Source organism: Peromyscus leucopus, chromosome 2, assembly GCF_004664715.2.
Source record: "Peromyscus leucopus breed LL Stock chromosome 2, UCI_PerLeu_2.1, whole genome shotgun sequence".
In the NCBI taxonomy this organism is placed as follows: domain Eukaryota; kingdom Metazoa; phylum Chordata; class Mammalia; order Rodentia; family Cricetidae; genus Peromyscus; species Peromyscus leucopus.
Window position 1 is genome coordinate 99,341,660 of NC_051064.1, and position 67,612 is coordinate 99,409,271.

Sequence of the window (67,612 nt, forward strand, 5' to 3'; positions counted from 1 at the left end):
TCACTTTTTCTTTTCTGAGATAAGTTCTCCCATTGGCCTGGAATTCTAAAAGTAGCCACTGAGCTCCAGGGGTCACCTTGTCTCTGCATCTCCAGCACATGGCAACTACAAGCCTTTGCCATCACACCTGACTTTTTTACATGGAGTCTAGGGACCAGACTTAGGTCCTCATGCTTGCAAGCAAGATTTTTATCAACTGAGCTCTCTCTCCTTGGGTAAACTTTCTTTCTTTATTAATGTGAAATATTTATTTAATAATGTATCTATCTTTACATGTATGCTTCTGAGTCACCATTTAAAATGCATCTCTTCATGAAGATTATATTTAAATGTTTTGTTACATTTTAGGAGGTGCAGGAGAGTGCCATGGTACAAGTGTGGAGGTCATAGGACAACATTCAGGACTCAGTTGTCTTCCTCACCGTATCGAGCCTACAGTTTTAGCTCAGCTCAGCACGCACTTCTGTCAGCCATCTTGCTGTCCCAAGACTACATTTTAAAAAAATTTTTTTAGAATCATCTCACTTAGGATACACATTTGACTCCTGAAAATGGGACCCCAAAATATCAGGAGATTTAAATAATACAATTACAACCATGTTCATTTCACAACATACACAGTAGTCAAGGGATGGTAAAAACCAGAGTATCCATAGGACATGAATAAACAAAGTGTGGAATATACCTGAGATCTAAAGAAAATTTAGTCAGAGGTAAGAAATTTGTTTTAATTTTTTTAAAGATTTATTTAATTTTATGTGTATGAGTTTCTTGCCTGTATGTGTGTGCTTTACCTGTATGTAGATGTACTACGTGCTTGTCTGATATCTACAAAGGTCAGAAGAAAGCTTCAGATCCCCTGGAACTGGAGTTATAAAAGGTTGTGAGCCACCACGTGTGTGCTAGGAACAAGCTGAGATCTGCAGGAGCAACAAGTGATCTTAACCACTGAGCCGTTTTCCAGCTCCAGGAAAGGAATTCTGATGGTGCACAAATTCAGGACACTGTGCTAAATTAAAGAAGATGATCACAAAATTATAAATCCTGTAATATCTAACGAAATAATAGCCGAATTGTCCACACAGAAGGGAGAATGCAGAGAGGGGGAAATCAGTATTTGTAACATGGACATTGACTTTTTTGTACAGTGAATTTCCAACAGTAACATGTACAACAGTAGAACATATAAAAGGTTATTGAATTATTTATGCAAAAATGGAAAAAGGAGCTATGATTGCTAGCCACACCCTCAATCTCAATACTTGACAGATCTGAGACAGTTGTGTTGAAATTTTAAGGTGATCCTGCACACAGGAGAAACCCTGCCTCAAAAGTCACCATGGTAATAGTGATAAAATTTATATTAATATAAATTTTATGTGAAATTAATTTTTATAGAGAGAGTAGTAGTAAAGGGCTTGGAGTTCCAAATTCATTTTAAGTGAAATGTGCAGCTAGCCAATCAGATAAAATTAGTTCAACTTATATTACTCTTGAAAAAGAGGACCCATATTGGCAGACAGCTTGCAGAATCAATTATCATTATAACAGTTCGTGTAAATCTCAAAATATCCTTAGGATAAGGCAGACTTATCCTCACTAACCAAATGGGAGAACTGAAGTTCAAAGAATGTAAGCATCTTCACCATCAATGTTATCCCACAACACACTGATGACTATAGCTCATGCTGACATATCTCCTTAAGAAATAGTTTGCAGATGTTCTTCAGTGTGAGCCTTTGTGTCCTATTTGCCAACCTCACATTCAACTCTATCAGTGTGATTGTACAGAAGATGATTGGACTTGTGAAAAGAATTAGTGCCTACCAAAGAGATTCATTTCTCCTTATGGCATGAGGACACAGCCAAGGTTTGGCATTTAAGAGACAGAAAGTTGTTGTCTACCAGGCAAGAAAACTGCTAGTGCCTTGATCTCAGAAGTTCCAGGCTCTAGAACTATGGGAATACATTTGTGTGATTTGTAACCCATTCAGTGAATGGTGCTTATTTGTAGAAGTCTCACTAGATACTGATATGAGCTTACCTGTGGTGATCTGAGATATTCAGCTCAGAATACATGGAAATTTATGATTATGTTGTAAGGTCAAAGAAAGTTATTGAATTGACAGTTTTCTAAAACAGGTATTTAAAGGGTTGAGAAAATTTTTACTTATTTTATAACTAGAATGCTAAGGTGAAATAAAAGCAGGTGAGGTCTCAGACTACAACTTCTATTTTTTTAGAAGAAAGCACTAAAGTTTAAAATTAATAGAATCTCTTGTTTTCTTTCAGAAAAAGTGCAGGCTGAGATTGACAAAGTGATTGGTCAAGGAAGACAGCCAAGCCTGGCTGACCGAGAGTCCATGCCTTATACCAATGCTGTCATCCACGAGGTGCAGAGAATAGGCAACATATCCCTTTTAATGTTCCCAGGGAAGGGGCAGTTAACACCAAGTTGGCTGGATTTGACCTGCCAAAGGTAACCACTTTCTCAGCCTCAGATCTTCCAGTCCATCTTTGACATCATCTTGGGATTCTAAACTTTAAAAGTGACATATATTCCTGACCAAGAAATCATTTCAATGGGAAGAGTATACTTCTGCCAAAACCCTCTATGTGTATTAAATCTATTATGAAGAGTTGAGAAGGGAAGATTCTCAGATCAGGTGTGCTTAGGCCAAACCTGGCTTTGTTTGCTAGGGGACACCTCAGCATATTGCTGGTCTAATGTTGGCAGAGGACCTTTGCTGAAGAGACAGAGAGCAATCATTGTGTTCTCTGTTCTCTTTATCACTGAACAGCTCATGGCTTGAAGTTGAGGCCTGAGTTTTCCCAATGCTGTTTGCATTTTTTCTGTCCATTCATTCATCTTCAGACAACCATACTAACTCTTTCTACAGACTATAACATCAATTCCCTGGATGCTGAGAAATCTAAAGGTCTGTGTTCAACAGATGTGGGGAAGCATGGCCTTGATAGCAGATAGGCCTGTTTCCAATGCTGACTTTGCTTACTCCTACTGTACAAGCACATTACCCAGCCAATCACAGCTTCAGCTTCTACAAAATATATTCAGCCAAATTCATAGACTCTATATGGAAATATAATGAGATCATGTAGAACCTTATACTAGGAATAGACATTATTCTGTATTAATCAAGAGAATGTTCATTAAACACCCACAAAGTTTGGGTCTGGAGTAGGATTACTTGAGTCATGGGAGTTCCTGCTTATAAACCCCAAGGACTATTGGCAGGAAAACATTCTGGTTCTCTGTGATGCTGACAAGATGGGATGAGGAGTAGCAGCTGAAGGAATCGGTGAGTGCTTCTGGAGGAAGAGGTATTAGAGCTGAGGATTGAAGGAGAGTTAAGAATTAGCTTTGTGTCAAAATGCAAAGGAATACTCCATCTAAAACAAGCAGCATAACAGCATCGCCTGGTTGAGATCAGAAAGGAAGACAACTATGGTGGGAGTCCAGTCAGAGGGCATCAAATGAACAGTGACTCTGATGGTACACAGGGTGAACTTAAGGGTATGAGAAACCTGCTTTCCAAGTTTGAATGAGTGCGTGGGCAATGTAACTAAGTCATATGCAAAGCCCACTGGGCTTTCAAACTGTGGGACAGAGTCTAGAAAGCAAAGATGGCAGCCTGCACTAAAGTTGCTGTGGGACCTGAATGGAGGCAATGGACTTGAGATATTTGAAGAGTGGACCAGCTTTGCTGATGATTGAGCAAAAGGAGTGGAAGGCTTACTTTGTGATTCTGGTATTGTGCATGTATCTGCTTGACAGGAATACTTTCTGATACATCCTGGGTCTTTGACTGTAGTGAGATAGGCTATTATCTCTTTGATAATATACAGAAAATAATGGAGAAGAGTAGATGAAGGAGACATCCTATCATACTGCTGCATGGTCCTAACTGTGATAAACCATGGGCTTATTATCTCCCATGGATACTTTGAGGTCATCTTCTCAGATCTATACTAATCACTTTTAATAAAGTTGGTATGTTCTTTAAGAAAGCATGGTCTACTTACCTTTGCAAATGACTGGAATATCTCAGCTGACAGAGAATGAGTTGAGGAGAGTGGGAAAGTTCAGAATGTCAAGTAGCTCAGGCCAGGCATGGGAGCTTGAGAATCATCACCTGTCTATGTGGGATTTTTTTTAAATTAAGACTTTACTTTCTGCTGCCTTTTGTAGGGAATCATGATCCTGACCAACCTAACTGCACTGCACAGAGACCCAAAGAGTGGGCCACTCCAGATGAGTTCAACCCAGAGCACTTTTTGGAGAATGGACAGTTTAAGAAGAGAGAGAGTTTTCTGCCATTCTCAATGGGTGAGTTGGGATGAGCAAGACATAGAGCTCCTCCCTAGCCTTTCCTTCCTCTCCACCCTGTAACTCTATGCTCTAGTTGGTAATGTCTCTAGATGAACCTGCCCATTGTAACCCCATCTTTTTATGTTTATTTTTGTTTATTAATTTCTTCATACAATATATTATGATCACAGTGTCTTCTCCCCCCCCCACTACTCCCATATCCTCCCTACCTTCTTACCCACTTTACACCCTTTCTTTCTTTATTTCTCTCTCTCTTTAGAAAACAAATGGGAAAACTCTTTCTCTCTCACAGACACAAACAGAATTGAAAAAAAAATGAACACAATATACACATACACCAAAACCCATAAAAATTAGAAACCATAATATATAAGCGAATGACCTATACAAGTCAAAGACCGGAAAGATAAAAATAAAAATGCCTAAACAAAGCAAAATGAGACAAAATGTCTACAAAAATACCATTAAGCTCATTTTGTATTAGCCAGTTACTGCTTGGCAAGGAACCTACCCTTAAGTGTGGTTAATATAACCAATGAGACTCCATTGAAACAAATTAATTTTTCCTTTGCAAGAGGCTGCCAGTTGCAGATAGCTTTTTGTTTAGGGCGTGTTGCGACCTGGTCTGGCTTGAAACTGTGCAGGCCCTATGCATGCTCTCACAGTCTCTGTAAGTTTATATGTTCCTTCCTTATCAAAATGCACACACAAGTCAATAATTCTAAACAGCAACTTCTTAACTGGGTTATATTCTGCTGTATGCACAATTCCTAGTGAGATCTTCTGTTGTTATAGTGTTAATTTCCTAACTATAATCCAGTAAGTGGATATATATGGTAGCAACATGAAAGACCTCACCTGCCATAACTCACTCATAGAACAGGTAGTATAGGTATAGAAGTGCCTCAGGCTTCCAATTAAATGATTTCAACTTTTGTATCACAACACAGTTTCTGGCTTGCTATTTCCATTAAAAAACAAAACAAAAAAAAACTTTCCTTGTTTCTTGATTCTAGCATGAAATTCTGAAATGCTGGAACTATGTCCCTCCATACATTACCTGGTATTTGCTGCAACTGTGATGAGAGGGATTATCAGACACTCATGACTGAAAGGGAGAAGAGACCTTGGGTCAAGAGAGATGAGATAGATTGTTTTCTTCATTGGTTAAATGTCTCTTTTCTATAGGTGCTTCACTTCTTCCCTGATATGAAAATATTTTCCCATCTTCATTAGCTTTGGGATAAAAAGATCAACACAAAGTGATTCACTGGTGCCTTGTTATTGGGAATTATTTTACACTCTTTTAGTTGCAGACTTCATTGGCAAACACATTATCTCATGCAATCTACCTATTCATTCACAATTGGAAGTAAAATGTATTTGTGTCTTCTTTCTTCCTATAAACAAACCCAAAATTCTAAGAATATGTATTAGCACAATTGGCTTAAGGCTGAGCTATGTACTTCTAGACTAGTTCTCTCTTGCAACTAGATTGTGACTTACCTCCCTAGTGACAGTCCCTTGTTGTTTATAGGAAGAAAGAAGACACCAATACATTTTACTTCCAACTGTGAATGAATAGGTAGATTGCATGAGATAGCCCTCTCATTGGCTATCTTAGCCCAACTACCTCACTTCCTTGTCTGTCTGTCTGTACAGACCTCCAAGTCTCCTTGGTTGATACTGGGATTAAAGGCGTGTGTCACCATGCTTGGCTCTGTTTCCTAGTATGACCTTGAACACACAGAGACCATGCCTGAAAAGTGATCGGATTAAGGGTGTGTGCTGCCTGACTTCTTGTTTACTTCAAATGGCTAGCCTTTCCCCCTGATTTCCGGGCAAGCTTTATTAAAACACAAATAAAATATCACCACACTTCAGCACAAATAAAATATCACCAGCAGAGATGATGAGTTAAACACATTGAGGATTGAGGGGGACACACAAGCACAAACTATGACACCAGCACTGTTGTAACACACAGTTACTAAACAGTTTTGCCTGTAGTATCTGCTTTTGTTTCTTCAGCTATCTGTGGAAGGTTGAGGGCACAGCAGAACCATGAACTGATGATCAGTTTGGGAATGCTAATTAGTTTCCTGAATAAGACAAAGTAGCTAAAGCAACTTAAAGAGTGAGGGTGGTTAATGATTATATAGTAGGTCTAATAATACTGACAGGAAATTTTTACCTACTTATGATTAAAACAAGTTGAGTAAGATAATGGTTTGTAACCAGGTTCAACAGAATCCCCAGGACGACACTGGTATGCATATCATTGTGCCCATGGTTCTGTCTGGACTGTGGAATTATAAATAGTTTCAATTCTCTTATTTATATTTCCTTTTATATATTTTCCAAATACATAGTACTTAAGTGTTAGTTTTGTCCTATTCTGGTCTTGTTTTTATTTTATCTTATTTTTTGTTATTACTAGTTTTAGATAACTATTTCTGTTCTAATGAGAGAAAGAAAGAAGAGGTGCAGATTTGGTGGGTGGGGAAGTGGAGAGGAGCTAGGAGAAGCTGAGGGAGTCAAAACCATAATCAGAATATAATGTATGAAAAAGTTCTATTTTCAATAAAAAAAAAATCATGGAAGCAAAAAAAAAAATAGAAAAGAAAAGGAAGGTACTCCCAATGCACACAAGAGAAATGATGATAGTGACTATATGGTGCACTTCAGGGCAGTGAGGTAGTAGCAGATCCTCCTTCGGGAAAGGGAGCAACAATAGCCTAGGGAAGCATATGAGTAGCACCAGATAGAGAGTTATGGAGGCCATCTGTTGCAGAGGTCACTCAAGGTGCAGGGGACAGTGGCTTAGGTGGAAGCTGACCTGTGCAATAAAAACACTGCTCAGAAACCTGCTTACATTTTTCTCTTTTCTTTTAAAGGATGAAAAGCATTTCATGATTTTTTGTTGATGTTGTTGTTACACCATTATCTGTTCTATCACTTATGTTTGTTTAGTAATTTTGGAAAGCACGTATGATGGTCTCACAGTCCCTCTCAGCTCACGGTTCTACTCCTGTTGTCCTATGCCATGCTCTCCCAGCACTGCCTGATCCCTGAGAGCCTTTGATTTGTGATCCTGGACTTTCACCTTCTGTGTTTTGGGGAGACAAGGCAGATGCTTAGACATAAATGAGCAATTGGACTCCAACCCCAGAGTCCACTCAAACTTTGCAAAAGGTAGTTCGTGACACCAGTCCCTGGACATACCAGTGGCAGCTGAATAAATTACTTTGTTTTTGTCTTACAGGAAAGCGAGCTTGTCTTGGAGAACAATTGGCCAGGTCTGAGCTGTTCATTTTTATCACTTCTCTTATCCAAAAATTTACCTTCAAGCCCCCAGTCAATGAGAAACTGAGCCTGCAATTCAGGATGTCTGTCACCGTGTCACCCGTCAGTCACCGCATCCGTGCGATTCCTAGGCTGTGATGTTGAAGAAGGAAAATGTGAAGAAATAGCATCTGCTTGGAAGACACTGCTGCCTGCTCACATTTGAGGGGATGGAATGAAGGGGACTGGGGAAATGGGTACAATGAGACTAAAAGAGATTGAATCCAATTATAGGTTCCTAAGTGGAAAGCCATTTATGGGCTCAATGACAGATTTTCACCTAAGACTTTCAGAGAAAAATGATTCTTCCAGTAAAGAAAATGCTTGCAGGGATCGTGAGAAATGGTAGATTAAATTGATATGGAAATTGCAAAAACTATCATAAAAGTTATGCCTTTACTTTGCCCCTCCTTTTCTCCTTTCATTGACATGCATTTGCTTCGAGCCTGTGGCCTAGTTCAAATATAGGGTATAGGAGGGAGGGTGTCCATCAAGGCTCTCCCATCGGCTAGGTCTGCAGCTGTGTTACATTGATCTGCCTCTGAGTGAGCCTCTTGAAAGTCAGCAGGGCAGGATAACTCCAACAGACAGGCTAAGCTAGTGCTGTGGAAGCAGTTTCTATGATTTACATATAGCAGTTGGACCTTGACCTAGGACTCAAGACATGATAAGATATGACCATAGAAAAGCAAATCCTGGAAGCAGGAACCATTTTCTGTTAATAACTTCTTGCTTAGAGTCCTCCATTAGACATTTACCCCTAGGCATTCTCACATAGGACTTTGCTGTGTTGGTGTGAATGTCATTTGCAGCTGCCTTTACACTGAAGTAGCTCCTGTTAGCCAGAATTCACTGGCCCCCAACAGAACGTTTTTCTGCAGGGCATCATAAATGGTAGAATCCTTTCTGGGTCTGATCAGTGAAGGCAGTTATAAAGTAGGTCTAATAACACTGACAGCAAATTTTTACCTACTTACAATTAAAACAAGAAAAAAATTGTGATAAAGTGACCGTCACCCCCAAACCTTTTGGTCCTCAAGAAGTTAGACTCCAGGGATTCTGGAACAACATAACAACAAACCATGATATCAAGGAAGCACGTGTCTGTGATAGCCTGAGGTTCCCAAGGACAGAATCAAGGTGCTATGATGTAATGCATGAGATGGTGTAATGCAATCGGGATGTCATGTAGAAGAGAAGAATAAATAAATAAAAAAACAGCTTAAAGCTAAACTATTTCCAATAGAGGCTACTATTGTTTATCTTATGGTATAAAGATGTATAAAGATGTCTTCTGAAACCAACTAACAGGATGCTCGTGCATTAAAGGATACAAAGGACCATCTGTCTAAAATCTCTCAGTCATCACTCCAGCATCATAGTTTCAACAAGGGTCCCTCAGCTAAATTCTGTCAGGTGATGCAAATATGAATTTAATAGAGATTTTAATAAAAAAAGAAACTCTACATATTACATACTATATAGGTCATAAAGGCTGTCTTACATTTTCTATAAGGTTTACCTGAAAACTTACAAAGCCTAGTGGTTTAACAGTATATACACAGGCAATATTAATTCATTGCATCACTCATACATGCCATTTGAATTTAACCCTCTTTTATTAAGCTGATATTGCACAAAATCTTCTAAACAGAACAACGTCCATCACTTAAAATAAGTACAGCTAAGTTTGTTACACATTAATATATCTTCAAATGAAGAAGAGATAGACAATGTCACTTGTGGACCTTCGCCCAAATATCCATTCACTCCCCACAGCTGTTGTATGAGGTTAGTCCCTAGTCATATGAGACCTCAAGGTTTTCTGGGTATGTGGGCTAAAATCTAAAAATGGGGAAAAGGTCTACCTATGTAGTAATAAAAAAAATTGTCATGTATACTGAATAAAGGCCCTAACACCACCTTTAGAAAAATTTCTTACAACCAAAGATGAGTTTATTTGTTACTGTTATGTCTCATGGTATTTAATTTTTTAATCAAGAAAAATATATGTATAAAAGTTAAAATGACCCATAAATGTAATTATGGATGTCTGCTTCTCTGAAAACTCCCTTCCACCTTCTTGGTTCTTATTAACTTAAAAACCACAACAAAAAAAGTTGATTGTTAAAAATTCATATACAGGCAATCTTAATTTGCTACCGTGTGCCATGTACATTGCATACTAGCCTCATTACAGAATAAGGATGCATGTAGAAATAAGATCCTCCCACCCAGAAGTCTGCTGCTTCTGTTTCTGGCTGTGTAGGCCTGACTAGTTCTGGTTATATAGGCCAAACCAGAAAACAAACAAAAACTACTTCTTATCTGTAGGAAAGATTAATTACTCCTCAAGTCCTCTGTGAGGTGATGCTCTTGTACACTGGTTTAATAAAATGCTGATTGGCCAGTAGCCAGGCAGGAAGTATAGGTGAAGCAAGCAGACAAGGAGAATTCTGGGAAGAGGAAGAAGAGAGTCAGGAGTCTCCAGCCAGACACAGAGCAAGCAAAATGTGAAGGCAGAACTGAAAAAAGGTACCAAGCCACATGGATAAACACAGATAAGAATTATGGGTTAATTTAAGTGTAAGAGCCAGTCAGTAATAAGCCTGAGCAAATGGCCAAGCAGTTATAATTAATATTAAGTCTTTGTGTGATTATTTTATATATAAAAAAACTGGGTACTGTTGTCCCAACCACCCCAAAATCACGTCTCTTTCCCAGTAAAGGATCTTAGAGACAGCACATACACCCTAAATGTCTAAACAACAGAGAGAAAAAAAGCAATTACTCTGCCCTCACTGTCTCCCAAACTGGCATATGAGGCTGCTAAGAACAGGGGCATCTTATACCTAAGCCTACCACCTGACTGATACGGGACTGACATGCTAGTTCAGTTGGTCAGCCCCTTTTCCTTGGCTTTCAGTTCTTCCTCTTAACAAAAGTTAACTCCACAGTCCATGCCCTAGCTACTTGTGCTCTATGATTAAAGCAGGCTTCCAGATACTCTGTGCTCACACTCAGGTATTTAATCAAACCATCCAAAGTGTGCCTTTAAGAAGTTTGCTAGACAATCCTATGAAAATGACTCAATAAGACGCTGAATTTAACTGGCTTATTTTACAAAGCTTCCAGCACTTGTTCTTTATGCAGGAGCCTGATGTAACAAACTGCTGATTACAGTTACCATATCCTACAAACTCTGGTACATGGTCTGTTCTATCCAGTTGTACAATTGTATTTAACCTTATTACACAAATTTAATATTCCTGACAAGATGTACAGTTCTTACTTCCTGACTATTGTTCTGGATCATTACCCTCTTTGAGTTTTATTGTGGCCCTTTGGATGGACTGTCTTTGGGACCCCTAACTGCTGTTCTTTCTACATTGTCTCCTTTGTCAGCTCTATGAGAAATCTGTACCCTAACCTCCTAAAGCAGTTTGGGTGACCTCTAAAGGGGGATGCAACTCCATCCTACTTTTGGGGGCCCACAGAGGCTCCCTAGTAAGGCCTTAGTCAAGGTCAGAAAGTCTGAGCTTGCTTTACCCCTCATGGCTGCATACTAGGATGCTTGGGCCAGGGTGTGGTTTCCAGGTGTATTGAAGGGTCTACACTTGGTTGTACGTTGTGCTTTGACTTGAAATGGGGCGGTCTTTTGCCTCTCCCTTGCTAGTGTATAAAAAGCCCATTAAAAATAAACATGAGGCTGCTTGGTATTGACCCAGGGCCCTCCTGAAGCTCTCCTGTGTCTCTGTCTTTTTTCTTCATCTATATTTCTATCTAGTATTTCTCAATTCCTCACTACCCACTTCAAGGCCCCTTCATAGGTTGGGCTGAACCCAACACTAGACCACAACAACCTACTCATTACTCTTTTTGCCACTCTGGACATTGTTTTAGGGACTCAGAGCTAAAACAGCTGGGCCTGAAGCCTTTGCCACATCAATTAACCCTCTATCTTTATCAGCTATTAAAACCCTTAAAGAAATTTCAGGTCAGCTTAACATCCTTTAGGACCAACTCGATTCTTTGGCTGCCAAAGTACTCCACTAGATCTTCCTACTACCAAGGATGGGATCTGTGCCTCCTCCTAGAATGATGCTCCTTCCACACCAACAAATCCTAACTAATTTGAGATGGGGCCCAAAGACATAATGACCAGACGAAACTTCAACCACACACCTCCTTCTATGTATGGACTTTTAGTTTCCTCCCACTTTGGCTCCTCCCCTGATCACTCCTTTCCTCCTTATTATCTTCAGGCTCACATATTTACACTGTCGTGTTTTATCATCTGAACTTTCCCCCATAACCAAATAAAGTCTCCATGTAAACCCCCAATGGCTGTCACCCTGTAACAGCTATAGGATGCCAACAGGTACAGCAATATGCCAATAGCCAACTGACCAATCAGACCAAGGAAGTCCTGACCTGTACAACAAAGCATACTTACCGTACAAAGTCAAATACATTTCTTGGCTGTAGTGCTTGTCCAAAATCAAAGAGGACGCTTCCCCTAAGAGACATCTGTGCCTTCCTAGGGGAAGAATGGTGTTTTTATTTCAACTGATCCGGCCTAGCATAGGAAAACACTAAACAGCTGTTAGAAAGAATTCAAAACAGAAAAGGAACAGACAATACTTTCTGGAAAGGTACCTGAACTACCTGGAAGGATGCCATGGACTGCCCACTTGGCAGACTCAATCATTATGATTATACTAATGTTCCTCTTTGGCCACTGCCTTCAGCTGTCTCACCAAGTTCCTCCAATAACACTACAAGCTGTCACTGCCTAGACGGTTACTGATTTTCTGCATGGCCTAAAACCACCAGCCCAATGCCACCTGGAGGAGACTTCAACATGCTCCTTCCACTGTTGAGACCATCACCCCTTCCAGCTGGAAAAATCACCCTCCCAAAAATTACAACTACTCCCTCTTCTTCTTTTACCCACCCTAAGTTGGGTATGTTAGCCTCAGGTCCTGAGGAATTGAGTTAGGCAGCCTCTCTCCATAAAGAATGGCTTAGCCCCAGCCTGACCATTTCCCTCCACCTGTAGAAACATTATACCTGGTATCAAAAACAATCCGCCCTGTTTCCAGCCAACCCCCCACTATAAAAATAGCTGTAACTTCCTGGTAGCTCGCTCGCTGCTCGCTCTCTCTTTCTCTCTCTCTCTCTCTCTCTCTCTCTCTCTCTCTCTCTCTCTCTCTCTCTCTTTCTCTCTCTCTCTCTCTGCTTGTGTGTGTGCTTGTGTGTGTGTGTGTGTGTGTGTGTGTGTGTGTGTGTGTGTATGTGTCCACAGAAAGGTCAAGGCCCCTTGATATTCCAATGAAGCAGTCTCTGCCTGTTGAGATCAAGTTTGTCTGCTTCTCTGCCTTATTTTTCTTACATACAATGCCCTCAGAGACTGGAAGAGTGTGTCAGATCCTCTGAAGACTGTAGTTATAGACAGTTGTGAGCTGCCACATGGATTCTGGAACCAAACCCCAGTCCTCTGCAAGAACAACCAGTGCTCTAAATTGCTGAGCCATCTCTGCAACCCCAGGGTCCTAGGTCTTCACTGGGCCTTTTGTGTCATAGGGGGCAGAAGAAAGAGAGAGACAAAGACAGAGAGACAGAGAGAGATCTATAGGCCAGCAGCTGGGCCTTGGGGTACAGATTGCGGAGGCTTCAGGGGTGAAAGTGAGTTTGTGATCTAGTTTATGCTGCTCAGTCTGCCTGAACAGGCAGTTATCAACATCCATGACAGCTGAAACATTGCATCAGTGCAACAGTTTTGGTGTCCTTCACACTCTTGTAGGTCATAACTCATCCATGGCCTGTAAGTAATACCAGAAAACTTTATGGTTGGCAAAGTTGGACTTTGGTGGAATAAAATATGCTCACAAATGTACTTGGTCTATTGTTGGTTCCCTATCTAGGGTAAACACATTTTTTGTCCATTTCGTGCTAAGAAAGGTTAGCACAGCAGCTATGCTAAGTGATATTGCAATAGCATGGGTGTGCAGGCATTTAAATTATATTTTTTACTTTGATTTCTTTGGGTGAACATTCAGGAATGATATAGGTATATGATATAAAAGTTTTATTTTCATTTGAGTATCTTCTGTACTGATATCCAAAGTTGATGAACTAACTTACATTAGTGCCTTCCAAAAGTGCCAAGAAAGTTCTATAAAGATGGTGGCAGAAATTACTATATTGTAAAGAGGCCATGCAGCACCTACCTCACCATTTTCCTCTTCTTGGCTATCAAAGTATCTGAAGAGTGTCCAAAAGGAATTGGACTTTCCCATGGAAACTCACTCTGAGAGAAGAAGTCTAAATACTGATGCTGGTCAAAACAGGAACTTTTTTAAAAATTAAGTTTATTCATTTATTTTACATTCTGACTGAAGTTTTCCCTCCCTCTTCTCCTCCCATTCCTTCCCTACTCCATTCTACTACTACCCTATCCACTCCTTTTATGTTTTTGTTCAGAAAGGGGTAGGCCTCCGTGGGTGTCAACAAAGCATGGCATAATGTTTGAAGTAGGACTAAGCTTCTCCTCTTGTATTAAGGCTGGATAACGCAATCCAGTATACACCAAACTGTTAGGGGCAGGCCCTGCTCCGACTGCTAGGAGTCCCACAAATGGACCACGCTACATAGCTATCATACAAATGTAGAGGACATTAGGTCAGTCCCATGCAGGCTCCCTATTTGTCAGTCCAGAGTCCATGAGCTCCTGTGATACCAGGTTAATGTTTCTGTGGTTCCATTGTGATGACCTTGACGCCCCTGGCTCTTACAATCCTTCTCCCTCTCTTCAACAGGATTCCCCAAGCTTGGCCAGTGCTTGGCTGTGGGTCTCAGCATCTGTTTTTATCAGTCACTGGATGATGGCTCTCTGATAACCAATGGGGTAGTCACCAATTGACCAGGTGGTCAGTTCAGGCTACTTAACCACTATTGCTAGGAGTCTTAGTTGGGATCATCCTTGTGGATTTGTGGGATCTTCCCTTGTACCAGGCTTCTACCTGGCCCCCAAATACTCTTCTTTCATAGTAGAATGCATTTATTTTGCCTTAGTTTCTGAAAACTAAGTATCTGAAAAGTATTTGTAGATGTAGAACCCTGCATTAGTAGTTTCCCCTCTTTGTTTGCTGCTTTGAAAACACCATTCCTTTGCTTTGTGGTTTCATGTTCATTGATCTGTTTCTGATGAAAGCTTGATGGGCATTCATCTAATTCCCATGTACATCAATGGTCTTCTGTCCTGTGTTTCTATTTTTTCATTCATTACTATTAGCAAATTGGGCTAATGTGTGCATATAGTTCTCTTAGGCTTTATATTGACTGAGGTCTATTGAGCTTTTGGATTACTTTAAGGAAATTTTGTAGGTAGCAAGGTGGCTCAACTGGTTAAGGCACTTTGTGCCTAGCCAGATGTTTGGTCTTCAATGGTAGAAGGAGAAAAAGAACCCCACAAGTAGTCTACTGACCTCCAGAGGCACTCCATGTCACAAGTGCAAGCACACAAAGAATATGTAAGTAGCCTTACCCTAGGTCCCTGAGTTCAGTCCCCAGAACCACAATAATAATGTTAGTATTAATAATAGTAACCAGGACCAAGGAGCTCCTCCAACAAATGTGAATTGAGTATCTGTGGGTGCACATCTTTGCCAAGCATAGCTCTGTTAAAATGAAGTAGTTATTGTAAAGAGCTGAAAACATTGCCTGACATACTGTCAGAGAGCAGATGTGTTAGATATCACTGTGATTAGTTATGCTTCCCAGGGAAGTTGCAGTTACTAGGGAAGCTTACTTACACAATAGGCTCTCAGATACCCATGATGCTCTCTGGGGTTCATGCAAATCACAAGCCCTAGAGCCATAATTGTGTCCCCAGAGGGAAAGACTTTCTCACTAAAAAAATCTTAAACTGTCTCTTCACATTTTTGTCTATCTATCTATCTATCTATCTATCTATCTATCTATCTATCTATTTATTTATTATCATCATTATTATTATTGGTGTAGTCCTGGCTGTCCTGGAACTATGTATGGCTAACCTTGAACTAACAGAGATCTGCCTTCCTCTGCCTCCTGAGTGCTGAGATTAAAGGCATTCGCCACCACTGTCCCTCTAATTATTTCTTTTCAATTTTAATTAAAATATCACCACATCATTTCTCCCCTTCCCTTTCCTCCATCCATTCCTGCCCATGTCTCCCCACTTAACCCCTCTCAAACTGATGGTTTTTAAAAGAATTGATTATTATAGTTCCTATATATGTAAAAACATAAATACATAAATACAGTCTGCTGGGTCCATTTTGTTTCTTGACTATTTTCAAGGCTGGCCACTTAGTATTGAATAACCAGTGAGAGAGCTCCACTCCCGGAAAGACTAAGTCTCCCTCTCAGTAGCTCTTAGTTGTCTGTTGTTCTTTTTCTAGGGGTGGGGCCCTTTGAGATGTCCTGGTTCCACCTTGGCAGACCCAGTGGTTCCTTTTAAAACCATGTTTCCTGTGTGTTCTCCTGGGAACCTAGCGCCAGGCACCTAGCTGAACACAGCACTAGTCACTACAGAAACTACTAACTGGCACTTTATGGAGCAGAGCACCACCAGGCAGGACCTGGGAGTGAGAGTTTGGATGAATGGGTAAAAGCTTGAGGGGCGGGGTGAGGGTGACGAGCTCTGCACACGTGATCAGAGGTGCTCCTGCTGACTGGTTCCACAGATAGGAAGCTACTTCTAGAAACATTGACAGGGCAAGGGAGAACGCCAGAGAGCCCAGCTGCAGGGAGGAGACAGGAGGGGAGTGGACAGAAAGGGATGGGAGGGACTAAAGAAGGGATCGGTTACGTGGGAGCCTTTGTAGTTAACACCCGGGACCTGCCCCAGCTCAGACTCTCATTCTCAGAATAGCTGGCTCCAGTTCCAGCCATGCTCGCCGCTGCGGCTCCTGGTGGCCGCCTTCTGGGCAGCGCTCCATCTCCGGACTCTGCTGCTCGCTGCCTTCACCTTCCTGTTCCTGGCTGACTATCTCAAAAACCGGCGCCCCAAGAACTACCCGCCGGGGCCGAGGGTCTGCCCTTCGTGGGCTGCATATTCCAGGTGGACTTTGAGAAGCCCCACCTATCAATACAGCCGGTAGGATGGGCGAGGGGTGCCTACCTGGGTTCTGACGTAATCCTGAGCTAAAGGAACAGAGGGCATTTGGGGACTAGGACAGAAGACCAGGTTCAAAGGCTGATGATGGCAACTTGCTATCCGGAACCCAAAACCTGTGTCCTCGTTTAAGAAATACGCAGTTTCCATTTTCAAATAGTTGGAGATTTTCTTACCCTTGTGTGAAGGCTTTCGTTGTAACTCTGATATTGTCAGAGAACTCACTGTGTATGATTTTAATTAAGTCCAGGTGCATTGAATGCATGATAATATATCCTGATAAATAAGCCTTGCCAATTTCAGAAGTGCGTGGGAAGGTGGTATGTCTGCTTATTTAAAGTGCCTGTAGAGAAAAAAAAAAAAGTGTGTTTTTCTCTTGATTGGAGTTTTCTACAAGTATTAGTTTCTCTGTTACTGATTCCTGTTTGGTCCTTCTACATCCTTGCTGACTGCTCACTCTACTGATTTTATCAGCTCCAGAGAAAAATGCACTGAAATCTCAAGTTCCACTGGGAGTTTGTCTGTCTTTCCACTCAGTTCTGGGAGCTCTCCCCCTTGTATTGGAAAGACTATTATGGGTACATAGGACACATGCAAGACTGGCAGCTCTTTCTGGTGAATGACCATCTTCCCATTTAATGTGCCTCTTTATTCACAGTCATTTTTCTTTGCTTAGATAGTCAGATACTTCCGGCCATGTTTGATTATCCTGTCACTTTCCATTACATGTGAAGATTGTCCATGTCTGATTATTTATCGTTATTTAAGGGTTTAAGCCCGTACTTTTTCTTCCTTTTTCCCATATCTTTTCTTCCATTTTCCCTTCCTGTGTGTTTCTTGGACACTTTCTGAGTAGATGCCTTTTCATTCATCTTCTCTCTCTTTACACCTATTTTATTGTCCTCCAGCCACTGCTCTGTGTTGTTCAACACTCCATGCAGCTCCTGAGACTTGCTAACACCTTTTTCATGTGAAGTGAAGCAACTACAAACAGGAAGGAGCCTTCTCCCCTCTAGGACACACTCTCAGGTGTTGTCCCACACACTGAGACCGCACATCAGACACTTCAGTGTCCAGTGCTGCTGGAACTCAAAGGCAGAGGAGTCTGTTGTCTTTGCCCCTTACTCACCCTCCATTGCTGTCTTTTTTCTGATCTCTTAAGTTCAGTTTCCTTTCTGACTCAATCACTTTCTTTCTCCATTCCTTCAGAGGAGGCCGTGGAAGAAGGTGACTTCTTTGCTGTGCCTCCCCAGACTGCCTCTCCCTCCATTCCCATACTGTCTTTCTGGATGGCAGGACACTAGTTTGAAGATCTACTGCACTTAACATTTTTAGATGTTTTCCCACTTCATTCTCACCTTTGTGGCTTCCGCATAAGTGATGGATTATTTTTCTCTCTGCTTTCAAGAGATTTCAGTTTGTACTTTCTATACTGATTGTGGTGATTTTGCTTAATTAAGCTTGTGGCTTTATGCTGTTGGTTTCTTCATGGCATGCTTGTATTTTGACAGACTAGAAAGTTGCAACCATTCTTCAAGAATTTTCTCATCTACACTTTGTCTTTCATGTTTTTTGGGGACAACTGTTTACTGAGGCACAACTGTGATGACTCTGATGCTGGGTCTTCCCGTTTGCCTTCTGCTTTCTCTGTGCAGTACAGGGTGGACCTGTTTCTCACATTACTAGACCCCTCTTCTAAAGCACACCCCCTAATTTATAAATAGTTGTGATTACTTTATTAATGGTTCTGTTGACAGATTTATCATAACATTGAATCTAAGGTTTGTAGATTTGGAAACTGATACAGAAAATATCATCAATTTTCTCCCAAATCACACATGTGGTAAGAATCAGAATTCAGATTCAAGCAGTTCAGATGCCTCTCAATCCAATGTTTTGAGCCCCAATTTGTCACCTCTCCTGCAAAAACCCTTCAAATGTCTTAACTGAAACCCAGAGAGTCCACTTAATACTTCTACTTAATGCTTTTGGTGGTGAAACTTCACGTCCTAAATGATCCTTGCCTAAAAGGTAAGTCCTAAAAGCAGCCTTGCTTTCTATCTAATTTTTCTCCTAGTAGATATTTCTTCCAGGAGTCTACCACTGATCCTGGTCCTCTCAGGCACTTTCTAGCTTTCCCTCATCAAATAATTGATTGCTCCCTGGCAACAATAAGGACTGCTTTGACTTGCAGGTTGCATAGGATTGTGAACTTCTTGAAGTTGAGGACTTTGAATTTCCTACCACTTGGCCCTGACCTTTGGCTGGCTGTTCTCTAGTAAAACCTTTCTTCTAGTGAGACCAAATCATTACCTACAAGAGTGTGGTACGTTAGCCTGCCTTAATAAACTCAGGGCCAGGAAGGCAAAGACAGGCAAAGCTCCTAAGTTCAATGGCCAGCCTGCCTAGCCTGCTCAATGCTAATGAAATACACTGAATCAAACAAGCACATAAACAAACAAATAAGGTGAGCAGCTCTTGAAAACAATACCTGAGGTTGACCTCTCTCTCCTCTTCTCTTCTCTTCTCTTCTCTTCTCTTCTCTTCTCTTCTCTTCTCTTCTCTTCTCTTCTCTTCTCTTCTCTTCTCTCTCTCTCTCTCTCTCTCTCTCTCTCTCTCTCTCTCTCTCACACACACACACACACACACACACTGACACATACACAGATCACTACACAGAGCTGTAAGGATTCAGGTTAACAGACTTGCTCATATATCACTAGTGAGAGAGGGAATTTGATGCCATTTTTTCTTTTCTCCCCTAGATGCCCTTTTCTGTTGCTTCTAAAGGACTTCAATAGAATCGTTGTGTCATTTGTCTTCATGGATTATTTATCTCACCAATCCTTAGCTTCTACTTTCTCTTTATTCAAAGCATGCACTCTGCCCCATTTTGTTCTTCAGCAATCTACTTGGAGATTTACTTCTGCTATTAAATTTTCTGTCTCCTATTTCTTTTGTTAAATTCTATATCTCTTATTTCAACCCATTGTTGTTTATTTTCCTATTGTTATTTTCAAATTTTAACCCCGTTTTACCCCCCTGAGCCATCTTTAAAAGAACAGCTCTGTTTTAATTTTTCAAATGACTTACTCGGTATGCAGTGAAAACTATGCTCTGCCTTCCTTATGTCATATGCCCAAATGTCTTCTCAGTCATTTAATACACATAAAACCATTGGCAGACAGAGCTGGCACAGTTGAGAATTGTAAGGGTCAGGACCTGCCTATCTTCACTTGTTTCACAACAAGTTAAAACTTATTGATCCACTTGTGTTGAACTAGAAACGTACATGGGCGGAGAGTTGGTAAAGATGGAAAGAACGTTGACCTCAGTGCCTAGTCTCAGATGCTAGATCCCTCTCCAGTACAAGTAGAGAATCTATATGGTACACATTGCTACTTAGGATACACTTAAGCCATATTTTATAAGTTGTTCCCAAAACTTCTTTGTTGAGTTTGAAAGTTAGTCAATAAATTCTTATATATGCTAAAGACTCGCCTACACATTGGTCAAGATGAAATTAATTTTTTTCCTTGTTTCTACATATCTATTACTGGCATCTCTTAAAGGAAAAGGCATATACTTGTTGGCTCTGCATTAGGATCTAGAGAAGACAGATTGTGCTACAACTTAATGAAGTTAGCAAAGACTCTGGATAAGGAACAAAGGAAGTACAGAGTCTAAGGCTCTATCTATAATATTGGTACAATATCCTGTCATGAGACCAAATCATTACATTTGCTTTGACAGGGTCCACAAAGGTCCAAGGCTTTGTGATTGATATGATAGGACACAAGTAAATGAAGGTAAGAGTAGGACAGAGGACCACAGGTGCCTGGAGTAATTGAACCCTTCCGTTTGGTATGACTGACAAGATTCAGGATGACAAAAAAGCAGAGTGGGTCAACACAGGGCTGATTTGTAAACACACGGGTGGAAGGATCTTTGAAAATGATCACACACTCTCATCCACCTTTGCAACACCTTGTGTGTTCTGCATCTTTGTGGGTGTTCTCATTCTCTCCAGCTCCCTCTTCTTGCTCTCCAAACTCTATCCCCTACACCTCCATGCCTGGTCCCCACTCCCAGTCCTGTAGAGATCCAAAGGTCATATTTTTCTACAGATGTATATAACGTTTGCCAGAGTCCCTCTACCAGGCAGGAGTCTTTGTTGGCTACATTACTTCATTTGCAACTTGTTTCCTCTTTAGAAAGATGATGAAAATTCTAACTATTTTAGAATAGTTAAAAGAATGAAGGAAAGCATAAAGCATACTGAGCACCCACTCAGTGAGTGTGGCCATCTGGGGACTGTTGGGTTCTTGTCCTGGCTATTACTATGCATTTGTATCCCCAGGCCTTTGAACACAGAGCTCATTCATTTCTCAGAGATGCAGTGGGTGGATGGGTGCCTGGAACTAAACAAAGTGTTTCTCATAGTGCCACTCTCATTCTTCCCCACAGAACTCTTTGAAGGGGAAGTAATTTTTACTCTTTTGTAACTGGGCATTTGAGATTTGGAAGAGAGTACCTGCCCCAAGAGTCCAGTTAGTGATCCATAGACCCTACATGCTTATATTGCCTATGGGGTAAGGGGCCCTCTCTTCAAGCATTTAAGTTTAGCCCTAATGTTGAGGGAAACTCTGTGAGACAAAGTGGGTCATAAGGAGCTGCCTGCCCTCTGGGCTTTCAGGATCTAAGCTAGTATATTGAAGAAGAGCCTTAGTAAGCCATTCTAAGAAGTGAGACAGATTTTTGTGCTTATCTTGAATTACATTTTTTAGCTTTTCATAGTTTACTGGCTTTAGCGAAGCCTTATGGAGGCCTGCCACGGGGCAAGTGATAAATCTATCCCTGGCTAGAGACCTGCCCTGGGTGTTATAATCCCAATGTGGGTCCTGATAAAGAATCACCTCAGCTCCTGGAAGGTATGCGGGGTTGGCTTAGTGAACTTCATCTGCATGTGTCCTTGCCTGCTTCCAAACTGGCCTGCAATCCTCAGAAAGTAGGTTATTAGCAAGTATCATATATACATCATAAAAGGTGAGACTATAAGATTGGGAAATATATTGGAATTGTTTAATAAAAGAAGCAGAATTAGAGGTATAGTAACCCAGTTTCTTTTCTATCTGAGAGAGTTCTACAAGAGAGAATGGGACATGAACCTTAACCAGTCCATCCACCCCGGCCACCTCTTACAAAGGGATAATGGTTGGCAGGTTAGAATGGTTGGGGTCAGACCCTTTAGCATTCCTAGAAGAGGTAGTGGGAGGTGTGAGGGTTGGAGCCAGATTTGGGCCTTTGAGAGCATCCAGTACCAAAGAAGAGGAGGAAGCCAGAGGAGGAGCCTGTAGGGGCAGGTGCCCTGGGAGCAGGAGTAGAAGTGGGAAGTCAGATAGGTGGAGGGTCATTTGCAGGGTCCAGAGTCAGAGATTCTGGAGTCAGAGGTTCATCCGGTTCAGGGTGCACAGCTAAGAGCACGTGGGCAGGAGAGAAGGAATTGAGAAGAGAAGGTTTAGAGCTTAGATAGAAAAAAGCCTGACTATAAGGCAACTCTTTCCATTTGCCTGTTCGCTGGTAGTAGTTAGATAATTCCCGTAAAATACCGAGGTCTAAGGAACTGCTCGGTGGCCATTTTTTTGTTATTTTCTAAGGCATATTTGTGTCATTTGTTAGTACAGAGGTGGACAAGCTTAGAAGTCTTTAAGTAAGGCATTAAGCTGAGAGGTTTTAGAGCTTCCAGAAGGCATCCTAGGGGAGAGGTGGGACTGGTGGAGTTGGAAGCCTTATTTCCCTGTCTGCAGCAGAGAGAAAAAATAAAATAAAAAGTGTGGTCCAAGGCCCAAGCCTCAGGTGTCCCTGAGGCAAAGGATGGATCTGTAAACAAGCACAAACTACCACAACGCTTCGTCAAGCGGGGGCGGGGGCCAAGGCATGCGCAGGAGGGGATCCCCTGGAGTCCAACAGCATTTACTACTTCACCAAGCAAGAGAAATGTGTCGACCTTACACAGCCTGAAGACGAAGCCTGAAGATGGGGTTCAGACAGTGAGAATTATATCTCAAACTGCAGACATGGGAGATGGCTAGAAATTTTAGCCTGTGATAGGGACCGACTGTAGCCAGGGAAGGTCATGGCTAGGGGTACTCCCTGTCTCAGGGACACCAGAGGGACGCTGGACACTCGATGGTCATTCCCACAGGTACAGAGACTGTTGACGCTGGTTGGAAGGGCGGGGGGACTCACCAATTGCAGCAGTTGGTGTCGTGTGCAGGAATCCAGAGACCAGGCAAATGGAAAGTAGACTGGCCTGGATGGAGCAGAACTTAGGCACAGGTTCCCAGGTGCAGAACACTAGGAGGGCCTGCTTTGCATGCCACCAAATTTTGGTTTTATGCAGCGCTTTTATCCTGTGAGGAAAAGTCACAAAACACAACAGAGGCCACTATCAAGAGTTTTATTAGGAGGAGAGAAGAACAGGATATGATCAGGCCTGTGGGAAAGACACATGAGGAGGAGGGGGAGGGTACATGGCATTCACCTTTTAAGGACTACTCCACACATGCACACATGGGCGAACGTGGCTACTCTACACATGTGCATAGATTTTGTGATCACGCTGCACACAAATTACGTGACCATGCAGTGCATGGATTACATAGGACATACGACCCCAAAATGAGTAGGCAGAAATGAGTAAGTGTCTCGGCAGGGCATACGCGATTATGGGGGCATGACTAGAATCCCTATCATACATCACTCAAGATCTTCAGAAATGTCTCCCCTGCTATCTTCAACCCTTTATTGTATTCTTCATATCCAGCAAGGTTTGGGGATGGCACATCTCCTTTGCCTAAACTGATGCTGGATATTGTAATTAACTAAGGATTCCATGGTTGCTGTATCAGACTTGTATACATACATCTCTATCTTTTTTTGGACTGATGTCCTTTATTCTCTGCCTCACTGGGTGCCAAAATGTTTCAGTTACAGCCTTTGATGTCTTTGAAACACTTACATCTTCTTGAGTTAGTCTAGGAACAAGTTGATGCTCATTTGGTTCATGTTGCTAGATATAAGAATGAAAGATTTATGAGGCAATTTCTAATCCTGAAATTAGTTGGAGTTTGGTGGAGAGGAAAAAGAAATCAAGAAAATTCCGATTATGCCATGGTACCTCTTCTATATGCAAATGCACAGAACTCTTTTAGTGTTTATCCCATTAGTCATACATGTACATCTCATGTCTAACATGTATTGATGAGCGTGGAGTTTGATTTTCTGATTAAACAGACAGCTTGATCTACTAGGAAGTCCATTCAATCTGTACCAACATCAAAGCTATTCACACCCTCCTTGGCCTTTGTCAGGTCAAATGTGTCACATGTCTCCTTTCATTAAATTTCAAGATGCTCCAGATCAAGATTTTGCTTCTTTGTTGAAACATGTCCTCATGTTCTCTTCTGGCTTGACATGTGGTAGGTGCACAGTCAATTCATACAGACTTATATTAATGAACTTTTATAGAGTAAATTTTTTTTCCAGATGTGAATTTGAATTTAGTGCAGTGGAGGAAAACACAATTCCAAGAACATTTCCACAGACAAAGGTACATCTCCCCACTCACAGGAACCTCTCAACATGAATCCCATTAACTACACACATGCTGGCCATCCCTGGAGACACAAACACAGGCACACTTAACTGAAACTATTGATATATTTTTCAGTTTGTGAAGAAATATGGCAACATTTTTAGCCTGAATCTTGGTGACATTACTTCCGTGGTCATAACTGGACTGCCCTTAATCAAAGAAGTCTTTACTCACATGGAACAAAACATTTTGAACCGCCCTGTCACTCTTATCCGAGAGCGTATCTCTAATAACAATGGTAAGTTTATTGAGCAACATGGAGTGTTTATTATAGTGTTTATGATGTGTTAAAAAGTACCTGTCTCTAACTTTCCAACACTCCCATAAACCAATCTCATCATGAATTGCCATATTTAAAAGAAGTGGAATGTCACATTTCCTGAATGAAAGCACCCATCATAGGACTTAACAATGTCATCCCTAATAGACATTGAGAGAAACCACACATCTTGCACAAACTAACTCTAAATGTGTTGTTGAGGAAGAACCATAGCATCCAACCAGAGCCAAACATACTGTGTTCTTACTTCCCTTTTCCCATGCCAAACCTCTGTCCTAGGAAAAGAGGTGTAAGTCACCCTCCTCCTTCTGCTGCCTTTCTTGTTTATGGCTTCTTCTACTACATTATTAAAGCCATGCAATATAGGGATCTACAGCCTTCCTGACAGGATTAGACTAGAATAGTGTGAGTACTCAATATTGTTATTAAATCAAGTTGCATATTCCAAAATTGAAAGCAGAACTTCAAGTGTACTAACCTATTAAGACATCAGTTTTAGACATTTCCTAATTACTCCTTAAGGCAATCAATCATTAATTGTACATAATTAACTATGTAATCTGTTAGAGGAAACATGGTGCTAATCTTGAGTGATTACTAATGCACATAATAGATTAAAATTTCCATCTTTACATAACATATACTCCATCAAATGAAAAATGCTGAGCCAATTAGCTAATTAAAACCACACTGGACCACAATGGTAAGGGGAGAAGGCATTTATCAGTATCAGAGTTCTACTGGGATTCAGGTAAAAACTTCTATAAGTAAGGACACTCATTTAATAACATTGAAAAATAGTCAATGGGAACAGAATACCCATGAAATAACAAGAACGATTGGGGCCTCAAGAAACTGAAAGATGTCCAGTGTGGAAATCACAGTATGTAAAGGATAATTAAGTGGATACAAACTGATGATCTTGTCTAGGAAGAGTGAGCCCAGATCTTGGTTTTCAACCTAACAGCAAGAATGATATTGAGTAGAAAAGATCATACACTGCACATTCTGAGGCTCATTTAGGTTCTCAGTCAGAAATCCGGAGAAAGACAGCATGAAATTATCGTTGTAGGTTAGAAAAAGTGGGATTTTGAAAATTCATTCAAGAAATGACAGTTGATTAGACCAGGATGGTGACACTGAAGACACATGGACTGACACCACTCAAGAGAGAAACCACATGACATAATAACCTAGACAGATGGCAAGAGAATGAGACTCATGGGGGACTGCCAGGGATGGCTCCTCCAAGAATGGGTGATGCAGAGAGGAACAATGGCAGATGACAAGGTAGTGACAATGGTGCTAGCTTCTGTTGGGAATTTCAGGAATAATAATAATTTCTGTCCCAGATGTGCTGAGTCTAAATGCTTTTAACTGGCAAATCCAAGAGTGTACATCTTCTGTCAGTGTCAGTAGAGGATATTTAAATTGTAGAAATAATAAGATTTCCTAAATAGAATATGCAGTGAGCAAAGAGTAGGCTAGTCTTGAAAAACTCCTATGTTTCAAAAGTTGGCAGAAGAAAACAAGCTGGAAAGGGTGGGAAATTTGTGGCAAAGAATTAGGACAAAAATCCAGAACAGCAGGATCCCAGGTGCTACCAGGAAAGGGTTTCAGGAAGGAAGTGACTGAGTTGCTGAAAGACCAGGCTGGTGATGATGAAAGGGTCCCCTGATGATGTGTGGGGAACAGAGAGACCAAGGCTTATGTTTAAAGAGTTGAAGATTTCTCTGAAAGTTAAGAAATTGGCTTGCACATGGCATTGAATGTGCCATGAAATAGGTGATAAAGGCTGGACACACTGGAATGTTCATCTCTTGTTCTTTCTGTGTGGAATATTCATGCTTCTTTCCTTATTGATTCATTTTTTTTTTCATCTTTTAAAGCTTGTATTGACTAGGAACTCTCTTACAGAGCTTTTCTTAACTCTTTAATTTATGCCCATTGTCTTATCCTTTAGTCTATTCCTGTTATTCAACTTAACACAACTAAGTAGATTTTTGTGTTAGCATTGGAGCCAAAGGACAGGAATTTAAACACTTGGTTGTCAAACAACTGTGTTCCCTTGAAAAGTTTAATTTATTATGTATTCCTCGTGTCTTTGCAGCAGTGGGAATGGACCTGTTGCTGGTTGGTAATAAACATGCAGAGTTCCTAAGAGAAGTGGATCATGTAATACATAAGAAATATCGGTGTGTGATGTTGCAGATTCCCCAAGACATGTTAGCAATCATGCTTCTTGCTTTGAGTTATTCTCTCTAGACAGCTGTCAAGCTCCTTATTGGCCCTTCTCCTTCCATCATACCCATGCCCAGCCAGTTTCTCAGGTAATTTTAGATCAGAATCACAATGCTATAACTCTGAATCTCTTCTTTCCAGGGTTGGTCTTCTCCAGTGGCCAGACATGGAAGGAACAAAGAAGGTTCGCCCTGATGACACTGAGGAACTTTGGATTGGGAAAGAAGAGCTTAGAACAGCGCATGCAGGAGGAATCGCGACACCTTGTGGAGGCCATAGAAGAGGAGGGAGGTGGGCATTTCACAGGAAGGTGCTGGAGGTTGTGGCCCTTTCATTCATTGAAAAGATATTAACTAAGTGTCTAAGTGCTTGTCCTGGGCCCTGCACTATGCTGAGTACTGAGAATTGGGCAGTGAATGTGTAGCCATAACTCTGTTCTAGGAGTTCTGCAGCTAAGCACAAAAATTGTGAATAGACATACTGCTGCACTTAAGACCTAGTCATCAGTCTGACTTCCCATGGGTTAACAAAGTCTTTGGAGAATGTCAGCCCTATGCAGTATGCTCTGATCAGAGCCTCTTACATGATTCACTACAATGTGTTTCCTGTCATATCAAGTTAATTTAGTATAGGAAACAGAAACAAATGAATAACCTTGAAGAATTCATGTCTCCCTCTCACCTCCAGGACAGCCTTTCAACCCTCACTTTAATATCAACAATGCAGTTTCCAATGTCATTTGCTCTGTTACCTTTGGGGAGCGCTTTGAGTACCAGGACAGTCAATTCCAAGAGATGCTGAGGCTGCTGGATGAGGCCACATGTTTGGAGGCATCAATTGGGTGCCAGGTAAGCACTCTTCTTTGCATATCTTTACAGAGTAGGGCATTTTAAAGTTAATATTTAATATTTTAAATATTGAGTTTGATCCAAATATATTTCAAATCCACCTCTTGACGCTGATGTTTTTGTTAATAAAGAAACAATATATACAAAATATTTCTAACATTTATTTGAACTATTTTAATATTTATATTGGTCTATATACATGCATATGGGAATGCTGGTATCTTTTGCAGAAGGGAGATGTTATTGTTGACTTAGACTCTCTTTTCCCCTGCCACTTTCTTTCTGCCTCAGAGTCACCTCCTGGAGGAACTTTCTAGCACATCACCTTGTTTTGAGATTCATCTTTGTACAATGTTCCTTGTTATTTGCTGACTAGCAGTACACTGGCTGAATGTGTTGTTGTTTTATCCCAAGTTATATAAAAAAAAAAGTTGTTCCTAGGTGTAGGGTATTATGAATAATACTTCCATATCAGTGTCCATGTGACACCCTCATTTGTCTTATATTTGCATCTGGATATCTGCAAGATAACTAAAGACTCAGAAGTGTGCACTGTCCCCATACCCATCAACGCAATGCTGTCAGTCTAACACTAGAGATTATAAACCTTTGAGGTTCAAATGTCACCTCCAACTATGCCCCATTTTCCATGACTACTTCTTATAGCCACTCAAATACTCTCCACGGCTTGTTGGTCTGTCAGCCACGCCCATGTAAGAAGTTGTAGGGTGACAGTTGTAGGGTGAAATTAGCCACAAGTGCTTGATTTCATCTGCCAGTCCTGCTGCAGTAGTTCCCTAACTACTTTGGGGTATATGCATTTGAGGATGTGTGTATGTGTATGTTTGTATGTTTTTTTCAACATTTTTATGACATTTTATTTAGTGTGCATACATGCACATGTATACATTGTTTACATGTGTGGGTGCACACAGGTCAGAAAATAACTTTAAGGAGCAGGTTCTCTCCTTCCATCATGTGTGTACCAGGAATGTAAGAGAGAGAGAGAGAGAGAGAGAGAGAGAGAGAGAGAGAGAGAGGGAGGAGGAGGGAGGGAGGGAGGGAGGGAGGGAGGAGGGAGGGAGGGAGGGAGGGGGAGAGAGAGAACACCTTTTTATTTTCAATTGTTATGATTTCTTAATTGTTCCCTTTATGTAATATCATTATCATTTCCTACTCTTTGGATTTAAAATCTGTTTTAGCAGATATCAGAAATTGTTTTCCTTTCTTTGATTCTTAATTTGTAGTTATCTTTACCAGTAAGATGTATTTCATAGAGACAGCACAAACTTTGATCTAGGTTTTGAATTTGGTTAGCAAGTCTGTGTCTCCTTTTGGTTTGTTGGAGCCTTTTACATTTAAGATGATTATTGGACCATGCCAACTAACTACTTGGCTAGATTATTTATACATTACTTTCTTCCCTATTACTACTAGGGGTTGCTTGTTTCTGTATTAGACACAATGGATTCTTCCCTTGCTCTCATTTGCTCAACCATTCTTCACATGAAATTTATTTTTTTCCTGTGTTCTCATAATTGGGATTCTTTTTCTTCTGTGTATAATATTCCATTAGTCACCTTGGATGTTTCTCGCTTAGTACCCCTGAATTGCCTTGGTTTGCACTTTTCCTGAAATGTCCGTGTTTATTCATCAGTTTTAAAAGATAGAAATTCTGGGTATAGGGTTCATGGTTGGCAGTTACTAACTTTCAGAGAATAATCTGTACCATCTCAAGCTTTCTTGGCTTGAGGATTGATGAGCAATTTGATATTCTAATTTTTATGACTTTGCATGTGAGTTGATGTAATTCCTTCCAGCTTTTGTATTTTTTTTTTTTTTTTTGGCATCTTTAGCATATCACGGAGGCACTTTCCTCTGGCCTGTTTACTTAAGGGTCTAAATACCTACTCTATTTGAAAAATCTATTTCTATCTCTAGATTTGGAGAAATGTTTACTGTAAATGCATTGAATTGATTCTCTATATACTTATTATTTATCCCAGATCCTTGGTTTTTTATCTGGGATCCTGGGGTCTTGTGGCTACTTACATTTAGTTTCTGACTGTATCTCTGAGTTCTAAGACATTGTGGTTATGCTCATTATTTTCCCTAATAGATATTTGAGTGAAGTGTGTCCTCAACATTGTGCACCATTCCTGATAGATAGTCTTCTGCATAGTTTAATCTATTGGTGATGGTTGTTACCATTTGTTTCTGATTCACTGAGCTATTAATTTTCAACATTTCCGTTTTTTTTTTTTAAATCAAAACCTTAGTTCCCTTGCAGCATGTGTCTTCTATTTTGCCGACTTTCCCCTTTCTATTGTTGCCTTTCTTCTCAAGGTCCTTTATTGAATTCATTTGCTTGTTTATGTCCTCCAAGTCATGGATCATTTTTACTAGAAAACTTTTGTAACTTTTATGTAGCATTGTATTTGTTTCAGTATCTTTGAGTTCATTAGTTCAGGAGTTTGTGATTTTTAGTGGCATCCTCCTGGCTTGTATTTCCATATTTCTTGTGTTTCAGTGTTACACTTTACACTCTCTTGGACATCTCTTCTGGAGTGTGTGGAGATAGCAGTTGTGGATGTTTTAACTTTACCATGCTTTGGGTACATAATGGTTCCAGGGAGAATGAATTTGAAACACAGATGCTAGTCCTTCAAAAGTTCATTTTCTCTTTAAGACCTTCTGTTTCTATGTATCGTATCGACTTCTCTATAATGCACCCCAAAATGGATTTATTCTCACTTATCCCCACATTCATTTTCTCTTCAAGTTCAGGGATGCCCTAACCAAAAACGGAGAAATTAATTAGCATGACTTATAGGTATAAAAATAGGCATAAAGAATGAGATGAGTTGCACTTATTGTCTACATTATTTCTGTGTTTTAACTCTTAGTCGTGGTAGTTTGAAGCCCAGCAGTTCCATTGCTTCCCTTCTAGTAAGCAGAGCCAAGGAAGTCAGGGGAGTTCAGTGAGTACCAGACTCACTTCTGGGTGTGGATATCAAGGGGGAAAAATCTTAGAAGAGAGCAAAGAGATGACAGAGAATGATAATAAACATTTTTAGAATGACTGATTACATCAGGTGCTGTGATAGACAACTGCAAAAGTCCATTCATTTTTCATTATGCTCTTCTACATATAAAATGATGTAATATGATGTCTGCAAGCAGGTACAGAGTTGTGCAAACAAATATAGATAGTAGTCCACCAGACTTCTGTGGAATACTTTGTGTGTCTCATGCCATTCAGTGTTCAGATACAGGCCCCGTTAGCATGCTGTGTATTAGCAATCTACTTTTCAATAATACTAACATTATTAATATTGTTATTATAACTGCTACAACTTATACCCAGGAGGTAGCAGGTGTAAAAATCACACCCATGTCTGTCTGATTCTTAATCTTGTTGATTTTGCATTGTGTTATGTTATGTGTTCACTATGAATTTTATTAAAACATCATTAAAATTCACTTTACTTCAGTTAAGATTGCAGTCTTACCATATGGAGATTAAATCACGCTGGAGACACCAGGATGTACAGTTACCTGCACAATACATGTTATTGGTAATTTCCCTGAGGGAAAGTAAGTCATGACAGAGAACTTGAAAGGTGAAAAAATGCCTGTCATTTAAGAATAATCAGGCAAAGGATCTCCAAGGAGACTTGACCACTGCCTTCACAGAGTGAAGGACAAGGTTACAACAACTGCAGGAACACTTTTTAGGCACAATGAATGGCGCCTACTAGGGCCTAACCCAGAAACCCCCTCAGTTTGATCTCAAAGGTTGCTGTGGTTAGAGTGTTTAGAGAAACTGAGGCAATGATGAAGATCTGGGGATTCCCTCTCGGTAGGACTTACACTTAAAAAGCGCTATGTCTGACTCTGAGTCTATGGACAGTCCTTGAATATTGAAAGTCACAGAGTCAAACATGTGGTCACATTGATGAATATTCTTTCTGGAAACTGTATGCAAAATAAGTTGTAAAGGCGTTGATAGTGTCATCAATAAAAATGTTGAATGCTATCCCAACATCCAGAAAGAAATGATGTTGTGTAGCAGGTAACAGGCAGTTGAGCTAGTAAGAAGTGGTCTAAAGCTCAGTATACTTTAGGTGAAATGTTTGTCAGGTAAATGAAAGGGAAAACAGAAGCTGGCCTCACAATTTCACAGTAAGAAATAATGGGAAAGACAAGACTCTATCTTGAAACATTGTAAAGTGGCACCATGGCATCTCCATGACTGTCTTATTTTTCCCAATCAGCTCTACAACATTTTTCCATGGATAATGAAATATCTTCCTGGATCACACCAAACAGTTTTCAGAAACTGGGGAAAACTGAAATTGTTTGTTTCTGATATTATTGACAATCACCGCAAAGACTGGGACCCAGATGAGCCGAGAGACTACATTGATGCTTTCCTCAAGGAAATGACAAAGGTGGGGAAGATGTCATTGCCTCTTCTTCTTAAAGACAACATAGTGGCTTAGTCATTTTCAAATGCTCATGCAGCAGGCTGCCACACCATTAGTGCTTTAACATGACACAGGTTTATTCTCTTGCAGTGCTCAGCATCTTTTCTTCCTGTTGGCCGCACAGGGTTCTTTTAAAGACCATGGAAACTATATGACCCTGTCTTTCCAAGTTCCTAGAGCTAATAGCATTTTTTGTTTGTTTGTTTGTTTGTTTGTTTGTTTGTTTTTCAAGACAAGGTTTCTTTTTGTAGCCCTGGCTGTCTTGGAACTTGCTCTGTAGACCAGGCTGGCCTCGAACTCACAGAGATCCACCTGCCTCTTCCTCTTGAGTTCTGGGATTAAAGACGAGCACCACTATACCTGGCTATGAGGGCATTGATCTTTTGCTGTGCTTTTTCCCTCTATTTCAATGCTCAAACTGTAGCATCTCTTTTCCTCTGTCTATTTGGTTGTGATCTTCAAGCACCTTCTCATAAGGATAGTTAAAGATAATTGTCCCCTTTCAAATGAATCAGTATGCTTTGCATGGCAGAGTATATTTTGGATTATCAAGTAGCATATGAAGGTTCCAAAATTGAAGATAGACATCCTTATATATCAATGCTTCACATACCCCATGTGAGTGAAAATTTGTAGTAATATTAACTCAAGAGTGTCATTAGAAATAAAGGGTTCCCTGCCTGTAAATGGCAGATACTTCCCTTTCATACCCCTCCTTGCCCTTTACCCTTTTTTACCCTTTATTTATGAAGGAATTATAGACAAAGTAAAAGTAGCAATTAAACATCAGAGCTCTGTTTCTGATAAGTTGATCTAAGGCCAATTATTCACTCGCTCTCAGCCCCAACTGCAAGACACAGGCAAAGTTCAACTGATGGCTGGAGTTTAACTTCAAGGTCTGCATGGGGCATCTGCCTTCCCATGATTTCTTATAAACACCATCCAATCATACACAAGCAGACAGAAAGCAGCTGAATGGATGTATTTGATACTTTTGCATCTTGTGACAACAACAGGCAGAAACAATTTAAGAGGGTTGAGTATTTATTTTGTTGCATATTTTCAAGGGGTATTGGTCCATCATGAAGGAGAATGAATGGGAAAAGGATGTGGTGGAGCCTGTTTATGTCATGGTAGATCAGAAAGCTGAAGCTAGCCAGGACCCAGGACTTGGATGCAACCATAGGAATTCCACTTCTAGTGACTGACTTCCTCCACTTGGCCCCCACCTGCCAATGTTCCAGAATGTCCTAAAATATTCCCAGCAGCTAGGAATCAAATATTCAAAATTTGAGCCTGTAGGGATCAGTATAGATCCAAATTATAACACTTTTGTTAATGCTCTGGCCTCAATAGACTCCTGGCAAATACACATCACTGAATCCTTTCTGTGAGCGTTGACACATTAGATTATGAATTCCCTTTCTGCCTAGGAGCACAATAGTAAATTTCTTCCCTTGTATTATCATAGTTCATCTTCCTGGCATAGTATCAATAGAAGCAACATTTTATCCCTAGAAAAAAGGGGGCAAATTATTCACTATGTGGAGTGCAGTTTTGAGACCATCAACATTATGAGCAATATAAACAATGATGTTTATAGAGAAAGTAAGTGAAGATTGAATTATATCCCAAAGAATAGTTGATGGAATCAGCAAGGTTTTGCCTATGAAAGATTAATGGGGAGATCAAAGAATCAATAAATACAAAATTCACTTGATTCCTTCTGGGATCAGCAAAAACATTTGTAGAGTATTTGATATGTGTCCATTGTATCTTCTACAGTTGATATGACATATTAAAATATGTATGTTGTTCTCTTCATATAAACTGAAGCAAATAAACATGAAGTGAACCTCTTATATCATATAATCTTAGTGATATGGCTGATACTGGAAGCCAAATGTGTGTGTGTGTGTGTGTGTGTGTGTGTGTGTGTGTGTGTGTGTGTGTATGTGTGTGCGTTTATCCTGTTCTGTTCCCATCTTGCTAAAGCTTTTCCAAAAACATAGTCACAAGGAAATTGTTGTCTTGATATTCATCTACCCATGTACCAGCTGTTTTAGTTCAGCCTCTAGGACGTGGAGCATGAAAATGTTTCCTAAGGAGATCAAAGTAATATCATTTCAAATGAGTCCTGAACTCATTCCCCAGGGTGAAGAAGATCTTATGTGTCAATATCTTTGCACCAGGAGCATGATATTGCTCACTATAAAGCTGCTGGCTGAGGAGGTCAAGGGGAATATCACTTTAAATGACCGCTTCCAAATTTGTTCCCCAGAGTCAGAACCTGTTGTGTTGAGATAATCACAAACCATCTGACTAAACAAGTACACGTTGTCTTTTCCAGTACCCAGACAAGACTACAAGTTTCAATGAAGAAAACCTCATCTGCAGCACTCTGGACCTCTTTTTTGCTGGAACAGAGACAACATCCACAACCCTGCGCTGGGCTCTGCTCTACATGGCCCTCTACCCAGAAGTCCAAGGTGAGCACGTGGTGAATGCACCTGGGCAAAGCAGATTTCTGAGAGCTATGCCTTGGATAGGGCCAGAAGATAGCATGGTGGAGTGGGAAAAGGGGGGACAGCTGTGAAACAATGAGCACTGGGGAATTGGCATGTACTCTACATGTTCTGTCAGGATTGAGATGGGTCCCAAGGGTGCCGACATTTACAAAGTGCATCCGTTCCTGTCCTTCCATTTCACTAGGTCTTCCCATTTTACCCTGAATTCTGTCCAAACTCTTTATTCTGGTATTCTATGCACTGTGATATCACCTTCCTTTTTGCCTTCTCAGCCTGAACCCCATCTACCCTGTATGGTGCCCCTCCTATACCCTGTATCCTTTTGGCCCTGTCCTTATTCTTCTTATTCTTGCCTCCAAGCCATTAAATCAAGAGTGTTCTATCACTGCCCATTCTAGAAGAATCCTTTCAGGTCCTAACTCCCTAAGTCATCTCAAATTCCTCGATTAATTTTATGACTGGAGAATTACTGTCATTTTTTGCCAGTGGTGACCAGATGTTCCTCCATGACTGTCCTTGACACATTGTTCCTGTCTTCACTGACTGACATTCATCAGGGAGAGTAGTGCATCCTATCACTTTTATTCCTTTGGATTCTAGAAAAGTTTAACAATTTGAGGATAGGAACATTTTCCTATTGTAGAACATTGTTTTTTTGTTGCTGTTTGCTTTGTGTTTTCAAATTGTGGGTAACAGTTATACATGAGGTATAAAATCAATTTAGTAGATACAGGCCAAGGGCTTTTGCCTTAAGATGAAATTTGAATAGAGAAAATCAGTGTGCTTCCCATGTGGTAAAGAAAAATTTGTTTATAGAGCTATCACCCGTCTCTCTCTCTCTCTCTCTCTCTCTCTCTCTCTCTCTCTCTCTCTCTCTCTCTCTCTCTCTCTCTGTGTGTGTGTGTGTGTGTGTGTGTGTGTGTGTTTACATGTTGAAGCCATAGCCCAGCTGCAAGTATCATTCCTCAGGAACCATCCACTTTTTGAGACAGCATCTCTCATTCACCTGGAACTACACTCTCTAGCCACTAATCCCCAGGGATCTGTCTGCCACCACCTCCTATGGTGCCCTGGGATTAGAAGTACATGGCACTACACCCAGCTCTTTTACATGAAGTATAAGAATGTGACTCTGGTTCTCAAGCTTGCATGGCAATCCTTTTACTGACAGCTATCCTCCATGCCCAAATAATTTTCTTTATTAATTCAAAATGCATGTATGTACCTCTATTTGTGTATATGCATCTTAAGTTTCAATTGAAATACATATGTACCTGAAGAATAATCTTTTTAAGTTTTAAAGCTACTGAGTTAGAATACAGACTTGACCTGTAGAATAATATCTTCAAAATATCAATGGATTTACATGAAGAATTACACACATTCATTTTGCAATATGCATAATAGTCAAGAGATGGGACTGGCTAGACTGTTCACTGCTCACAAATAGATGCATGATCTAGAGAAGCTCTTCAGCTGGAGGGAACGAAGTTCTGATGGTGCCGAACAATGGATGAGCTATCAGGACACTGTGCTAAATTAAATAACCAGTCACAAAATCACATGAATGGTTCTATCCAACTCAAATGAGCTATGTTGAATAGTTAAATCTCTATACAAAGATGGCTAAATGGAATAGGGTAGAACCAGAAATTGTTTGATGTCACAGAGTTTCAGTTTTGAAAGAACAAAAAGTTCTGGCCATTGCTTGTACAACTGTAAGAACACACTTAACATTATTGAACTGTACAATTAAAAATGCTAACAAGAGCTTTAGCTGGTGGCATCCAACATTAGTCAAAATACTTGAAGCTGGACTGTCACAAGTTGGAGGTTATTTGGCTGCATATAAAGAACATACCCCTGAAGTTGTTATTGTGACAAGTTTTATGTTAAATATATGTTACCTCCAATTAACTTTTATATAGACAGTAGTGCAAGTGATACACATTCATTTCTCTCTCTCTCTCTCTCTCTCTCTCTCTCTCTCTCTCTCTCTCTCTCTCTCTCTCTCAGCAGGACCTTGTAATAGGCTTGCTGTTACACATTCCCCTTAAATTGTTGCTGAGTTGAAACTAAAGTGAAGCTCACCTCTCTATGAGTGGGCACCCTGAGGACTCCTTCCCCTGGAAGGGAAGAGGAAAAGGAAGGAAGCAGACACTGTCTTAACAGGCCTTTCTCCAAAGATGAAACTCATGTTTATTTGCAATTTTTATTTATTTATTTATTTATTTTTTTCTGGTTTTTCAAGAAAAGGTTTCTCTGTGTAGCCCAGGTTATCCTGCAATTCCCTCCATAAACCAAGATGTCCTTGAACTCAAAGATCTGCCTAACTCTGGCTTCCTAGTGCTGGAGATAAGGGCATGAGCCACCATGACTGGCTGTCTATTTGTATTTTACTTGGCAGAATTTAGTTATGGTCATTTTGGTCATTTATTGGCAAAGGAATCCAGAAATATCATTTTTAGCTAGATAACTGTTTAATCTCTATTAGCATATTGGAAGACAGGTAACAACCACTTTCATTTGTTCTTATGATTCTATCTGTTCATATATATTTCAAAACATCCTTAAGATAAGGCACAGTTATTCCCATTAATCAGATATGAAACTTAATTATAAAGGATCTCATTAGCAATGTTGTGCAGCAACTTCTTGCTACCAACTGGCCATGCTAATGTATCTCCTTGAGAAATTAGAGTCTACAGATGTGCTGTGGTCTAAATGTTCACTAAGTCTCTATGAATCCACTTGTTGCAACTTAATTACTAGCACTATGGTGTTTGGAGGTGATTAGTCCTATGAAGGGAATTATTGCCTTTAAAAGAGGTAGCAGAGAAGCCAGGGAGACAGCTCAGGAGGTAAAGAATATTGCCACCTAGCCATTTGTCATGAGTACAGTTCTCAAAACCTACATAGTAGAAGAAGACAAAAAACTCCCACAGCTGTCCTCTGATTTCCACTCTTGCCATGAGACACCTTCACCTGACAGAAATACACTATTCTAAAAAGCATTATCTTTTTTTAAAAAAGAAGTACTAGAGAGACTGCTAACTTCCTATGACATGAGGACTAGTGAAACTTTCTCATCTATGAGATGGAAAATTGTTTGTAGCAGATGAGAAAAGTCTTGGTGCCCTACTTTTAGCATCCCCAGGCTCTAAGACTATGAAACATGAATGTGAGTTGTTTATAATCTGCTTTGTGAAAGGGACTTACTCGTACCACACTAGGTACTGCTCTGATATTAGCCATGCTGATCATAGCTATTCAGTTCGAGAAAATTAGGATTATGTTGTAGGTTCACAGAAAATCACAGAATTGGTGATTTTTATTTTAAATCAATCCTTTGAAGGGGTAAGGAAACTTCTTTACTGCTAGGTCACTAAAATGAAATAAAAGCAAGTTAAGATCTCAAAGACAACTTCTATATTGTTAGAAGAAATAATTAAATTTGAAAATTAATAAGATTTCCTGTTTTTTTTCAGAAAAAGTGCAGGCTGAGATTGACAGAGTGATCGGCCAGAAGAGACAAGCAAGCCTGGCCGACCGAGAGTCCATGCCTTATACCAATGCCGTCCTCCATGAGGTGCAGAGGATGGGCAACATTGTCCCCTTGAATGTTCCCAGGGAAGTGGCAATGGACACCAATTTGCATGGATTCCACTTGCCAAAGGTAACTATGCCCTCCCAACCTCAGATAGCTTAGTCCATTGTTTACATCATCCTAAGAACCTAAACTAAAGGTTGACACATATTCCTGTCTCAAGAGATCATTTAAATTGTGCAGAGAGTATACCTGCTAAAATACTGGTTTCCCCCAATACATCTAAACAGAAATTTACAGATATAATGGGGAAAGAAGACTCCTTGGTCAAATGTGTGTAGGTAAAGCCTTTATTTGCTAAAGGCATCTTAGCATCTTCCTATGCTAATGTGGACTCACAACAATCAGCAGTTCTTTGCTAGATGTTGCTTGAGGAAGCAGTTCTCAAGACCAAGGGGCTACACAGGGTTTCCTGATACTTACACCCTCTATGCCCCAAATTGGTTACAATCCCTTCTGCTTTTCTTTTCAACATGGATTATCAGAAGTCAAAATTTTCTTGGCTGTGACAAAATACCCAAGATTTCAGTTCAGCATGGCAAGAAGAGGTGAAAGAAACAACCAGATCGCATAATGGTGGTGGCCAGGAAACAGAGAGACAGCCTACAGGAGGTGTTTTTGCCCCCACTTCCACCTTTTTTGTTTCATACAGGTCGTCAGCTTCTAGGATGGTGCTATTCACAGTCAGGGAAGATCAGCTACCATTGGTTCATTATCTCTGTAAATGTTTTCACAGATACTAGCATGAGATGATGCAAACACACTACAGAGTATGTAATGAAAATGATGTGTAATCGTGTTCATGGCACACCTCCACTGTTAGCTGTTAGCTGCAGATGTGGGTCTAAGATAGCAAGGGGGCAGCCTGCACTAAGGTGGTTCTTGGAATTGGGAATGGACATGACAAAATCAAGAGAGATTGGAAGAGTGGGTAACGTCACTGATAGAGTGGATGAGTCGGTGTGAGGTAAAGAGACACTCTGGGGAGTTCAGGTACCATGTCAGGGAGCATGATAGACTGAGCTTGCTTACTCTGCTTCCTTGATGTGCTCCTAACCCTGAAGACTGGGTTCAGAGTCCTCCATACTCAGGGCTAAGAATGGAAAAGCAGAGATGAAAGACTCATCATTTCCTTTCATAGACCTGCCAAGGTCCTCACTGTAGGAAATGGCTGAGTTGGTCTTTATTTCTGCCGGCCTCATTATTCTTCCTTGGATACTAACATGTCTCTTCCTAGAACTGTACAGACTTCTTCCTATAGACTTGTGTTCAGCATAAAAAGCAACTTAATGAACTGGAAAATCCCCAGAAGGCACTCACAGTCATTGTAAATTTATCTAGATAAAGGAGAGGTATGAGTAGGGAGAGTCATGCATGAGAGCTCAAGAACTATCTACCTCTTTACCTTGCAGGTCTATTCCATATATAGACCTTGACTCTTGCTATCATTTCTAGGGTACCATGCTTCTAACCAACCTAACTGCACTACACAGGGACCCCAAAGAGTGGGCCACCCCAGAAACCTTCAATCCAGAGCACTTTTTGGAGAACGGGCAATTTAAGAAGAGAGAGTCCTTTCTGCCATTCTCAATGGGTGAGTTGTGATAAGCAGGAGAGTTCAGAGCTCCACTGTATCCATTCCCTGCTCTCGTTTCCCATAGTCCTCTGGTTTAATGAAAATATCTCCAGATGGCCCAATGTGACTCCATTTTGCTTTTGGTTGCAATCCTGCATTCTCTGGCCTTGGTGCTGCTTCAGACCCACCCTAATTCTCACCCTGTCTTGCCTTAGCTGGGTGTTTCAGATTGTTTCATTGTTTTCCAAGCACTAAGAATAGAGACCTATACTCTGTCCCCTCTTCACTAGGGTGGATATGTGCCACCTTCATAAGACTATCCAGGGAAGCACTCTCACAGGGGAATGGAGTTGATTTGAAATGCAATGGTGAGGAGAAATGGGAGAATGGTTGCCTACTCAAAACAATGGAAACATGAAATGATAATTGTAATAGCATTTACTTGACTGGATTGAGTTCTGTCTTATCCAGGAACTCCTTGAATAGGTAAGTCTTTTGCCTTTTATAGTTTTAACTATGCTTTAAAAAAATCTGAATTTTCCCCATGCTAGTGTGAATTCAGAGCCAGTGTTATTTTGGGCTGGGCTGCCCTGGGTGTGTCTGGCAGGACTAGTTCTGACTTCTTTGTATTTCCATCTGGGACCTTTGTTTACTGTTCACAACTCACTTTAATAAGAAAGCTGATAAAATATAGGGACTCTGTCCAGTCTTCAGCTACATACTTCACTTATTCAACTATTCTTTTTCTATGTTGTTTTTTTTTATTTTTATTGAAAATAGATTTTTCTCTTATACAATGCATCCTGACCACAGTTTCCCCTCCCTCCATTCCTCCCAGCTCCTCTCCATCACCTCTTTCCCCAAGATCTACTCCCCATCCTTAAATACATGTACCTAAGGCAGGTCTTTAAGCCATGCCCCTGATAGGATATCTGGAACCTGGAGGTGTTATTTCCTTGATTCCTGGTCCCTATGAGGTAGTGACATTCTTTCACCACACACTTACAACAAATGCTCTGTCTCTTATTCTTTTCTTTTTCCACTAAAAATGTATATTTAGAAAGAAAGGAAGCTAGTAAAAAGTTACTTAAGGTAGCTGACATGGTAGCTCAGCTGGTAAATTGGTTGTCTTACAGCATAATGTCCGGATTTGATCCCTAGAACCTGACAGAACGCTGTTTATGTCAGCATATTCTTGCAATCCTCATGCTGACTGACCAGAGACAAAAAGACCCTGGGACTCACTGGCAGGTCAGCGTAGCCTGATTAGCAGTGACACTGTCTCAAAAACAAATACATACATAAATAAATAAAGTGGATGACACATGAGGATAAACACCCACAGCTGGCAACTAACTTCTACAAATTTGTGCACACAGTGTACATACAATGGGCACACATATGCACAAACACATCTACACAAATGTGGGCTTAAAGATGGATTAGAGACTATGCAGAACTCTGCAGGGCTGTTGGGATGCATGGTGAGGATGTCCACTGAGGGAGAGAACAGTGGCATGCTAGGGTTGTCCTGGACAATCAGACACCACTGGTGTGAACCCAGGTATTCAATAGAGAGACTAACATGTAGGTACAGAAATGAATATTGATACAAATGCATATGTCAATACACACACTTAGATATAAACACCAGGTGCATGTGTGTATGACATAAGGTGACGTACAGCAATGGCTTCCACAGTTGTGAGAATGCCTCCTGCCAGGTCTTACCTTTCACATATCATTAGTCCAAGCAATGAACCAGGAAACTTGGAAAAATGACAATTTCCTGGGCCAGCAAAGTGAAAACACAAGTGTGGGCCAAGGTCAGGAAATACCACCTTGAATGGGGCTTCAATGGCCAAATCAGCAAGAAGTTAGACATAACCAGCTAGACACAAAGTCTAAGGTCAGCTCAGTATTTACAGTGTGAAGTTGGGGACACCAGTCCCTCCATGCACTAAAGTCAGCTGAGAAAGTGACTCATCTTCTGTTTTTGTCCTGCAGGGAAGAGAGTTTGCTTGGGAGAACAATTGGCCAGGTCTGAGCTGTTCATTTTCTTTACTGCTCTCATACAAAAGTTTACCTTCAAGCCGCCCATCAATGAGAAGCTGAGCCTGAAGTTCAGAATGGGCCTGACCCTTTCCCCAGTCAGTCACCGCCTCTGTGCTATCCCCAGACTGTGATGCTGGTGAAGGAAAGAGAAAAGAGTACAGAGAGAGATGGTGTATGCCCTGACGCTGCTGGACCTTTTTCACACGAGAGGAGAATGATGTCACAGAATGAAGGTGATTCAAAAAATATTGAAGAAATTGGACTAAGAAAATTGAATTAAATTTCTGGACTGTTGACCCCTAGTTTGGTGGTGGGCAAATCATTTATGAGCTTAATGCCATACCTTTTTATCTAAAATTTGCAAGGAAAATGATGATTCCTCTCATAAAGAGAATGTACTGAAAATGCATTGCTGAATTAAAAATACTAAGTGCATCACGATTCGCAGCTCAAGAGGTGTGCCTTCAATTTGCCTTCTTCCTCCTTTCCTAGACATACGTTTGTTTCTGGCCCATTGAAATGTTGTTTAAAGTGGTGCAAAGAGAGAATAAGGATCAGAGCTGAGTTTCTGGCTGCATCCACAGGAAAAGGCCATGAAAACTTTTGCAAATGACAGATGTGTCCCTCACATGTAGCTCTATCTTCAAGTATCCTGCAAAGCATCCATTTGAGTTTCCTCTATTGAGACTTTTTTTAAATTTAGATCAGTACTCCATTTTTAAATTTTTTTGACATCACATTTCTAGAGTTCTTTATATGTTTTGGATATTAGTCCTCTATCAGACATGGAGTTGGTAAAAATCTATTCCCATCCTGTAGGCTGCAGCTGGTGGTTTCTTATTTGGTAAAATTATATTGCTTTCCTATACCCACATACACTCATGGTGTCTCTCTAAATGTGGAAGCCAAATGCTAGAAATCACTTCCTCTATTTGGTAAGAATAGATGCCACTGGACTTTGAAATCAAGAATCATGATAATATATTCAATATTTATTATAATTTATCAATAGCATATATCAGATGTCAGTGGTGAATATGAGAAGTTGCAGGCCTTACCATTTCAGAGCACATATTCTAGTCTTGATGGGATTGGGAAAAATCAATTATAAACCCACAAATAAATTGGTGTTAGTGTTCCCAACTTGAGGACAGATGTCCAAAACAAAAATTTAAAAACATGTACAGCTCTGAACACCTTTCCTCACCTTCATAACTGCACAGCAAACTTCAAGGAAAGGGAATTATTTCAGAAACTTCCCAGTGGTGACTTCTCTCTGCTATGTGACAGGTGCTGCACCCTTATAAATCTGGCCACCCCCACTGTTAAGGTTCAAACCCCAGACAAAAGGCTGATGTGCCTATTTGCATATCAAAGTAGACCTGACCTCCAGGTACTTCCAGCATCCCTTAGCCCCTACCTGTTACAGGATATGGTTGGCACACCCTACCTAGATGTCCAGCCCAGGGGCTGGGCTGCCCCTCCCTTAGATGCTCTTCCTTATATAATGAAGACATTTAGGTTACTTGCCACTTTCTGTACCTTCAGCCACCTGGCTGCTGCACCTGGTTCCCCTCTTCCCCCTCTCCCTCCTGCTTTCCCCACATGGCCCAGCTCAGTCTGATCATGTCCACTCTGAACTCTCCCAGATATATGACCATGCTCTCCCACATATCTGTAATAAACTTTCTCTCCCACCATATACCTAGGAGCAGTCATGTCCTTTCCTTTTTCTTTCTTTTTTTTTTTCATTCACTCACCCCACCCCCACACACAATCTCTCTCCTCTGAAAAGGTGATGTGTGGTGGACACCTTTAATCCCAGCGCTGAAGAGGCAGAGGCGGGTGGATCTCTGAGTTTCAGGACAGCCTCGCCAACATAATAATTCCAGGCCAACCATAGCTACTTAGTGAGACCCTGTCTCAAAATAATAAATAAAAATGTGAGGCCACTTGCTGAGGTCTTGCAGCCTTTCTACCTCACAGCTCTCACAAAGGGCCTAATCAACCCTCCTCCTCTGGTGCCAGTGACCAGAGACATGTAACATAGGCCACATTTTAATTACTTTGCCTCCTACTTTGGGACCTCCAACCCCTTCAGAACCTTTAAGAATGGACTTTACTTTGTTATTTTTATTATTATTATTTTATTTTATTTTACAATACTATTCAGTTCTACATAACAGCCACAGATTCCCTTGTTCTCCCCCTTCATGCCCCCCTCCCCTTCCCCCCAGCACGCCCCCTATTCCCACCTCCTCCAGAGCAAGGCCTCCCCTGAGGACTGAGATCGACCTGATAGACTCAGTCCAGGCAGGTCCAGTCCCCTCCTCCCAGATTGAACCAAGCATTCCTGCATAAGTCCCAGGTTTCAAACAGCTAACTCATGCAATGAGCCCAGGACCTGGTACTACTGCCTAAATGCCTCCCAAACAGATCAAGCCAATCAACTGTCTCACCTATTCAGAGGGCCTGATCCAGTTGGGAGCTCCTCAGTCTTTGGTTCATAGTTCATGTGTTTCCATTCGTTTGGCTATTTGTCCCTGTGCTTTATCCAACCTTGGTTTCAACAATTTTCTCTCATATAAACCCTCCTCTTTCTCGCTAATTGGACTCCTGGCACTCCACCCGGGGCCTAGCCATGGATCTCTGCATCCAGATTCCTCAGTCCTTGGATGGGGTTTCTGGCCCAACTATTAGGGTGTTTGGCCATCCCATCACCAGAGTAGGTCAGTTCGGGCTGTCTCTCGACCATTGCCAGCAGTCTTTTGTGGGGGTATCTTTGTGGATTTCTGTGGGCCTCTTTAGTACTTTGTTTCTTCCTTTTCTCATGTGGTCTTCATTTACCATGGTCTCCTATTCCTTGTTCTCCCTCTCTGTTCTTGATCCAGCTGGGATCTCCCACTCTCTTTCCCTTGACTCTCACCCTTCATTGCTCTCACTCATGTCCAGGTTGTATATGTAGATCTCAGCCATTTCTCCATCATTGAGCAATCCTCCTGTCTTTCTTGGGGTCTTGTTTTCCAGGTAGCCTCACTGGTGATGTGAGTAGCAGTCTAGTCATCCTTGTTCCACATCTAGTATCCTCCTATGAGTGAGTACATACCATATTTGTCTTTCTGAGTCTGGGTTACCTCACTCAGGATGATTTTTTCTAGATCCATCCATTTGCCCACAAACCTCATGATGTCATTGTTTTTCTCTGCTAAGTAGTATTCCATTGTGTGTATGTGCCACAATTTATTTATTCATTCTTCAGTTGAAGGGCATCTAGGTTGTTTCCAGGTTTTGGCTATTACAAACAATGCTGATATGAACAAAGCTGAGCAAGTGCTCTTGTGGTATGACTGAGCATTTCTTGGGTATATGCCCAAGAGTGGTATAGCTGGATCTTGGGGGAGATTGATTCCCAATTTTCTAAGAAAGCACCATATTGATTTCCAAAGTGGTTGTACAAGCTTGCATTCCCACCAGCAGTGGAGGAGAGTTCCCCTAGTTCCACATCCTCTCCAGCATAAAGTGTCTTTAGTGTTTTTGATCTTAGCCATTCTGACAGGCGTAAGGTGGGAGAATGGACTTTACTTTGTTAGCTGGTACTGGCTGCTGCTCTCTTCAGAAACTCGCCATGCTGTCAGTGGCACTGATAGTTTTATAAAAACTCTCACGTGAAGAACAGTTAGTCTCAGGCACTCTCCCAAACCTACCACCTTTCCTCTGGGTCCCTAACATTTAACACACACACACACACACAAACACAAATAATTTTGTTTTAAATTTTTTAGGATTTTTTTTAAGAGAAAAAGAGCATGAAGGTTGGTGGTGGGCAAGATCTTGAAGGGGTTGGGATAGGGAAAGCATATGATCAAAATTCATTGTCTAGAATTCTCAAAGAATAAACAAAGGCATTTTAAATGTTTAAAAATGATTTATAAAGGGGAAAGAAGGAAGAAAAGAGAGAGCGAGAGAGAGGGAGGGAGGGAGGAAGTTCTGTGGTATAATCAGAAGGTTGCCAGCACTGGGGAAAGCTTGTTTACAAACCAGGAGTCCAGTCCGCTGGGATGTAAATCACAATTCCCAGAGCCATACAAATGCTTAGGAGAAACTAATTTCTGAAAGAACAACCACTCTTAGCCAGTCCCCACTTTTTCTTCCAATGTAATATTTTTATTGATTATTTGGGAATTTCACATAACGCACCATAACCACACTCGCTCCTCAGTTCTCCCAGGTCCACCCCTCCACCCTTGTAATATTCACCCTGTTATAAATTTGCAGGAGTAGGGAACACCCAGCTGGCCAGAATATCCCACTGTTGAGGAAAAATATGCTAGACAGATGCAGCTGGGGTAACGTGGGGGTGGGGGGGGGTAGGGGAGTGGGCAGCGCTTGGAAAGTCATTTACTTCAAGGCTCTGCATCCACATGGAGAGTTTATAACAGAGAGATGAAGAGAAAGATAGGAAAGAGGGAGACAAAGAAGAAAGAGAAAGGAGAGAGAGCAGAGGTATGCATACCTCATGGGAATGGAGAGAGAGAGAGAGAGAAAGAGAGAAAGAGAGAGAGAGAGAGAGAGAGAGAGAGAGAGAGAGAGAGAGAGAGAGAGAAGAAGAAGAAGAAGAAGAAGAAGAAGAAGAAGAAGAAGAAGAAGAAGAAGAAGAAGAAGAAGAGAGAGGAAGGGGAGCAAACAAGGGCTTTACATCAGGATGCAGGGTGGCCCAAGGGGCAGGATTTCAAGGGGTGGGTCAGAATATTAACACCTCACACAGACACACACACAAAAAAAAATTCCATTTTGTGTTGCCTGTATACTCACAGGAGCATGGTCAAACTCCCAGGATCAACATCTTAAAGAAAAGTAAGTCCTTCCCCACACCTAGACCTTCCATGGTGGGGAGCTGCAATTCAGCATCTTTATCACAATTATTAAGAGTTTTCTTCTATAGTTTACTTTTGGGAGGTGGGTGGGTAAGGGCGGAGTTTGTCACAGAAGCTTTCTATGTCTCTCTCTCAACTGTGAGTCTGCTGTCATCAGTCATTGATACCACTTCAAAAGAAGATTCCTTGCATTTTACTGTCAGCAGGAACATCGATCATGAACATCCACATAGTTCTAATGACAGTATGGACCACAGACATCCACAGAGCCTCCAGGGTCAGCATGTGCCAGGGACCTCAGCATGGTCTCCTGTGGTAATACAGACATCAACACAACCCTCGGTCACATCATGGACCACAAACACTATCATAGCCCTCAGCAGCAACACAAGCAATGGACATCAGCATGGCCTCTGGGACAACACGTGTACCAACATGATGGCAGACAGACCCAAGGACGTCAACATGGCCTTCTGCAGGAGCACAAACTATAGTTGTCTGCATGGCTTTCTGCTGTGGGATGATCTGTATGTTAAATTGCTCTGATTGGTCAATAAATAAAACACCGATTGGCCAGTGGCCAGGCAGGAAGTAGGTGGGACAAGGAAAAGAGAATTTTGGGAAGTGGAAGGCTGAGTGAAAGAGTCACTGCCAGTAGCCACCATGACAAGCAGCATGTGAAGATGCTGGTAAGACACGAGCCACATGGCAAGGTATAGATTTATAGAAATGGATTAATTTAAGCTATAAGAACCGTTAGCAAGAAGCCTGCCATGGCCATACAGTTTGTAAGCAATATAAGTCTCTGCGTTTACTTGGTTGGGTCTGAGCAACTGTGGGACTGGCGGGTGACAGAGATTTGTCCTGACTGTGGGCAAGGCAGGAAAACTCTAGCTACAGCTTTCATTAGTAACATGGCAGTGGATCTCAACATGGCCTCAGGTGGCAGCACAGGCCACTCACATCTACATGGTTTCCTGTGGCAGGTCGACAGATCCAAACATTTAGACAGCCCTTTTAAACCACATTTGGTGTGAGTTCTTGGAACACAGTGCCTGGCACCTAGGGGTAGGGGACACAGTGCCAGGCTAGAGGTCTCTCCATTCAAATTACTGGACACCCATTGGTTTAACTTTCCTACTCAAACTCCTTCAGACTTCTGGTTGGAAACTAAGCAAGTTCACTACTGCAGCAGGCAGTAAGACCCTTCACCCCAGAGGGTGCTCCCCACCTCACTTTTCATGAGCAGCTACTTCTTCCTGGAGCCTGACCTGCACCTGGTTCTCTCAGGTGCTTGCTGACTTTCCCTTGTTGGGTAATTGATAGACATGCGGCATGATAAGAACTAAATGTTGATCCGCATTGGATTGTGAATTTCTTGAAGCTAAACTTACCGAACTTTCAAATACTTGGCATTAATCTTTGGCTGGGTGATGTTTACCATACAGATGGGAAGGTCTGAGTTCAGTCCCCAGAATCTACATAAAAAAGCCCAGTGTAGTAACCTGGGTTTGTAATCTCGAGACTAGGAATGATCAGACCAGTAAATCTCCGGGAATCATGAGCTAGCCAGCATAGCTTTCTTGAGCCAATGAGGGATCTTGACTCAAAAATTAAAACAACAATAACAACAAAAACCCAAGTGTATGGCCCCTCAGAAAGATGCCTAGGGTTGAACTCGGATCTCCATACTCATGCACATACACATGGACACAAATGAACATACACAAAGATGCAAAGAAACATTAAACTTTGAGGCAACAGAGATTACAGCTTTCTTGTGCCCATTAGGAACACACACACAAAGCGAGAGGGAGAGAGAGATATCACTGCCCAGCATATTAAGAGTTTGGGCTAATAAGCCTTCTTACCTACTCCTTATAGAAACTTTAAATACTACATTTCTTTTCTTTTTCTTTCTGGGTGACTCCGTTTTGTTCTTTTGTTCCTTCTTAAGTTTGGGAACTTTGATATAGTGAACTCTTTCTCAAGTTGCTCTTCATTGCTCAGTGTCTTATCTCACTAACTCTTGAAATGAAACTTCTCTTTCTTTTAAACATTCCCTCTGCTCATCCTTCTTTCATTACACTACATTTGGAGATTTCATTCCTACTATTAATGTCCTGTCCTATTGCTTTCCTTAAGCATTATGTCTTTTATTTTAATCAATTGTTTTTTCATTTTTCTATTATTGGTTCCATTTTAAAGTCTGTTTTAGCCTTCTGAACTACCATATATTTTTAAAAAATTCTTTTATGATTTTATGTACATGAATATCTTGACTGCATGTATATCTGTTCATTGCATACATTTCTGGTGTCCACAGATGGCAAAAGAAGGCGTTGGATCCCTTAGAATGGAAGTTACAGACAGTTGTGAGCAGGTGTGTGGTTGCTGGAAATAGAACCCAGATCATCTGGAAGAGCTGCCTTATCATTGAACCATCACCGCAGCCATGGCCTGTCTTCCTTTTATTCTCTTTTAAAATTATTTTTCTTATTGACTTAATGATACACAGGTAAAAACATACTTTGTATCATGACATATTCTGAAACATCATCTGGGTCATTTAATCTACATCAAACAATTGCAAACCAACACATTTGAGAATCCTAGGACTAGAGGTCCAGGGGTCAATTAATCTGCTCATCTTTTTATATGATAGGTAACAATATAAAATGTATTGGTATAATTCTGATGAGCTATAAGTATATATAGGCAAAGAGACGATAAAAATGGAAAAAGCCACTCCCTCGGTACTTGGTCTCTGGATTCTTCTCAAGTTCAAGCACAAAATGTGGGTGGTACACATTGTCAGTGAGGAGTCATTTAGCTTAAACCAGATTTTCAGTTGCTTCCAGAGCTTCTTCATTGAGCATTCACAAGAGGAAATTAGAAATTCACTTGATTTTTAGGCATCCATTACTGATATCTCTTAAAATAAAATGCATTCACTTATTGGCTCTGTGCATATCACCAAGACAGGACAGACTGGCTGATGTTAAATGAAGTTATTAAGGACTAAGGTGAAAGAATGAAGGGAAAACTGAGTCTAGGCTCTGTCTTTAATGTGGGTACGAGATTCTCAGATGAGACCAAATCATGACATCTGATTTGACACTCTTCCCATAGGTTCAAGTCTCAAAGTGGTAGGGTGACAGTACATGTGGTGGGGTACAGGGTACAGTGAGAATCAAAGATATCTGAAGGAATTGAATGCTTCTGTGTGATACCTCTCTTGCTAGACGCTAAACAAGATACCACTTGTTAGACAAGACCCAGGTAGAAAGAAGTCAGGGCTCGTGTCTACATAGTTCTGACTCTTGAGCACACAGCTGGAAGGAACTTAGATGTTGATCAAACTGTCATTCGAACCAAGCCATGTTGTGTACATTGTGTGTTTCATGAACACTCTCATTCTCTCCCAAACTACCTCCTTGTCCTCATGACTGCTCCCAGCACTCTATCTTCTAATAAATTGCAATGTCCTATGTACATCTCAACATTGATGTATTTGTCTTCAAACTTTCCATGCCTGGAAACTTCTCTCCTCCGTGGGTCAAAGTCTGGTTTGACTAGATCACTTCACATACAATTTATTACCTTTTCAGAATGAAGAAGAAACTACATTAGAGCAGTTATAAAGAATGGAGTAAATCACAAAGCAGATTGTGGTGGTTTGAATAAAAATGGCCTCCATGGGTCCACAGGACTAGTGCCTAGGAGTGGCACTATTAGGAAATGTGGACTTGTTTGAGTAGGTGTGGCTTTGTTGGAGGAAATGTGTTATCAGGGGGTGGGCTTTGAGGTCACAGAAGCTCAAATAGGCTTAATGTGGCTCATATCACTTCCTGCTGCCTGTTGATCCAGATGTAGAACTCCCTCCTACCTCTCTAGCTCAGTGTCTGCCTACATGCCACCATGCTTCCTGCTGTGATGATAATGGAGTAAACCTCTGAAGAGTAAGCCAGTCCCAATTAAATGTTTTCTTTTATAAGAGTTGTCATGGTCATGGTGTCTCTTCACAGCAATAAAACTATAACTAAGACACATACTAAGCATTCACTCAATGAGTGTGGCTGTCTGGGACCAGTAGGTTATTGTCCTGGCTCACCATGCATTTGTATTCCTGAGCCTTTGACCACAGAGTTAATTCATTTGTCTGAGATACAGTGGTTGCTGGTGCCTGGAGCTAAACAAAGTGCTTCTCACCACGAAGTTCTCATTCTTCCCCACAGAATCCTTTGAAGGGAGAATAATTTTTTACTCTTTCATAACTGGGGGTTTCAGGCTTAAAAGAGCCCACAGTTAGTTAACCATAGAACCTACAGGTTTATATTATTCCAGATCTTCAGAGATGTAACCACTCAGAGCCTCCACCCTTTATCAAATTCTCCATATCTAATACAGTGGCTCTCAATCTGTGGGATGCAACCCCTTTGAGGTCACATATCAGATATCTTACTTTCTGTAAAAGACATATCTTCATGATTTAGTCTAGGAAGCATTGATGCTCACTCAGTTCTTACTGGTGAATGTATGAGTGAAAATATAAGAAGAAATATCAAACTCTAAAGTGAATTGGAGTTTGGTGAAGTGGAAATGAAGAAAAAAGTACTGAAACATTCCTGTTACACCAAGGTACCTTTTCCACACACAAGTGCATAGCCTCCACTCAGTTTTAGTCTCATTGTTTATACATGTACGTCTCATGTCTAGCAGATGCTGTGTAGATGGCATTATCCTATGGATAAACAGACATTTGATTTTCTAAGAAGTCCATGCAAGCTGTACAAAACATGAACAGACCTTCCTCTGCCCCTGTCAGGTCACATGTGTCTTATTTCTGCCTTCACTGCATAGACTTGAAGGAGAATGCCCAGGATATGATCATAGAGGTCACTATGATTGAACAATTTAGGGAAAAATAGTTAATTATGAAGATCTGGGGGTTCCATCTCTGTAGGGTTTACAGGTAGAAATCACTACATCTGACTTTGAGTGTAGTGGATGCTTTTGAGGATTGTAAGTCAAGGAGTGAAGCCATGTGACCACATTGGTAAATATTTTCTCTATAAATTATTTACAAAACTATCTGAGAGGGTATGAACAGCAGAATCAGAAAAATGATTGAATAGTATGCTAGCATTCAGATAGGAGAGATGATGGTATAGACCAGGAAGCAAGGAATTGGGCTAGTGGTGAGAAGAGGCCTGTTGCTTTGTAAATTTTGTGTGGCACAGTTGAAACACATGTGTATGCAATGATGAGAGGTAAACAGGAAACCACAATGGCCCCAAATTTTTTCTAAAAGTAACAGATAGAAGGACAAGATTATTTAGAAACATGGAAAAGTTATTCCATTGTGTCTCCAAGATTTTCTTATTTTTCTTTATAAGCTCTACAATATCTTTCCCTCACAATTTAAATATCTTTCTGCACCAAATCAGTTTGTAGAAACAGGGAAAAACTGAAATTGTTTGTTTCCCGTATGACGGACTGTCATTGAAAAGACTGAAACCCTGTTGAGCATTTCACTGATGCTTTCCTTACAGAAAGGACAAAGGTGAGGAAGATGCTGCCTGGGACTTTTTAGAAAAAAAAAAACTTGGTGTTTTAGCAGGTTCCCATTGATCCTGTATCACATTGCCATATGTTTAAGGGTATAACGTTGCAATTATTCAATACTAGATGAATCCCTATTCTTACTGGTCAGGTGAGCTTCTTCTGAGGATGAGATCTCATCACCACCATGTTTCAAGTTCTCAGAGAGTAGTGGTATCCTTTGCCATGACCCCTTCCTCCATCTTCAGGATCAAGCTTGTAGCATCTTTCCTCTCTCATCATCTGTTTCCATCTTTACATCTCCTCTCTCTGGCTCTTATGCTCAAGTCTCCTCTAATAAGGATAATTTAGGCTAATATTCCTCTCTCAAATTAATCGTATCTTCAAAGCCAATTTTAGATTATCAAGGAACACATATAGGTTATAAAAAGAAAACTTTTGCATTTTTGGAGATCGATGATTAACAAACAGTGCAAAAACAAATAAAAATATTATAGAAATGCATAGTTGTAGTACAACAAGAATATCATTAGGTATCACTGCTATTTGGTGTGGGATCCTGCAAATGGCATGTATTGGTCCTTTGTTTCCCTGTTGACCTTTACCCTTAGGGGAAGTAATTATACACAAAGAAAATGTAGCAATTAAGTTTCAGAGTTCTAGTATTTGATGAGTTAGTCTGAAGCCAGTCACCCTCCCCATCTCAGTTCCCACCACAGGTCAGAGGCAGTTTGACTGAATGCTAGACTTTAACTTCAAGGCCTGGGTGGGGTTGCTATCTTCCACTAAATCTGTATCAAGACTCTCTAACCACACAAAAGGCCAGAAAGTAGCCTGTTGCATGTAGGTGTTACCACTACATCTTTGTGACAATATTCTGCAGAAACAATTTGAGAGATTGAATATTTATTTTAGTTCACAAATTAAGGAGTTTTTTTTTTTTTTTTTTTTTTTTTTTTTTTTTTTTTTTCCCCGAGACAGGGTTTCTCAGTGTAGTTTTCGTGGCTGTCCTGGATCTCTCGCTCTATAGACCAGGCTGGCCTTGAACTCAAAGAGATCTGCCTGGCTCTGCCTCCCGAGTGCTGGGATTAAAGGCATGTGCTATCACAGCCAAACTTTCAGGAGTTTTTAATCCATTATGACAGGGAGGGAATGGCGGCACAGCTTAGCTCATGGTAGCAGAGGATTGTGCTGAAGCCTGCACATCATTATATACCAGGAAGCAGAACCAAAGACAGAATCCGGAGTCTTGATATAACTTTGAGAATATTTCCGAAGATGGACTCTCCAAAGGGCTCTACCTCCTAATTCTCCTAAGCCCCCACATTAGTCCCAGGAAGTAGGAACCAAGCATTAAAAACATGAGCCTCTACGGGATGTTCCAGATTCAGATCGTAATGCTAATTATACTGTGATAATCTCAGTAGGCCTCCAGCTAATCTGCATCACTGAATCTGTCATAGAATTTTGACTCACTGGATTCCAGGTTCCTCCTCTAACCAAATGTACAATGGTACATGCATTTCTACCTTCTCTCTTATTTCATCTTCCTGGCAAATCAATAAATCAACGTTTTATCCATTGATGAGGAGGAAAATTATCTACCATATAGACTTTGCCAACATTAAGACAAATATTAACAAATTAATGCTTCTGCAGAAGGTTAGTAAATGCATTATTACATTCTAAGGAACTACTGATGATAGGACCTGAGAGGTTTTCACAATGAAAGGTTAATGGGGGAATAGCACAACCACTGAACACAGAGATTTCACTTTATCCTTTCTGTGGTGAACAAAAACATTTGTTTAGTATTTGCTATATTTCCATTTAAATTCACATATTTTATCATCATGAAGATGTGTTTTGTGTTATTTAGGGTTGTCTAGAGAAATGGAACTGATAGAATACACACACATATATATTATGTATGTATAATATATATGTACATATCTATATATGTAGATAGATAGATAGATAGACAGACAGACAGACAGACAGACAGACAGATAGATAGATAGATAGATATGAGAGACTTACTGTCTGAGATACAGCTACTCGACCAAAAGAAATTATATATAATATATATATGTATAAATTATATATATATATATATCATATGAATATGCAAGTATATATGTCTTAGTTGGTTTTATATTGCTGTGAAGAGAAACCATGACCACAGCAACTCTTATAAATGAAAATATTTAATTGGGTTACCCTACTGTTTCAGAAAGTGTGTCATTATCATCAAGTCAGGACATGGCCACATGCAGACAGGTGCTGGAGAAAGAGCTGAGAGTTCTACATCTTGATCTGCAGGGAACAAGTAATGAACTGTGACATGGGGCATAGTTTGAGCATAGGAGACCACAATGTCTACCCCCATAGTGGCATACTTCCTCCAACAAGGCCACACCTACTCCAACAAAGCCACAGCAGATAGAGCTCAATGTCCATCAGATTTTCTCACAATGAAGCTTGTGTTTCCTAACACTGTCTGGAGAAGGTGACTAAATGATGCCCAGAAGCCACACTGTGGAATTCTGGACTTCACTGATGGTGTCTGGCTGGAACTGCTTCTGTTCTCTTAACCTTTCCCTGTGCTTCTGGGTCACCTTTGTTTACCTTTCACAATTCACTTTAATAGGGAAGCTGACAAAATAGAGGACATCTGTCCTGTCTTCCTGTTCATAAAAAAATAAAATGATTTGAATTATAGCTCCAAGTCTCAGCTATGTGTTTCATATATTCTATTTATTCCTAGTTACTGAATCAGATCCCAAAAGTCTGGAAATATGACTCTTTACAAGTATTTTATGTGTTGTTTCCTAGGACTGCAGTGAAAGGGTAGATCCCCATGGCTTTCATAGGAAGTTGATCCTCTAGGCCATGTGAAGGATGCATATATGCATTCTATTCATATTGCAAAATCTTTTCCCCATGGAGGCTTTACATATTATCCAATGTAAAATGGTCTCCTATACATTCAAGCTATAAAACAAAAACAGCAACACAGTCTCACTGACACTTTACTACTGAGAATTATTTTATTCCTTCTTAATTAGAGGTTCATTTGGAGACAAATTATCTCAGACAATCACCAAAGCAATGAAGTTGTTATTAATCCAATGGGAAAGGGACCTTAGTGTCTATTTAGTAAGGTAAGCAAACTCACCTTAAGAGGAGAGATTTTCCTAATACAAAACCATTGCAAAGAACTGGCAGAGCAAATCAGGCTTAAGTTTTCATTCCTATTTTAGCTCTTTCTCTATTACATATACAAGGCCCTTCTGCTTTAGAATTCCATGAGTCCATGGCCTATGTATTAGTTAGAATCTTGCTGTATAACAACTATCCAAAACTGTATTATTTCCAAAGAGTATATTATCCTCAGAGGTTTCCAGGTCACATTAGTGGCTTAGCTAATCTTGGTTAAGCTGCCATAGATGTTATCCTGGGTTTTCATGTGGTGTTGCTTAACATCCAAAGAAACAGAGCAGAAGCACCTGGACCTGGTTAGATCCAGGCTGGGAACTGTCACCCCATGACTTCTGGTGACATATGAAAACCACTAGACCAGTTGGAGCTCCATGAGAGGAAAATCCTACAGTCTTTGGAATAGTTGTGAAATCCCAGTAAAAATAAAAAGAAACCAAGGCAAGAGGGCAGTCAGATGTTCTGCTTTCAGCATTTCTTTCTGGTAGAGGTGCATGAAATTCAGTTACCTGGATGATGCCCAAAGAGGACCAGAAAAGGCAAACCTGAATCCCCTGGTTGACAAAGCAGTAGTCTGGATTTTCTACCACAGCCCTGTCTTTGGCATGTAGCTGCTTTCCTTTAGCATTGCTAGAAATTTCTAAAGACACCATTCCCAGAGCTGTTATCTTAGGCAACTTCTCTTCTTTTGGAAAAGATAACCAGTTGAACAATTATTTGTATATCATCACAGAGGACGGAAATCTAAACCACACATTTCAGTGAATTAATAGATACTTTTCTATTCATTAATAGAATTAATCCTAATTAATATAACTATACTGATATAAGTAGTATTATATTAGAGTTCTGTTTTCTTTTTAATTTACAAATGATATCATAGAACATAAGGGCAGGATTAGTGAAAACCATTGGCTATAGTCTAGGTCAACCCTCCTATTTCACTCAATAGGTCATTTTTCTGGGTTTTTTGGTGAAGGGTAACGGGTCCAAGCAACCTTTAGCCCAGACTGTGTCTGTCAGCTTTCCCTCACTGAAACTATATCCGAGCTGAACAACTTCTCAGGAGGAAGCTTGGTTTGGCTCATGTTTTCAGAGGTCTCAGTCTGTGATCAAGTGAATGGTGCCTGAAGTAAGACAGGGCATTTGTTGGAAGTGTGTGGCTGAAGAACGTGGCTACCTCATAGGGACCAAGAAGCAAGAAAAGCATGGCTCCAGAATGTAGATATCCCATCAGGGACACAGGTCAAATGACCTACCTTAGGTAGCACACCTACTTAATAGTCCACCACTTCCCAATAGTGCCACAGTTGGCAACCAAGTCTGTAGATGAAGTACTTGACAACACTGAACAAAAACTAAACTATATTAATTCAAGTTACATGGACAAGTTGAACATAATTACATCATTCACATTTCCTAGCTGAGTGACTGCCATCTCCAGGAAAGGACTAGATATGAGCACTGACAGTTCATCTTTGAAGATATGTACCTTCGCTAATACTATGAGAGACATGTTAGTGAGAACTACACCTGATACACTCCCCTGGGTGGAGGGTGGTAACAACAAAGGAATAGGTTTTCCCTTCCCAATTATTCCAAAATGCCAATCTTCCTCAGTCATTTAAATTCCCTGTCTTAGTTTGCTGTCTATTGCTGTAATAAAAACCATGACCAAAAGTAACTTATGGAGGAAAGGAAAGGATGTATTTAGCTTGCACTTCATGATCACAGTCCATCACTGAAGGAAACCACAATATGAACTCAAAAAAACCTGGAGACAGAAACTGAAGCATAGGCCATGGATGGGTTAGGCTTATTAGGTTGTTCCCATGGCTTACTCAGCCTGCTCTCTTATGCCACCCAGGACCATGTGCTCAAGGATGGAACTTCCAACAGTTAACAGGGTCCCTAATAGAGATAAGTAAGGAACGAGAGAGGGTGGAAAAAGGAAAAATGGAAGAAGACTTTTTTCTTCTGTCATGAGCTCTGACACCAACATGGAAAGACTCTGACAATAGTATGTATTAATATTACTAGTTTTATGTACACAGTCAAAGGTACATGATAACAAACTGGCCTTTGGCAAGTTAGAAAAAAAGAAAAGTGGGTAACTACTGGCTTCCCAGTTCAAAAAACTTGAAAGCGTCAAGATAAGAAGGACCTATGATGCAGTCTCTGCCTGAGTACCGAAAAGTCTTCTACAGAGTTGAAGAGAGCTGGAATGTGATAGTCATGAGCAGACATAGCAACACAGTCGCAGGGGTTCTGGAAGAGTCAGGCCTGCCAAGTGGCTAGTGCCAGCCTTCTGGATGCTATCAGCCATGCTCAGGACAGGTCTTTCTTCTCAATGACCCACATGCCAATCATCTCTGAAATGAATCACAATGATAGACCTTGATTTTCTAGGCATCACAGTCAACATGGTCACTGACTTGGTTACTGTTCCAATGTTGTGAAAAATTCCTCATGAGCAGGGCAACTCTTATAAAAGAAAGTATTAAATTGGGATCCTGCTTACAGTTTCAGAGGATTAGTCCATGATCATTATGGCAAGAAGCAGAGAGGCATGGCATTAGAGCAGTATCTGAGAGCAGGCAGAAAGAGACTGAGACTGATAGCCAGAGTGAGAGTGATTGGGCTCATATGATTGTTGAAACCTCAAGAGCTACTTCTAGTAACACATCTCCTCCATCAAGTCCATACCTCCTAATTCTTCTCAAAAGAGTTTCACTCCCTGATGACTAAGCATTCAAATATATGCACTTATGGATGACACTCTCAGTCCAACCACCACAGTAATCAAGATTACCCATCACACAGGCCAAGCTTTAAATCACATGCTCCATGCTGAACAACTAATTCAGCCTGCTTAGCTGAAAACAAACACCACCACCTGCTCAGCCATGCTCAGAGAGAGGGAAGAGGCTGTTTCACATAACTGCCAAAGGAGGAAAGCTTAGCTTCATGACAAGGAGTGGTTTAGTCACAGTTACAAATGGGATTGCAGACAGGTCATGTTATTAACCCTGAGTGCTAATGTTGCTTATCTTTTTTTTTTTTATTAAGAAGTTTTCTAATCACTCTACATACTACCCACAGATCCCATCTCCTCCTTCCTCGCACCCTCCAGACTTCCCCCCCCCCAAGCCATCCCATATCCCCACATCCCCCAAATCAAGGTCTCCCATGGGGAGTCAGCAGAGCCCAGCACACTGAGCCTAGGCAGATCCAAGTCACTCCCTACTGTACCAAGGCTGTGCAAGGTGTCACACCACAGGCACTGGGCTCCCAAAAGGCTGCTCATGCACCAGGGATGGATCCTGATGCCCCTGTCTGGATGACCCCCAAAAGGTTTGAGCCAAATAACCATCTTCTGTATCTAGAGGGCCTAGTCCAGTCCCATGGGGACTCCATAGCCACAAGTCTACAGTTCATGGGCTTCCATCAGTGTGGCCAGTCATCTCTGCATGTCTTCCCATCATGATTCTGTCAGAATGGCTAAGATCAAAAACACTGAAGACAGCTTATATTGAAGAGCAAGGGAAACACTCCTCCACTGTTGGTGGGAATGCAAACGTTGCATATCTTGGTATGTGGATTCTTACAGGAGAATCTTGGGAATTCAATGGGTAATTAACCATGCTATTCATGGCAGGCAACAAGAGGAGCTTGTGGAGAACATAGGTGAATGAACCACAATGACAAAAAACACAGATGTTACATAAGATACTGACACTATCATCATAACACATTTATATTTACTATGCACTTTTTTCAGGTCTGTTTTTATTTTATCTCAGCAATCTGTATTAGGCAGGTAACAAAGTGGAAACATGCATCTATCATAAATTTCTCAATTTTTTTTCTTGGTTTTTTCAAGACAGGGTTTCTGTGTAGCTTTGCACCTTTCCTGGATCTCTCTCTGTAAACTAGGCTGGCTTCAAACTCACAAAGATCCACCTGCCTCTGCCTCCCGAGTGCTGGGATTAAAGGCATGTGCCACCACCTCCCTGTTCAAATTTCTCAATTTCCAATGTCTTTGAAAACAATGCAGTTTCTTATATATTATCCTGCAAAGAATGATGCATGCTATCATTATTGCTACTACATCCCCACTGGAAACCTCATTAGGACAGTGGAAAATATGTCCAAATATTAATAATAGTTTTGCCTGAATGCTGATCCAAGCATCTTTGTTAAGGTCTTTATAGATTTCTTTTTCCTGTCTTTTTAAAAAACTTCTTTTCACTCTAAAGTGCATTAGTTTAGAAGAAAGAAAGCGCCAGTGGCAGAGGAGACAGCTCACTTGGCAAAGTGCTTGCCTTAGATACAAAGATTATAATTTGATCCCCAGAACTCAAATAAAACTTGGAGCATGGTGGCATGTGCTTATAATACTAGCACTTGAGATGAAGGGTCTTTTGGGACTCAGACCTACATGGCAAGTTCTGAGGCACATAGGACCCTATATAAATACATTGATGGGTGTGTCACTTGAGGATCAACATCCATGGCTATCCAAGTTGATACTGGTTATAGGACTTATGAGCTTATAAAAGTTGCTGAAAGAATAATGTCTATTTCCATTTTTTAAGTATATGTAAAATGACATGATGTATTAAAATGCAATTTAAGTCATAACTCAAATCACAAGGATGGACCTTCGAGTCTCTCCCTGCCTCCTGTTGTAGACATGGATTTATATCTGGACTTTGGAAAGGGTTCATTTGGAAATGGCACCAAGAGACCATAAGAGTTAGAAGTGGGCTTCTGGGGCACCCACAGAAACAGGACTTGAAGACTGTCTTGTTTAGAAAGCCTATAGTTGCCTGAACTTATTCTACCTCTGAGTGGTCATCCTGGAAGTCAGGTGGAAAGGGATGATTCACTCATCTCAAACAGACTAAGAAAATATCATTGAAACAGTTTCTGTGATTTATATATTATAACTGGATCTTACCCTCTGACCCAGGGCCAGGGAACACTTAGTTACCAATAAACAAACCTTAGAAGCAAGCTTGGGGAGAGAATGGTAAAGATTTTCTGTTCAGATACATGAGCCAATCCAAGACCCTTGGGATTGTTAGGAGTTCCTGTCTGTTGGTCCTTGATGTTGTTGATCTGGGTGCAAAAAATCATGGTTCTCATCTCAAAGGGAATAAGAAATAATTTATTCTGGATCCATTTTGGGGACCATTGCTGTGGGATGGTCTGTATGTCAAATTGTTCTGATTGGTCAATAAATAAAACACTGATTGGCCAGTGGCCAGGCAGGAAGTATAGGTGGGACTAACAGAGAGGAGAATTGAGAGAACAGGAAGGCGGAGGGAGAGACTGCCAGCCGCTGCCATGACAAGCAGCATGTGAAGATGCCGGTAAGCCACGAGCCACGTGGCAAGGTATAGATTTATGGAAACAGATTAATTTAAGCTATAAGAACAGTTAGCAAGAAGCCTGCCATGGCCATACAGTTTGTAAGTAATATAAGTCTCTGTGTTTACTTGGTTGGGTCTGAGCAGCTGTGGGACTGGCGCGTGACAGAGATTTGTCCTGACTGTGGGCAAGGCAGGAAAACTCTAGCTACAGACCATGGCCCAGGAACACAGGTTTAGATTACCACAAATTCCATGCCCTATCTAAGAAGCAGTTGCATCAGGTTTTATGGCTTTACAAAACAAAAATATCACATATCGAGGCAAGTCTAAAATACTTTAGTGGTACATCAGAGAAATGATTGCAACAAGATTGGGGAGGTTTCTCTATAGGCTTTAGATGAGTCCTGATGACATTCTTTGCTTTTAATTTGGTGGAAGACAGTGGGTCTGAAGAGTCCATAAATGCCAAACATTTTTATCTATTCATCCCAGGATGTGAAGATCCACACAGAAGTTAGGATGGAATGACTGGATATTCCTGGAGGTTAAAGCTAGCCAAGATAAGGTAATTATCCTTGGACCTGTAACATTCCAACCTCTCTCAAAAATACTAAACTTCTAACCAGTCAATCAGTCTTTGCTAACACAGCTTATTTTCAGTAGTTTTTATTCACAGTGAAATACTAGGAAGTTAAATGACAGGTCAAGGGGTACCACCATCACATTGATGGTGTCTATCTTGATATGGTATCCACACAATGACATTATACCTCTCTCTCCCTTGGTCTCATTTGTCTAATAATTTTGGGGCCTGGTTTTCCTGATAAGATTTCAGTATATCCAATGACCACTACTGTACCAATTCACCCCCAATAAATTAACAGGGTGGCATTCTTTCTTCAAATAGTAAATCACTCCTCAGTCTGTGCTGTATAGGTCGTGACAGGCAAATGGTACTATTCATGTGTCCTCCCAAATCCACAGTCATCCTCCATCTTCAAAATAGAGTCAAAATTTGCTTGTGAAATGAAGTCCTTCTAGGCAACAACAATAAGAATAACAACAACAAAACCGTTATTTTACAAGGTATAGAGCATAATCAGAACACAAACTAATCACAACATGCTAAATACAATAAATATAAAAAGGTTGGGACCCTTAGCCTGATGCCAGAAAGCAGTAGGTCCTAGGACCGAGTATCGTGTAACTGGAATGAACTTGAACCTTTGGGAAGACATTCACTGTGATCACAAATGAAAATTTCCACCCATAAAACATGTCTCCTTCTTTTCTAAGTTCACTGGATATACTATAAGGAATAAGTCTCTTTCCCATTCAAAAAATAAACGAACAGTTTGTGAATGTAATATATAACCATCATTCCTCACTTCTTTTTGGACACTAGAGTACTTCTCTGGTCTTCTACCTTATCCCTAGTGTAAAAAGATGTCTGAAAGTGAATCTACTCACCACCACACTCATAGAAAGTGATTTAGACCAACCATGCTGCAGGAAATATTAAAATAAGGCAAGACCTTGAATAACTTAGCATATAGAAGACAATGTGTCTGACTAGACATGGATAGATTGCTTATATAAGGCAGAAGTCTAGGAAATGACAGGCTTGAGGCAAAGCTGGCCTGGTAGTGCTGAAACAAAGAAGGTTTCCTGAGAGGAGAAGCTGGGGAGTTGGGGAAAGGTGCTCCAGAGGTCTTTTCCTGGTAGCCAGGCTTTGTACCCTTGAGTTAATTTAAGGCTGAAGGGAAAACTTATGAACTGAGGACAAAAAGAGAAAGATGAAATATCTTATTATGGCATGCTCAAAGAATCTCACATCGTTGTCTCACAATCAAAAACAGTACAGTATCTTTCGGAAATAGTACTGCAGTCACTACTCCTAGACTTTCACAGACTTCTTCCATCATGCAGCTTTAATTCTCTATTCACCCCTAAATCTTGGCATTCCAGAAATGCTACAAAGCACTTGGAAGAACCATGGGCAGAGTCTAGTGCCTTGGTGTAGATGTAACCAACCATCTTATTAAATAAGAAACATAGAGCCAATGTAAAAGAGAAAGCCGAGAGGTCAGAGCTCAGAGTTAAAATCTTACCCTTCCTCCTGCGGTGCTCCTAGCTCCCCGAAAGAGACCTACTTCCTGTGTGTATGTCTTTAAATAGTCTTTCTGTTCTGCCTTCTCATTGGTTGTAAACCCAAACACATGACTGCCTCATCACTGCCTGTAAGTACAGCCCTCCAGGTCTTAAAGGCGTATGTCTCCAATGCTGGCTGTATCCCTGAACACACAGAGATCTGTGGGATTAAAGGCATGCACCACCACCACCACACTCTTTCTATGGTTCTAATAGCTCTGACCCCCAGGCAACTTTATTTATTAACATACAATTAAAATCACTTTTCAGTACAAATAGAATACCTCCATATTTCCCCTTTTCTATTTTAATAAAAAGAAAAAAATGCAAAAGGTTATACTAACAAAAGAAAAACTATATACAAAAGTACAATAACTATATACAATATATACAAGTAATAAATACCTAAACAATGTCTAGTCCATTTGTATTTGACAAATCAGAGAAAATAATTCCCTTATCTATCCTATTTTGGTAAGTGCAAAATGTATCTAATTCACTTTCTATCCTAATTAATCTTCAACTATAACTAACCAATCTTCAACTATAACTAACTAATCTTCAACTCCCTTAGAGACCCAAGAAGGAAATAATATTAGCTAACAAAAATAAAAACAGAAAGTGCATGCAAGCAACTTCCAAAAAATTTGTGAGTTGACAGAAACAGTCAGCTGCCTGGACAGTCACCTGAGGTTTCTCCGCAGTGTTGGGGCATCATTGTTGTGACTATCACTCTATATAAATAAAACACTGATGGCCAGTGACCAGACAGGAAGTATAGGTGGGACAAAGAGAGAGGAGACTTGAGGAAATAGGAAGAAGGAGGAGAGACACTGCAGCCACCGCCAGGACAAGCAGCATGTAAAGACGCCGGTAAACCACCAGCCACGTGGCAAGGTATAAATTTATAGAAATGGGTTAATTTAAGATATAAGAACAGTTAACAAGAAGCCTGCCATGGCCATACAGTTTGTAAGCAATGTAAGTCTCTGTGTTTACTTGGTTGGGTCTGAGCGGCTGTGGGACTGGCGGGTGACAAAGATTTGTCCTGACTGTGGGCAAAGCAGAAAAACTCTAGCTACACATCATCTTCAGCCTATAGGCTTAGCGTATCTGACAGACTCATTTGTGAAGTAGGTTGTACACAAGGTCAGCAGTTCAACCTCACATTGGTGAGAGCAGTCCATGTACCAGAAACAACTGAATTCCACTAGTGTCATGTCATGATTCAGGATTTTAAATTCTGGAAATTGTTGATGGTTTTTAATTCAGCTGTCCATTCTTCTTGGCTGTGTATATATGGCTTCATCTCAGCATCTCCTTCTTCTCCACATCCCTCTACTAAATGCCAGTCTACTATTGAGAGGCGTGAGCTTTCAGCTGGTATTCCATTGCACAACAGAAGCCATAGGCCCACCGCCTGTTCAGCTGCCTTTGAAGAAAAGGGCACTGTACCTTTTTCAGATTGTGAAGGCCACTTCAGGGATGGCACCATATTGTCCTGGCCTCGGAAGATGTCTTTTGATAAAGCCATAACCACACTTGTTTTGGCCAGAATCAGTAGTTCTTTGTCTCATGCTCTGTCTGTCCATTTTGTCCTGTTGATCCGAGATACTTTGTTGTCCAGTGGCTAACTTTTGCCACAATGAAAGCTAACTCCATATGCAGTTTCTTCATATTTTCTCTGAAGTAGATTGGTACTGCCAGGAGCCAACATGTCTCAAAAAAGAAAAATTTCTAAATTATTAAAACATTTTAAATGCCATATGCTGTAGATCTCTGAAGGGTTTGAAGATGACCTGTCTAAAATATATCTGCTCAATTTTTAAAACATATCTAATATGACTACAAGTTCTATTGTAATGTCTAACTACTAACTTTAATTTCTTTATATCCTAATAGTTGGTAATAATAACGTTCAAAGATCAGAAAATTGCATTACATTGTTAAATGAATGGTATAAATACAATTAGAAATATAAATATAGCGTTTTCTAATAATATCAATTTCAAATTTGTATACAATATAAAACAATCCAATCCAATGTAAAGTATTTGTAAAGTAATTGTCTTTTTCTTTTTCTTTTCTTTCTTTTCTTTTTTTAAAACAAGAACCTTAAATCGAATCTCCTTTGCTTAGCCTTTTTCCTAACCCTTGACAACAACTTGTAACCAACCCCCCTAAACAATGAAAATTATCCCAGACCCAAAACCCATTAAAAAGACCAAAAGACCACCAGCCCCATTACCACCTCTTTGGGAATGTGGGCATTGTATTCTTAAAATTGCCCCTGCTGGGTATGGGTGAAATTATCTTTATCCTGAAAGAAAATTTTAGGTTAGTTTTTAAATTCTAGGAAAGGTAACTATATCCTTCACCTTGGTATAACACTAAGTCCATCACCCCATGATGGACCCTACCTCCTAATCCTCCTGAACCTCTAAATTAATCACAGTAACTCGGAACCAAGCATTCAAAATGTGACCCTATAGGGGATGATTTATATTCATGTCACAACATTAATTATACTGCTATAATCTCAGTAGGCCTCTGGGTAATCCACATCACTGCATTTGTCATAGAATATTTGACTCACTGTATTCCAAGTTCTTCCTCTGACCAAGTGTAAAATGATACATGCCTTTCTATCTTCTCACTTATTGATCTCCTGGCATGATATCAATAGAAGAAACTTTTTATGTTTATAGGAGGAGACCAACTATTTATCATATAAAGTTCAAGTGTGAGACCATCAGCAATAAGACAAATATTAACAAATTAATGCTTCTATAGAAGGTTGGTAAATGCACTATTACATTCTAAAGAACTGCTGATAGGACTTGAGAGGTTTTCACAATGAAAGGTTAATGGGGGAACAGCACAACCACTGAACATGGAAATTTCACTTTATCCTTTCTGTGGTGAACAAAATCATTTGTTTAGTATTTGCTATATTCCTATTTAATTTCACATATTTTATCATGAATCAGATGTGTTTTGTATTATTTAGTGTTCTCTAGAGAAATGGAAGTGATAGAACACACACACACACACACACACACACACACATATATGAAAGGCTTACTGCCTGTGATCCCATTAGTCTACCAACAGAAATTAAATACACACACACACACACACACACACACACACACACACACACATCTTAGTTGGGTTTCTATTGCTGTGAAGAGACACCATAATCACAGCAATTCTCATAAAAAAATATGTAATTGGGCTATCTTACAGTTTCAGAGATTTAGTTATTATCATCAAGGCAGGACATGGCCACATGCAGATAGATATGGTGCTGGAGAAAGAGCTGAGAGTTCTACATCTTGATCCACAGGCAACAGGTAATGTGACATGGCACATAGTTTGAGCATAGGAGACCACAATGTCTACCCCCATGGTGGCATACTTCCTCCAACAAGGCCACACCTACTCCAAAAAAAGCCACAGCAGATAGAGCTCATTGTCCATCAGATTTTCTCACAATGAAGCTTGTGTTTCCTAACACTGTCTGGAGAAGGTGACTAAATGATGCCCAGAAGCCACACTGTGGAATTCTGGGCTTAACTGATGGTGTCTTGCTGGAACTAGTTCTGTTCACTGTACCTTTCCCTGTGCTTCTGGGTCACCTTTGTTGATCTTTCACAATTCACTTTAATAGGAAAGCTGACAAAATAGATAGGACATCTGTCCTATCTTTCTGTTCACAGACTTACAATGATCTGATTTATAGCTCAAAGTCTCAGCTATGTGTTTCATATATTCTATTTATTCTTAGTTACTGAATCAGATTCTGAAAATCTGGAAATATGGCTATTTTATAAGTGCTTTATGTGTTGTTTCCTAGGACTGCTGTGAAAGGAATGTTAATAGATATCCAATGAATTCCATAGGAAGTTGATCCTCTAGGCCAAGTGAGGGATGCATACATGCATCTCTTCATATTACAAAATCTTTTCCCCATGGAGGCTTCATGTACCATCCAGACTAAAAGGTTTTCCTATCCATACAAGCTATAAAACAAAAACAGCAACACACAGAGTCTCACTGATAATTTGCTACTGAGAATTATTTTATTCCTTCTTAATTAGAGGTTCATTAGGAGACAAATTATCTCAGACAATCACAAAGGCAATGAAGATGTTAGTAATCCTAACAGGGACCTTATACCTCTCCCTTGGTCTCATTTGTCTAATAATTTTTGGGCCTGGTTTTCCTGATAAAATTTCAGTATATCCATGTACCACTACTGTACCAATTCACCCCCAAGGG

The 67,612-nt window shown here is 40.5% G+C and overlaps 1 protein-coding gene and 1 pseudogene across 3 annotated transcripts; both read left to right on the forward strand.

Moving 5' to 3' along the window:
• LOC114693763 overlaps positions 1-7,903 on the forward strand; it is an 11,481-nt pseudogene extending 3,578 nt beyond the window's left edge.
• An 8,871-nt stretch (positions 7,904-16,774) lies between these two features.
• Positions 16,775-49,695, forward strand: LOC114693762 (cytochrome P450 2J6). 3 transcript variants are annotated; one of them, XM_028870298.2, is made up of 8 exons: positions 16,775-16,841; positions 27,179-27,328; positions 27,725-27,885; positions 32,163-32,339; positions 34,726-34,864; positions 38,392-38,579; positions 39,966-40,104; positions 42,094-42,588. In XM_028870298.2, the coding sequence occupies exons 2-8, from the start codon at positions 27,232-27,234 to the stop codon at positions 42,270-42,272; spliced, it is 1,080 nt and encodes a 359-aa protein (XP_028726131.1). In that variant the 5' UTR covers positions 16,775-16,841; positions 27,179-27,231; the 3' UTR covers positions 42,273-42,588. The 3 variants fall into 3 exon arrangements, with proteins under 3 accessions (XP_028726131.1, XP_028726132.1, XP_037058619.1); XM_028870299.2 differs by lacking the exons at positions 16,775-16,841; positions 42,094-42,588 and adding exons at positions 24,598-24,754; positions 49,342-49,695; XM_037202724.1 differs by lacking the exons at positions 16,775-16,841; positions 42,094-42,588 and adding exons at positions 24,598-24,754; positions 40,377-42,087.
• The last annotated feature ends 17,917 nt before the right edge of the window (positions 49,696-67,612 follow it).

Bases quoted from the DNA above. Each gene is read 5' to 3' on its own strand.
- LOC114693762 (XM_037202724.1), top strand. From the start codon at position 24,691: ATGGAACAAAACATTTTGAACCGCCCTGTCACTCTTATCCGAGAGCGT. The intron at 24,755-27,178 runs GTAAGTTTATTG...TCTTCTTTCCAG, and splicing joins GCGTATCTCTAATAACAATG to GGTTGGTCTTCTCCAGTGGC. The intron at 40,105-40,376 runs GTGAGTTGTGAT...CCTCTTCACTAG, and splicing joins CTTTCTGCCATTCTCAATGG to GGTGGATATGTGCCACCTTC.